Here is a 62,617-nt window from a genome sequence, read left to right on the forward strand (position 1 = left end):
CTTCTTGTACCAACACAACTTATCCATATTTACTCAATGCTAATCCTAGTTTATGATTTTATTTTTATTTTTTGATAAAGAAAAGCAGGCCTAGTTTATGATTTTAGAATATTTATAAAGGACAATCTACAAGAATTTTGCCAGGTCATCAATCATATCACATATATACATTTTTAATCAAATTTGAATACTTCCTTCGTCCCATAAAAATAGGAACATATTTCTTTTCCATTTGTCTCATAAAAAAAGTTTATTTTCATTTATGGAAAGTTCTCCCCGATTCTTTACCTTTATATATCAATTTATTTACAACTTATATCACTAGGACTACCATCAAACACTAAGAATAATGAAGGTCCTAATATACACTAACACTATTTTAATTACTTTTCTCATCCTCTCTCTTACTTTAGCAATTAAACATTAATTTTTGTGTCGTCCCAAATGTCTTTATTTTTATGGGACGAATGAAGTATGATTTACAACTTGCAATTTATTTACAACTTATATCACTAGAGCTACCATCAAACACTAAGAATAATGTAGGTCTTAATATACACTAACACTATTTTAATTACTTTCTCATCCTTTCTCTTATTTTATCAATTAAATATTAATTTTTGTGTCATCCCAAATATCTCTATTTTTATTGAAGGGATGAAGCATGATTTACTATTTCTAGGGATGAAGCATGATTTACTATTTCTTTCATATTAAAATGTGAATTCAGCCATATATAAATGAATGTAGTTCACTACAACAATCGCTCTAGAATGCAATTCAAATGCCAAATTTCATAATTTTATTAGTAAAAGTGGTTAGTTGCGAAATACTAATAACGATTTGAAGCTATTATTAATTTGGTCACCCGAAAAAAGTTATCAATAGACTCAATCCACTACTAAAATTTATATTGCTATTTATGGTAATATATTCAGAGCAAATTATAGAATTCATATCAAATAAATTCAAAATTACTTCATTCAAGAGATTTAGACATCCCATGTATTTATTGGACTTAATATCTTATTTTCAATATAATTCATTAATGTACGAATTTCATTTACAACCATAAATTATGTCAAATGTAGGTAATTCACTAAGAAAAAATCGCTCTTTATTAGCTGACAATTCAATTGTCAAATTTCATAATTTTATTGATAAAATTAGTTAGTTGCGAATTAATTCTATGCCGTTATTAATTTTCTTGCCACGAAAGAATTAGCAACATACTCAATCATTTAGTAAAATTTTATTGTTAGTTATAGTAATATATTCAAAGCAAATCATAAGATTCATACCGAATAAATCCAAAATTACTTTGTTCAAGAGAGTCGGGCAACCCATGTATAATTTGGACTTTCAATATTCGATTTTCAATATAATTCATTAATGTACGAATTTCGTTTACAACCCTAAATCTATATAAATGCATATACTTAGTTCACTATAAAAAAAATCGTTGTTTATTATCAGACATTTCGACTGCCAAATTTCATAATTTCGCTAGTAAAAATGATAAGTTGCGAATTAATTCGATGCCGTTATTAATTTTGTAGCCGAAAAAAGTTCGCTGACGGACTCAATCCACTACTAAAATTGTTATTGTTATTTTTGTAATATATTCAGAGCAAATCATAATATTCGAACTGAATAAATTCAAAATTACTTAAGAGAGTCAGAAAATCCATGTACTTATTCAGCTTTTAATATTCGAATTTCAATATAATTCATTAATGTATGGACACGAGTTATATTTATTAATTTATTAGTAAAAGTTATGAGTTTAATACTACAAACGATATTTAACATAATGCTACTCCTGTTACATAATTTTTTAGACGTTATTATGTCAATTACTAAGTGAATATATGCAGGCACTACAAGAATTTTCTTTGAGAAAATATTTCACATATTATTGTTACAATTTCACTGGAAATACTTCTAAATTCAGAATACAAATAAAAAGAAAAAAAAAACACGAAAAGGAATCATTAATTTGCCGGAGCAAGGAGACACGGGAATATAAATAACGCTATTATCACATTAAATAGGAAAAAACGAAATAGAAAACACACTGAAAAAAAGCTACTCTCCATCTTCAGGTGAATTTTCCCTTTCAAGATTCAAGATTTTCTTTCTCTTTTTTGTATTTTAACCGAAGAATTAGATCTTGGGTTTTGGTTGAAACGCAAAAAAATCGTTTTTTTAGAAACAGAGGTGTTAATTTCTCCTTTTTCTACAAGTTTTTGTTCCATCCGCAGATGTCAGTGTAACTTTTTTGTTTTGTATTTGGCATAAAGATCACATTTTTTTGCAGCTGTGCATGTTTATTGCTGCGTTGATTCACCAAATCTTGCTAATTTTGTTAACGGGTTTTCAAGGGTTTATGTCAAATTTAGGGATTTACTGTTCACTTCGTTTGAATTTGATTTTTCAAGTCTAATTTCTGATTCATTGCTTATGCATGATGCAGGAAGCCGGTTCTCGCTGCAGTAAACTTCTGTAGTGGTGACCATTCTGAGATATGGATCCTTTATGGCAACTCATTTGTTAATTTTATTTATTGTTAGTTTTCTGCAAAATCTCTGTGTCGAACAACGGTGTTGTAGGTTTGTGCTAAATTATTAGGTTAGTAGCTGAAAGATTTCATCTTGATTAGATGGAACAAGGTTTTAACTCTGATCCAAATGCCCCTTCTGCGCCAATTGATAAGTCTAGGGTATATGATGTGAAGCCTTTAAGAAGCCTTGTCCCGGTTTTCCCGAACACTCCAGGCATGTCTTCGATTTCAAACCCTAATCCAACTCCTTTTGTGTGTGTTCCGCCTTCTGGTCCTTTCCCTGCTGGAGTCCAACCATTTTACCCGTTTATGGTTTCAAATGGATCTCAGACTCGAAACCATTCAGCCAATGCTGGTTTTAATGGTGGTATACCAGATCCAGTTCCATTGAACTCGTTTAGGACTCCACAGGCGAATGGAGGGAGTAGTCGGGCTAAGAGGGCCGCCTATAAAACTCCTGGTTCAGCATCTGTGGTTATCGAGGATGATGGATATAGTGATGCACAGGATCAAAGTGACCAATATGTGAGTGGATTTGGCACAAACGTTGGTGATGCAGATGATGCTAGCAATTCGGGTAAGAAAAGAAGGGGCCGTCCGAAGAGGAAAGGAGTTGGGAATGGGCCAGAGATTGATGTTGAATCAGTTGCTAATAACATCTTAACCTTGTTTAAGCTTAAAGATTTTGATGAGGGTAGAAAAGCTAATGGTGACAAGGATACAACGGCAACTGTGCTATTGGTCTACGACCTGATCCGGAGAACGCTTACTCAACTCGAGGAAGCAAGTGATAATGCTGGAGGTGCCCGACGTCCAGACCTCAAGTCTTCGAATCTTATGATGACCAAAGGAGTGCGGACAAACAACCTGAAGAGGACTGGCCATGTACCTGGGGTTGATGTTGGAGATATCTTTTTCTTCAGAATGGAGCTCTGCTTGGTGGGTGTACATGCTCCGAGCATGGCCGGGATAGATTATATGAGTGTCAAGGTCACCGGAAGCGAAGACCCTGTAGCCGTCAGCATAGTTTCTTCCGGAGGTTACGATGATGATGATGGGGATGATACTAATGTGTTGATCTACAGTGGTCAGGGTGGAGTTCAGAGGAGAGATGGCCAAATGTTCGATCAGAAACTCGAGAGGGGAAATCTTGCCCTAGAAAAGAGTCTGCATCGTGGTAATGATGTTAGAGTTATAAGGGGTATCAAGGATGCTAGTAATGCACCGGGTAAGATTTATGTGTATGACGGTGTTTACAAGATTATTGAGTCGTGGGCTGAAAAGAATAAGTCTGGTTTAAACGTGTTTAAGTATAAGTTGATAAGGCAACCGGGGCAGCCTGAAGCTTACTCACTGTGGAAATCGATTCAGCAGTGGAGGGATGGGACTGCTGCTCGGCCCGGCCTTATTATCCCAGACCTAACTTCTGGTGTTGAGACTCAGCCTGTGGCTCTTGTAAACGACTCTGATGGGGAGAAAGGACCTGCTCATTTCACCTATGTCGCTAGTCTGAAATACTCTCAACCTTTTCCGGCATCCAAACCATTTTCGGGTTGTCGTTGCTTAGGCGGATGCCAACCGGGCGATAGCAGTTGTCCTTGTAACCAGAGAAATGAAGGCCTGCTTCCCTATTCGTCTGCAGGAGTTCTTTTAACTACTAAACCAGTGATACATGAGTGTGGTCAGTCTTGTCAGTCTCCTCCAAACTGTCGAAATCGTATATCTCAGGCAGGTGTAAAATTTCGTCTGGAGGTTTTCAAGACGAAGAACCGGGGTTGGGGTCTTAGGTCGTGGGACCCTATTCGTTCAGGGAGTTTTATCTGCGAGTATGCTGGGGACATTGTCAAGGTTACTGCAAGCGATTTTGAGAATGCAAATGATGACAGTTACATCTTTGATGCTGGTCGCTACTATGAGCCACTGGAACGCGTTTATGACTCTAGTAGCGCCAAGAAGGCCCCTTTCCCTCTTGTTATAAGTGCAAAAAGCAACGGGAATGTGTCCCGTTTCATGAACCATAGCTGTTCCCCTAATGTGTTCTGGCAGCCAGTTCTGCGGGAAAGTGACAGTGGAATTTGTCTCCACATTGCTTTCTTTGCCATACACCACATTCCTCCAATGCAGGAGCTGGTGTACGACTATGGGATACCCGCAGAAGCAGACAGAGGGAGGAAGAAGTGCTTGTGCGGATCAGTCAAGTGCAGAGGTCACTTCTATTGACCATCTCCTGTGGTGGCCGAGAATCTCTCGGTGCTTGATGCTTTGAAATAAAGGTTAGCTATGGTGATTACCCTTATTTTTACCTTAGTAAATGCATTTCATTACTGGTGACATCTATGCTTTCTGTATGCACTTCCCATCGTCTACGTGCTTAGAACTTGCATAAATCAAGAAAAAATGGGTGTCAGCCAGGGCCACCCCTTAATTTTTTCAGTTATTGCCAATGCTTATTATGCCTCAGAAATATACAACACCTTAAACAAGCTACACAACACACATGTTCTTAAAAGTGTGATTGTTTTGTCCATTTGATATGATTTTGAACGAATCCTACATGCTCGTTTGGCTGCCATTTCTAATAAGCACGTGACTCGGTGATGAATCAAGCAGTGTTTAGACTAATGTAATGCCTGTAATGATTTATAGGTTATGGTGCAAGCTTGAAGAAAAGTGAAAATTTTCCCATGCGGCTTTCCTCCGACTCCCGTCTCTCTCTCACTGTGGAAGAAGATGGCAGGAAGGAGGTGGGCCTCTCAAGGTGTATTATCAGCATCTGCAGATATGCAGCTGGACTGGTTGTGTTGTAGAATCTCTTAGTTTGCTTTCCTATGTTGTAGGATTCTGCAGTTAGGCAGACTTGTTGGAATTTTATTAACTCTTATTTTCTAGCTACCCTTATGTTCAGAAATATTTATGGCTGTTTTTGCTCTTGTTGGATGTTTACCAAGACTCAAGAGTTGGATATTTGGTTGTTTTGGATTTTGCAGTATTTAGGGCACTAGGAATCCATTTGGTTTCCATTATTGCTCCTCAATAGATGCTATGTTTATTATTATCTCTTGTTTGCTTCCTCTTTTCTTAAAAACCTGGTCGGTGACAATGTATTTCGGTCTATTTTCACAATGCCAAGGTTACATTTTTCTCATGATTATCAATCTCACTTTTACCCTTACCTCTATTGTGTTGTTCGACTGTCATGACTTATTATAATGTGATTATCCATCTATGATTAAGTCGCGTAATTATTTTAGTTGGATGTGGTGACTATGCTTGATTATCATAAGACTATCGATCTAGGATTTAGTTGCGGGATTCAATCTTATGAATCAAATATGATACATATTCAATCATGCAATATAATTTTGCCAACTAAATTGCTAAAGTCTATCTTGCTTTTCTTATATTTTATTTCTATATTATTATGATTAATGGTATTTTAAATGTATGGGTGATTTTGGCCACAGTTGAGTTGATCCACAAAACCAACCGTTCCAACTTCCAACAATAGTCTGTACGTAAAGATCAAAAGGGCAAAACATTGTCGGAAAATGTTTTGCTTTTGCAAAAGAGAATGTAGAACAGGCAGCTAGGGAGCCTGCTTATAGAGGAATAAACACACAATTGTTTGTTTCTTCCTCTACCCACAACCTCCTTCCACAAAATCTTGTTTTTTGTTCTTTTTCATCAAAACAAAAACCCAGAAAATAAAAAAAAATTAAAAAAGAAAACAAAAAACAAAAAAAAAAAAAAGGAAAATTTTGTGTTATTTGTGTGAATAGGGAGGGATGAGAAATCAAGATTTTGTTGCTGCGCCCCCAAAATGGATGGGGCCTCCAACCCTGACGAAGAAGAGGCTTTATCAAGTTTGGAAGGGTAGAAATGTAATCAAGATAGACACATTTCCTATCTCTATGTTCATTTATCTGAAATGTTTTGTCATGTAGTCTTAGTGTATGAAGAAATGCGTCAACATTTGAGGGAAATCATTAGAAAAAAAGGATCACAAACAATAGAGAATTTCATTCTTTTCTTATTGTCTATGACTTAAATTTAGTTCTGCTCCATAAATCAACTCACATTTGATTACTGAACTAGTCTCTTTTACAGAATGCATCATCCACATAGTATCTGCATTCATTACAAATTCACAAAACTGCAAAAACAAATAATTTAAGTTTCTTCTGTTTAATTTTTGCAGATTTTTTGTTGTGGTGGGAGATTGATCTTAGGCCCTGACATGCGGTCAGCCCTGCTAACTACCATCATCATAGGGGGGCCTGCATTAGCATTCTGTAGCAAGATGTATCTGAAAATTCCGACACGAGACTTGTCTTCCGGTCATGCTGTGTCGATTGTGGGACTTGTCCTAACACTTTTGGTGTGTAGAAACAATTATTCCAGTAGTGTTGTTGAATGAGGATGCCTTAACTTGTGTATCGTTGCAGGATTTGATCTTTCTCTTCATCACATCTACGAGAAATCCCGGGATAATTCCTAGGAACACGAAGCCACCTATATCAGATAACGCGTCATTAAGCTCCTTCCCATCCATAGAGTGGATTGCTGATGTGAATCCAGAAGTGAAACTGCCAAGAACAAAGGATGTCGTTGTCAATGGCCACACGGTTAAGGTCAAGTACTGCGATACTTGCTTGTTGTACCGTCCACCACGCGCATCACATTGCTCGACTTGCAACAATTGCATCCAGAGGTTCGACCACCATTGCCCCTGGCTGAACCAGTGCATTGGAGCTGTAAGCACAATCTCTTTAATCTTATTCGTGAACGGTCTGAAACTTCATGCTCGTGTAAATTTTGTTGGTGCAGAGGAACTACGGAACATTCATCTTGTTCATAACAACTTCAACAATCTTGTGCTTATATGTCTTCACATTCTCTTTCTTGGACCTCTTCAAAAAATCCGGTTGGACGTGGCGCCTGTTTTCAAACGACGTGATGTTGGTTTCCCTCATCGTCTACAGCTTCATCGCAGTCTGGTTCGTTGGAGGGCTCAGCGTCTTCCATTACTACCTCATCTTCACCAATCAGGTTAGCCACTTGATATGTTTACTACAAGTTGAAACATCTCAAAATACTAACACATGTTTCTAGTAATTTTCAGACAACATATGAGAATTTCCGAAGCCTGTATGGCAAGAAGGAGAATCCATACAACATAGGAGCGATCAAGAATGTAGAGGAGATCCTCTTCTCCAAGACGACGCCATCTCTTGTGAATTTCCGGGAATGGGTGACCGAGGACGAAGGTACGTTTGCAGAATCTGTGACCAAGAGATACGGTGGCAACATCAACGGACAGATAGACGTAGAGCAAAGCTTTTACTGCAAGGATGGGAAACCGCTCCCAAAATTTGTGGACATATTTGAGGAGAATCCCAAGGTGGACAGAGGAGGTAAGTCAGCAACTGATAATTTCTTCCTTCCCTTCGACGAAGATCAAAGAACGGGCGCCTCCGATGATGAGATCTCGCAAAGAACATCAATGGCTGTATCTCAAAGAATGATGTAAAATTTGAAAATCCATTTTTCATCTCCTATTTTTTGGATTGATGTAGTCTTTGTAGATGTGATACAATGATGTGCTCATGAAAAAAAGGAGATGGTTGCGTTCTAACTTCTAAGGGGGTTCGTGTTTCTAATCTCGCATTTTATTTCATCATTTTTACAACTTTAGTTGGTGACTACTACTCCTAATGACCTTGTTGGAATGTCTGAGAGCTCTAAGTTGATTCTATTTGTTCATATTAGTACTAGTAGTATGCATGAATATGATAACTTTTATTCGATACCACAGTATATTCTTCATTTCTATTTTCTTGGTATACTCAATTAATTTATCTTAATAACTAAGTGAGTCTGTGTTAGGTTGGTCCAAATGAAACCCCCAACAGAAAACAAAAGGCAATGGCCCCACATGTGCAGATTTAGTAAACAATAACTAATCATTTTTGTAGGACAATATTAAGAAAAGCATTTAGGTCCAATGCTTGTTGATTGTGTTGATTCAATCTACACAATTTCTTATTGCACACAACTACCTCGAGTCACTTCAAAAGTGGCAAATGATTTTTTCTCTTTTTGTAATCAAATATGGAAAATATTAGAACACTTGCAATAAGAAAACATAGATTACTTCATAAGACCAATATCACATTTAGTCCTAGCACGTTGCGACTAAAACATTGCTGTTAGTATAATTCTAAATTAAAATAAGCATTAAGGCATATATTTTGATATATTACATATCTGTAAATGTCCATCTAAAATTGCAGGCAAAAAAGTGTTGTGCCTGCACGTATCATCAACCACCAACTGTAATAAAAATTTAAATTGATTTTAATTTGGTAGCACAAAAAATAAAACGATTATAATTTTGTCCTATTTTTTTGAAAATCTAAAGAGAACAAATAGTTGGAACTGCCGGCCCAGCAGAAACAGAGAACCTCTTTAGAGGGAAAATAACTGAAATTCTTGTTAGAGAAAAAACATTTATTCCTAAAAAATTCCGTCTTTGAGACAGAAACAGAGAACCAAACGGCAGCTGTTTCCTGATCATTCCACTCTCATCCCTCTCTAGACAAATCTCATTTTCACTAACTTCTTGTTTCGCATAAATGATCAAGAAAGTTGGAAATTCAAGTTGTTTTAGATAGTTCATATGTTGGCTGTTTGCAACAAAACAAAAACAGTTTATGATCCAAACCAGAATTCGGAAATTGAGGATTTCAGCAGTTTAATCCTCTGTTTATTTCGTTGATTGAATAATATATGGAACCGGAGAAACACGAGCCGCCGAGGCTTTATCAAGTTTGGAGAGGAAGCAATGTAAGCCCCCTTTCTGTTTTTGGCTGTTTGTATTTATTGTGTTTGATAATTTGTCCAAAAGATAATTTCTTGTTTTTGAATGCAACTCTGTTTTTTGGTTCTATCATATTTCATGTCATTGATGATTGGAGACTGTTTCAGTTGCACTAATCATACTAACCAAATTGATCATCTTAGATGTTGAGTTTTAAATATGATCAACTTTCCATACTTGCAAGTTGCAAGAATGAATTTGGAGATCACTTTTCTTTTTTAACATCATGTATAGTTAGAGCATTATGAGTGCATAATAGGAAGAATTGACAGTTATTGTTGGTTGAATCATACAGAGGTTCTTCTTTGGAGGGAGATTGGTTTTTGGTCCAGATGTATCTTCTTTGTTTTTGTCGGCTTTCTTGATCGCTGCCCCTGCGCTTGCATTTTGTATAAAGGTCGTATTTATCATCAGAAATCGCGTTAAAGAAGACAAATCTGTCATTTCATGGTATCCTGTGCTTATAGTAGCTCTTGCACTCACCATTTTGGTAAGCTACCAATCCAAACTGCCTCGGGTTTCTTGTTAGAATCGAGCTTTTTGTTAGTCTCACTAATTGATGTTTTTGCAGGATGTAGCCTTCCTTGTCCTAACATCTTGCAGAGACCCTGGGATTGTGCCAAGGAACACGAAGCCTCCCGAATGTGATGATTCATTCGAGATGAACACCCCTTCAATGGAGTGGGTGAATGGCCGAACACCTCATCTCAAACTTCCCCGGACAAAGGATGTCGTTGTCAATGGACACGCAGTGAAGGTGAAGTTCTGTGACACATGCTTGCTTTACCGCCCCCCTCGCGCATCACATTGCTCCATCTGCAATAACTGTGTCCAGAGATTCGACCACCACTGCCCGTGGGTTGGGCAATGCATCGGTTTAGTGAGTATCAGTACACATTCTTGACCACATTCCATCACTTCACCATACACTTCCACTTCTCCTCATCCATACATACTCGTGTTTATGAAACAGCGCAACTATAGGTACTTCTACATGTTCGTATCAACATCAACCGCCCTATGCTTGTTTGTGTTTGTGGTGTCATTGATCAACATTATCCGAGCAGATGACCATCTATTGAAAGCCATGTCGCGTGATGTTCTATCAGTGTTTCTGATACTCTACTGCTTCGTCGCTGTCTGGTTCGTTGGTGGCCTTACAGCTTTCCACTTCTACCTCATCAGCACAAACCAGGTGACGAATCCAAAATATAATTCAAGTAGCTAATTTTTCTTTAAGTAGATTTTGCTTAACACCTTCGTGTTTTCGTGCAGACGACGTATGAGAACTTCAGGTATCGCTACGACAAGAAGGAGAATCCATACAACAGAGGGATGATCAAGAATTTCCAAGAAGTCTTCTTCTCCAGAATCCCATCCTCAATGCTTGATTTTCGAGCATTTGTTGAAGACGATGAGCTGATGATGACTGTAGCACCCACAGACGACGATCCTGCTGAAGACATCACGAGCTCAAAGGAGAAAATCGACATTGAAATGGGAAACAATTTCGGAGAGGAAAAGAGCATTACACTTCCTGAGATTCTGCTAAGCATAGACTATGGCGGCATTCATGATAACCTTAAGCACAAGGTGATTGAGAGAGAAGCAGCTTCCGATTCAGACAACTTCGTCGTTCCTGTTGAACAACAAGTTGAAGAAACCACAGCTGCCCCTGCGATTGATGCTGAGGAGAAACACGATGACAAGAAATCTCAACAGAACACAGCATCGGACTGATCATAAAAACGCGATTCTAAGTGTTATGCTCTGTACATACCAGTTCCGAGTCTACGCTTAGCTACAGATATGTACCATTTCTTTGTGCTAATCTTATCTTGTACTATTACTAAATTGGAGGCTTATTCAGAGGCGTTCTTTATTTCAAATTGGCAGTTTTTAGTTTGAAAATCGAGCTTTTTTTTTGCGTTTCCGGGTATCACATTTGCAGCAACAAGTTCATGATCATAGGATGAGAGTGTTGAGAAATGAGAATAATGCAATGCAAGATCTTAGATGTAACAGAATCTCTAACAATTTATCGCAAAATCACTTGTTTCATTTGATAATAGTTGGTCTAAAGCTCCATATTCTACTTTCTAGTAATGAGTTTCTAAGGCATCTCTGTCTAGTTTCTACCAAGGTCTGAGTTTTGATCTGTCTTACTTCACATCTCAATGAAATGTTTGTACTATATTAATTGTTTAAATTACTAAACAAAAAAATATAAATGTGTCATGAAATTAAGATATTTCTGAAAATGGTGAGATTTGTATCATTTTCGTGTTATGCTTGTTAATTCATGTTTTTCTCAAGGACATATTTCGAATTGAGATGATTTTATAAGCTTTCGTGAATGCCAATTGCATTTTATTCAAGTTTCCTTGCATATAATTTTTAGTATTTCACCAGGTGATCGAAGCCTAATTAACAATATTATTTTGAATATATTTCAAATTATAGTACTGTATATATACTACGTACATAAATAAGTTTAAAATATAAAAATGTTATTTATCAAAACGACGTCGTTTGGTAGTCGATACACGGACATCCTTCCACTTGTTCTCTATATCAGTCAGCCCTATTCTGAGTTTAGTCCAAATCAGAGAGGTAATTCTAGGGTAAAATCTCGCATTTTTCGGCCACAAGGTCATACAATTCAATTCAACTCGAATTCTTTTCTATCAATTCTCATATTCGATTCTGTGTTGTACAGATCTACGAAGCGAAAGCGCCGCAGATTTGGATTCGGGTTTTTAATTTTGTGGTACGTTTTTACTTTCCGATCTGTTTATGTTGAAATGGGTTATGGATGCCGATTTGTCTACTCATGTGCCGTTTTAGCTGATTGGAAATTTGGCTATACGATGGGAATGGGATGGTGTCCAACTAAAGCTGCGTTCACTTTCTAATAATGACCTATTTTTTTGGATGTCTAGGTTGCCTTTTGGTTTGTTGTTTATGGTTTGCTTAATTTTATACACTAGTATTTTCCTTTTTTTATCGATTGTGTTGTTTTACTCCTGGTCTGTGGTTGTTCAACGGTGGCACTCTATCTGTGGTTCTCGAGTTGTTTCACGGGATTTTATAATTATGTTTCTCCAATTGGATTTTGCGAAATTTCTCCTCCAATTGTGCTGCTAGGGAATGCTGAGAAATATTTGTGCTGGTGAGTATGTTAGAATAGTAGTAGGGGTTGTAGTTATACTTTTTAAATGTTCTTTGCAAAAAGAAAAGATAATCTTTCTTACTGAAAATCAAAGAACTGTGAAACGAGGATAGGGTGTACTCCTATGTAACATTAATTTTGTAAGTAGAAATTGCATATATGAAGTTCTTGGTCAGTGCAATTATTACCTACACTCTTCCAGTCTTTGGCTGTATGTTGAATACGAATGAGGACGCGAATATGTAGATAACCAAATACAATCTTTTTAATACGGATTTTGTTTCAACTTGTTTACTTGGCCCAAATCAACTTTACTATGCAATATGTAGGAATGATTTTTTTTTTCTCAAAGAAATATACAATCTTTAAGAAACTGTGATCTGTGAGAGCTACTTTAATCACCTGTGATAGACTAATATAATCTCAAAATGGAGCTGGAGTATATTATACTACATAGTGGAAATTGTGTATTTCTAATGTTCAGCAATATCATTTGTATTTCAATATGTAGAATATGCCTGCAACTTTCCGAGTGTCAAATGTCAATTTGATTGTCATTTTCCATCAAGAACATTCCACCTTGATTAAATAAGATATCTATATTTAATTTGCTTGATGAGGTAGTATTGCATAACTTTCCTCAAGTTGGCAACTTGTTGGCTAGGCAGCTTTAGACCCTTGTTCCCCCACGGTCGAACAATTCATCAGTTGTTTGTATTCACTTTTTTTCCAGAATACCGTTTATACTTACTTACCCATGCTTGCAGCCTTATCATTCTCAAAAATGCTTGGCAATGACTAAACTGAATCGGGTTTTAAATGCAGGATTCAAGCATCCAAGTAAGAACTTAAAATGGCTGGTCATAGAGTTGCCCATGCCACTTTGAAGGGACCAAGCGTTGTGAAGGAGATACTCATCGCCACTGCACTTGGCATTGCTGCAGGCAGTGTGTGGAAGATGCACCACTGGAACGAGCAGCGGAAGGTTAGGGCTTTCTACGACATGCTAGACAAAGGTGAAATCACCGTGGTTGTTCCAGAAGAATAGATATTCTCTGAAACAAAATATTGAGTGGTTATGCCCACCTATTGTTTCTCATACTAGAGGGCTTGCCTGGTCCGAATTCAATCAAATAAAGACCCACTTGGTTTATGTGGATCATCACAGGATTACTTTCTTGATTTTGGTTTATGTTGTTATCAACTCTTGTTTGTCGTTTCCCTGTTTTATAGATTGGCATAAGGTGTCACAACTTAACATTTGGAGTTATATTTCATCAGCTCTTTGACCTAGTGAAATCCCATTATAATTTTTAATTCGTTTTCTTATTTTTTTCTGTATGTTCGACTTAGCCCGGAATGGATTGCTAATAATTTTTTAAAGGTTTTTTAAGCAACTAGCAAGCAAGTTTGCAGGTTTGAAACAGCTGTATCATCGGATATTGGCAGCACATCGTATCACTGTCACATGTAATTTTGTATTATTTGAAGATCGATGTGTTCAAGATGTTGTCTTGTTTCCTGCTTACGATGTTTCATTGTAGATGCTCATATTATATCCTGATTTAAAATGTATTGGTGGGACATAGCTATTAAAATTAGGAACTTAGGTCAAATTTTAATGTTCTTCATAAATTAAAAAGTGGATAGTGAAGTCATGAAGTTGGATGTTGTAGGCAATTTCTCCCATTTTGGAATTTTGGCAACAAAATTAGAACTGATGATAAATTGTATTCCTCTCGTCTTAAAAAAAAAATAAACTAGTTTTTCTATTTTGAGCCGTTTCCCAAAAATTAGAAAGTCTAAAAATAAGAAAAGTTTTGAACAAACACACTACTAGTATTGTTGATTCTGCAATCCAATACCATTATTTTCACTACTTTTTTCACCCACTCTCTTACTTTATAATTCCACGTTAAATCCACGCATACTGCCATATTCTCCAGTTCTAGCGACCATTGTCCTCAAAGTCGATGTATGAATTGATGCATATGGAGAGTATATCATGATTCATGAGGTAATAGGTTTGTTAAAGATAAGGATTAGGAAAAGTCAATGGCTATATGTCCTGTCCAATAGTCTACCAGCATTTATCTAGACCACAAGAATGCAAATAGCACCCATCCTAGTATTTAGATAGAGGTTTTTGTGATTTACACGTTCGAGGTTTAATTTGGAAAAACAACATAGTACAATGGAAGATTCTTGGAAATATCTTATTACTTACTTTACAAAATTTTATGGACTAGAATAATCCTAATTATTGGAGGGCATTTGGCGTATTCGTTTGGAAAATTTACAGAAGTGGAAAAGCAGCAAATTCTAAATTTCAAAGATCTCCCACAATTTTTTATTCAAAAATGGTATTCCTCCATAAAATATAAATAGAAAAATGAACTCAATATTTCAATAACTTTTCCAACATATTATTATTTACATTTCTTAAAATTCGTACTAACACCAAATATGACTCATATTATGAAAGAGTATTTTACAAGCCTCAAACTAGACAAATTATTTATTAAATCACAAGAAAAGTCGTATAAAATATTTTAGGTAAGACGATTTTGAGTTATATACTCTGCTTAATTTCCGTCCGCTCCTCAGTTTCCATGCCCATTCCACAACAGAAAATAATCGTCAACACTGAATTGCTATCTCCTCTAAATAATTGTAGAAGTACCAATAATATGAGCATTAAAATACAATTTATGAATATATATGGTGATATAGATTAGTGTCACGGGATTACATTATATGCAAACATAAACAAAATAATGATTGTTTGATCAAAATTAAGACGACCAAGATTTTATCTTATGCCACTTTATTTATCAATTTAGATTTTAGAACATTAGAGAGTAGATTAATTATCGATGTAATTAGTAGTATAAAGATTAAATTTGAAAAAACTGGAAAAAAAGAACTGAAGTAGTACTAGATATTGTTTCTCAAAAACTTCTCCTTTTCCGCTAGATCATTTCATAATAGAAACATATTCTTATCTCCTCAATATTTAAGATAATTAGGTTTTACTATATTAATAAGACAGAGATGAATAAGAATTCATGTATAATAGAAACCTAGGATTTATAATAGTAAAAACGCGCAAAATTGTAAAACCACGATACGGTAATTAGGATTTCTAAACACCCACCACATAATTATAATACGCGCAAAATTGTAAAACACGATAATTCCGATGCACAAATCTTTTCACATATTCGTAAAAATGCGATAATTAGAATTTGTAATTATAGTAAAAACGCGCAAAATCCTGTAGACAATAATTATAGTAAAAGCGCGCAAAATCGTAAACCACAACACGGTAAATAGAATTTATAAATACCTAGGCTCAAAGTTATAAAGCCTCAGTTGAAAGTTCCCCAACTACCTGTTTCTGCTGTGTCTTCGGTAAGTCTCCTCTCATAGCTGTTCTCTGCGTTATTTTCCGTATCTCAGACGTGAATTAAAGGAGTGAGGAATTGGATTTGTCGAACAAATTGTCCAATCTTCTTGAATTTGAATCGTGCGCGTGATATTTCTTCTAGGGTTTTGTTGTTATGCATGTCTGTGTGTGTTTGGTATGCAAAGAAGGAAATTATTTCCAAAAGTAGTATACAAATTGAAGATAAATTCTGGTTGTTCTTCGAAATTGCTGAAATTATTTCCACTGAAATTCTTATCGTAAAAAATCTGTAAATCGAAGATGATTTTTCATTTTATATGTTATTATTCCTATAATATTTAAATGAAAGAAGAAATTTGTGCAAGTAAAAAGTTGATGATTACCATCATATTCAGTGCAGTTCTTCTTGAAAGCAGATCTGGTGTATATGAAGGACTCGTTTAATTTGATTTTCAACTTTAGGCATACAACTTGTTATGTAACTATATGTTTGTGTGTTTGGATTTGGAATTGGCGTGACTTTGAATTCTTCTTTACACTGTTCCAGATCAGTTGTCTATTGAAAAATGGGTCAAATGCTTGGTTGTATTCAAGTAGATCAGTCTACTGTTGCTGTGAAGGAGCAATTTGGCAAGTTTGAAGAGGTGCTAGAGCCTGGCTGCCATTGCCTGCCATGGTGTTTTGGCTACCAAGTGGCTGGTACCCTGTCATTACGTTTACAGCAGCTCGATGTCCGTTGTGAAACAAAAACTAAGGTTCGTTGCCATTCATTTGCTGCTTGAAACTTTTGATTTCGTTGGAAGTAGCTTCAGCAAAATATCTCATGACTAACCATCATAAATGAAAAGAATCACTTTGCAAATCATGAATTCTCATTTGCCGTTGTAGTTATAGCTTGACCATTCTCTCAATAATATGAGTTTCTTGTTGTCCAGGATAACGTGTTCGTTAATGTGGTTGCTTCGATCCAGTACCGCGCTTTGGCTGACAAAGCATCTGATGCATATTATAAGCTATCTAACACAAAAGAGCAGATCCAAGCATACGTGTTTGATGGTATGTTTATGAATGCATGGTCACTAGTTTCTTGCGTGGCAGAACACATTATAATAAGGCATACTTGTTGACTCACTTATGGTTGGTGTTGTTCACTGTTTTTCCTGATCAAGCACGCCCATTTGTAGAACTCTGATCTATGTGACTGGAGAAGAAGTTTCTTATCTAGATACTGTGTTTTTTGGAGTTCTATTACTATTTTCCCCTTGAGTACATTGATATAACCCGTCTAGTTCAAAAACGAAAATAATTTTATTGTGGTTTTGTCTGAATTTTGTGACAGTCATCAGGGCAAGTGTACCAAAACTGGATCTGGATTCCACTTTTGAGCAGAAGGATGATATAGCTAGAGCTGTAGAAAGCGAACTTGAAAAGGTAGCTTATGCTCTTGACAGATGACACCTGTATGCGTGTGATGCTGGTCGTGTTTGTCACTTATACTGAGTGAATTTTGATTATCTCTTGTATTTGCAGGCTATGTCTGCTTATGGATTTGAGATAGTGCAGACTCTGATTGTTGACATTGAGCCAGATGCTCAAGTCAAGAGGGCCATGAACGAGATAAATGCTGGTGAATTTCCAACATATGAACTCAGATCTATAATGAATTGTAACCAACCATGCATGCTCTTGGATCTATGAAATAGGATTAAAAGTTTGCTTGTCATTATGTTACAATGGGTATTTCATTAGGAGAGTTGCTTGTCATTATGATAGTGGCCTTTGAAATTAAAAGTTTGGCGAATCGGTTGAGATTTCTGATAGCCGGAAGAGTTGTGCGTGCTTTAAGTGCTACATATTGAATCGCAGGATATTAGTTTGCAATGGTCTGAAAGTGATGTCGGATTTTCTTAATTGTGTCAAAGATTGTGATTTTTAAATTACAATTAAATCCTTATTAGAAAGATAGCAAGCATGTTTCTCGGGCTCTTGGGGGCTGATTTTATCGTGTTATTATGTGATTTCTTCTTTTGGATGATTTTATCTAGTTTATCTGATAGTCTGACATTGTTGCAACAGCTGCTCGACTCAGGGTTGCTGCGACTGAGAAAGCCGAAGCTGAGAAAATCTTGCAGATCAAAAGAGCTGAAGGAGAGGCCGAGTCCAAGTACCTATCGGGGCTGGGTATAGCTCGTCAGCGGCAGGCCATCGTAGATGGACTGAGGGAGAGTGTGCTTGCCTTCTCGGAGAATGTGCCTGGGACGACCTCTAAGGATGTCATGGACATGGTCCTCGTCACTCAGTACTTCGACACAATGAAGGAAATTGGTGCTTCATCCAAGTCCTCTGCTGTCTTCATCCCTCACGGACCTGGGGCTGTCAAGGATATCGCTACACAGATACGCAATGGCCTCCTTCAGGGCGAGAGTGCTATGTCTTCTTAGACGGGCTCGTCTCGATGCCCCGTTGTCCGTGTCCTGGGCTTGTGTAATTACGTTGGTGTGCGTATATTTTCATGTTTTTAGACGATAATATTTAGCATTTGAAGATTTGTTTTCTCATCTAATATGTAAGTATGCTACTTTGGGTGCTGCTTTTGCTATTGTGAGACGAAAACTTACTATTCAAGTGTGCATAAGGGGTTAGAAACTTCGAGTTATATTCTTTTTTCGAGATCATTTTTTTTTTTGTTTCCAATTATTCAAACTCACTATAATTACTCGATAGGTTAAAATATTTAATTGCCTTAAAGTTAATTTTAATTATTTATAGTTTGTGATGATATGCGACTTATTAATAGCTCGAGTTACATGGTATTTTCGTAAGAACATTTTGATAATTTAGTGTTCTGTTTTTAAGACAACTTCTGAAATGAATTATCTTCTATCTAGATATATAGAGAGAGTGAGTCTATGCAAGTCGAAACTTAATAGCCCATTGAATTTATAGTTTAACATTTTATTGAAACATGCAGGTGTTTTATTTTATTTTCACAAATCTAAAATTATGTTTTTTAATGTCATGATCAACCATATTTTTCATTCAATAGCTTAGAATTTATTAAATATTAATTTTAGTAGCAGTAGTTTTTTTTTATACGATTAATATTTAACCATATTTGAGTGAAGTGGGTATTGTGCAATTCTCCAAATTAAATATTCTATACTGTATTATATATAATGAGTGATTTTTCTCATTATGCATTAGAGATGAGCTAGCTCAGAATTCAAATGTTTAGAATTTGATTTGAATATATTAACCCAATAAATATGTACTCGATTAATTTATTAACAGAAGCCAACTGAAATAAGAGGAGAGATGAGAGGCAGAAGTGGACAAAAACTTTAGTGCAGGGGCTCTTCCGTAATTATGATCTTTAATTTTTTCTAAATCGTCTTCGGCAACACTGTCTTGCCAAGAAAGAAATCTCTCCATATTTGATTTAAAAAGAGAATTAAAAGCAGAAGGGAGTGAAAATACCACAGCAGTAGAGAGAGAGGCAGAAGAGAGGGAAAAAATGAGCAGCATTGGCACAGGATACGATCTATCGGTGACCACATTCTCACCGGACGGCCGCGTTTTCCAGATCGAATATGCCGCCAAAGCCGTCGACAATAGCGGCACCGTCGTTGCCATCAAATGCAAAGACGGAATCGTCATGGTAAATCAAATTTTCAACTAACCATTTTCGATTGCTAGGGTTTTTGCTGGGTTTCTCATTTCTCGGATGTTGTTCAAGGGAGTGGAGAAGCTGATTGCTTCCAAGATGCTGCTTCCAGGCTCCAATCGAAGAATCCACTCCGTTCATCGCCACTCCGGCATGGTACCCTATTTTTGCTTATTCTCTCACTCTCTATGTATATGTGTATATCTATAAATGACTGATAGCAGAAATTTGAAAAAGGGGCATTTTTGCTTGAAGTGTTTATATTATGTTTTGATTTAGATTCTGATAACTAGCATTAATTTCCTCATGATGTATGATGTATCGTCTTCTTCATCATGTGGTGTTGATCTATTATGTGTTAAAGCTTTAATTCATGCGGAAGCTAATGAAAATAAAAAGGAATTTGACTGGTTTTAAAATTTATCTAGAGTTTTCTTTAGGTAGTTATTCAAAATTTGTTAGGGAGCTGTTTTAGGCTTCTGGCCTTCATTTTTATTATCTTGTGCTAAATGCTAATGCTTTAAATGTTTGTCAGGCTGTTGCCGGATTAGCTGCAGATGGCAGGCAGATTGTTACACGAGCAAAGTCTGAAGCAACTAATTATGAAAAGTTTGTTTCTAGACACTTGTCTTGTTTTCAAGTCTTCCAACATTCTTTCTAAGCATACTCCTACTTGGAAACAATTCTGATGAGAACTGAGACTCATATTTACGAACTTTATATTAGTAGTATATAAGATCTAGATTAAGTTGTTACTCTTATCCTTTTCTCCTGAATAAAGGCAAAGTACCTTTAGTCTCTGTTGATGCTGCTGAGGCAGGTGATACTGAAATTTAAATTTAAATAATAATAATAATATCTGGGTACACCCTTTTTTACCGCATGAAGATGTTGTCTAGAGGATGAGCACAGAGTTTAAGGTTTGGAATAGGACTCAACTGGGATACCAAATGATAAAATTTGGTCAGTGAAATCAGCTAATTTTCCTCAACCGGGGAGAGGGAATACAACATTCTTTAGGCTGGATAGCCAGATGATGCATAGTATGAACTGAAACTGCAGTTTATGAAAAAATAAATGAGAAACAGTGTACAAAAATCAGGGTGGACATTTTTAACTTGTAGTGTACATGGCATATCACCAAAAAAATCTTGTACCTAGAAAAATCACCAAAAATTGTTGCCTGCACCTGCATTTTATCCACTCAATGTTTTTTTTTTCTTTTTTGAGGCATGAATGTTCAGGTAGAAGCTTAGTTTCATATTGTTTTGGCCTTTTGGTTACCTTTCTATGACTAAACTTTGCAATTGCTTACATGAGAATTAGTATGCTTTTGTATATTGCTTGGTATATATCCTTACATATTGTATCTTTCATTTCCAGGGTTTATGGTGAAGCAATTCCTGTTAAAGAACTCGCAGAACGAGTGGCTAGTTATGTGCATTTGTGCACACTCTATTGGTGGCTCAGGTTGATACTGCATCTGTTGTATTTATCAACTTGATTCTCTTGAGCTGATTTCTCAATTTAAATTTTTTTTTTTTTAACCTTTTCAGGCCTTTTGGTTGTGGAGTGATTGTGGGAGGTTATGATAGGGATGGACCACAGTTGTACATGATCGAACCTTCTGGCATATCCTACGTGCGTTCTCTTTCCTCGTTACTTGCAAATGATGTTCATAACATCTAATTTCTTTCTAGTCTGTATTTTAGATTATATGTTGTGTTCTGGCACTTGATATACTTGTACTTAAATAAATTAACGCTTGCCACATTTATGTGTCTATCTGTGATCTATTTATTTAATTACTGCTGCAGAGATACTTCGGTGCAGCCATCGGAAAGGGAAGACAGGCTGCTAAAACGTAAGTTTTTCTGTTTCTGGTTTTAGATTCACCAATTTTTGTGAACTATGGGTATATGACATCTGAAAGGAAGGAAATAAAACCTACAACGAGCCTCTCATCTCTGTAATTTAATCTTCCTCTTTGTACCTTTTCTTGTTATGTTGTGTTAGTGTTGCTAGGGCACTACTGATTTGGCTCCTAAGGCCATTCAGCCTTCTTGGTTGATGTTATTGATTTCATACCATTTTCTGTTGTTGTGAACAGCCTTTTTAGCTTTTGCTGAACCGTGTTCATCTTTGTTATGCATTTTCTTTCTATTTACTGGTAATCTCTATCTGCTGATGCTGAACCATTTGTTATATTGACAGAGAAATCGAAAAATTAAAGCTCTCAGAGATGACATGCCGACAAGGTGTCATTGAGGTGGCCAAGATGTGAGTCATTTTCTAAATGATGTGCATATGCTTTTAGATATATACTACAAGTTATGTGTATGTGTTGGTTATTTCATCTTTCATTGTCCTGTGTTTCCATGAGCAGCATCTATGGGGTGCATGACGAGGCCAAGGACAAGGCCTTTGAACTGGAAATGAGCTGGGTCTGTGATGAGTCGAACCGCCAGCATCAAAAGGTAACTAGTGGATTTAGTATGTTAGGTATCCTCAACTAATTTCAAACTGCTCTGGCCCTTCTAGGCGTTCCTTTTGCTGCACTCTCTACTTAATGTTTATATTTCGTAAACCGACCAGGTTCCGGAAAATCTACTTGAGGAAGCCAAGGCAGCAGCTAAAGCCGCCCTTGAAGAAATGGATGCAGATTAAGATTAAGCTGTTGGCTTTTGCTGGATCCTTATCCAGCCTTTTCTCATTTGTTTTTCTGCTTCCCATCGCTTACATTGGTTTTGTTTTATAAACATGAAAAATATGAAGACGACGACAATATTGCATTATTGCTAGGTTGTATTAAACCTTATGATCATTTAGTAGACTTCATTTATGGTGATACGAAACATTCATTTGCACTTCCATTTTTCTAATTTTCACGTGAATTTAGTGATGCACACTTATGGTTGAAATGGATGGCTAGTGCTATTGTTGTTGGATGATACGCTAACCAACTAGGTAGAGATCAAGATCGTTTTAAGGATTTTTTTTATTATGAATCAAATGTTGTATTCACATCTCTGTTAAGTGATATTTATATATGGATCCAAATTAAGATCATTGAAATGATTAAACATGAGACTCCCCTAGAAAACGAGTTTTTTGTACAATACCAATATGAATATAGCGTCAAAAAAAAACAATCATGTCATTAGCAAAAAGAAGTGGAAACACTATTCTTGAAACTAATACACAACAATTGGCTAATCGCGTTCCAATAGAATAAGATGGGAAGCTCATTTCTTTACAATAATTAATGACACAATAACACAAGATATAAAATCTGTATAGCACAAGCAGATGAAACTGCAACTGTAAACAAGAATCAGAAATGAAACTTTCTTTTGGATCTCATCAAGGATCACCTGTTCTTGTCTCAGGTTCTAAAAGCTTCTTGGCCTCTCTGTCAGCTTCTGTTGGTTTGCTGTACACAGGAAGAACTCCACCAAATCAAGAGGTAGAAAGAACCTTGTCATAAGAACGTGTTTTCACCCAGATAAACGACCCCGAATATTATAACGAGGGGCATGGTCCATCTTCAGAGAACAACATGATCACACAAAAGCCGCTTTGGAACGGGGAACTGAAACAGAAATGGGCGAAAGGGGATATAACTCTCGACCAAGAAAATGGCTAGATCTTAGCTCGATGTTTCGACTTCCTTTCCACCATCTTCTTCGTTAATCTGTTTCTTCAACCTTCTCAACCAGATTTCATAGTCAACAGGGTACGGTGTACCACATAGACTGTCAACGTAATCTGCAAATGCTTTCAGGACAGCGGAGATGTCTCCAAGCTTCTGCTGAATCAGTCTCCTCGACCAAGATGTTTCCCTCCATTGGAGTGCTCCTTCAACTGAATCCAGAACGGGTAAATCTCCGCCAGAGCAGAAGTAGAGCATATATACTAGGCTTTCTGCATCAGAAGCAGAGCACAACTTCCCTTCTTGAAGAGCAGAAGTAGAAGAGAAATGAAGGTTTAGTGCCGGACGATCCCTTTCTTCCAAAATGGCATGCCCCCAACCGATAAGGACGAAATAAGGCTGCCTGAGACCAGGATTCACATAGATTATGTTTTCTGGCCTGATATCCCCATGCCGAATCCCAGACAAAGCAGAAGTAGAGAGTGCAGACAAACAATCATGGCAGCACTTAATAGCCTCGTCTGTACCGAACTGCCCAGCTCTAACCATGTCGGATACAGTCCTACCAACTGGACCGGTTACTAGGACAGGAGTTCCACACCATGGCTGCTCGCAATTGCCACCTGAACTTGTTTTCCGACATTGGCCAGGATGAATTACCCGTCCGGATGCAACCACTTCCGGAAGATATTTACTGGACAATCCTTTTTGTTTCATAATACCAAGTACTTTAGTTTGCCTCTGTACTTGATACCATAGCTTCATATCCTCCCAGGCTGGTTCCAACTGTGAAGGATGCGAACCAACATACAGAAGGTGAGCCTTACCTGGATCTTGAACAGGAGATGCAATGTAATATAGAATCTCCCCATCATTCAGAACTTCATCTATCTGATAACTGTTCTGCCAGTTTGAATCCTCCACCATCAATACAGATCCTACTTCGAGCTTCAGTCTCTTTGCGGAATCCACTTTAACAGATTCTTCTTGTACCTCTACTATCTCGGGTGAAGCATTGCGATGTTGGAAGCGAAACAAACCATTACCATTCACCCTTGTATCCTCCAACTGCCTCTCGATCCTCCTGGCTTGAAGACGGGAACTGTGGTCGGCAGCTAAATCTTCAATACTGTTTTTAGGCATTCCGGCATACTGTGCTATAGATTGAAATGTAGCATAGAGTACCTGTAAAGCCCCAATATCACCCCAGTTAGCATTTCCAAGCTTGTTCCAGATCCTATCAACTGGTGAGATTGCAATTTTCGAATGGTTTTTTATCCATGCGGCAGCAGATTCGTAGACATTATTCAGATCACAGTCCAGCTTGCTCAAATCACCTTCAACTTTAAGGACGCCACCACAATGAGAGTCAACTAAAAGTACGAACACAGAATTCAAACTCAGAGGGATGTTTGATCTGCTGATGCTTCTGGCAAGCAACACGCGAAGAGCAAGGAATAAAGCTTCACAAATAGTAGAGACTGGAGGATTAGAGTTCTCTGCTGAAGCATGATTTCCAATATCAGGTCTCAGCAGTGCCAACTCAATGACATCATCCCACTTCCCTTGTGGATGTCTTGGGTTCCTTAGCATTATAGCCGATGCACAAAGGCCACCAACTCTACCTTTTGCAATGGCCTGCTCAGCTTGGTAAAATCTCAAGTTTCCTTCATATAGAGAGGAAACGTAGAAAGGCATCATACCATCATCTGGGCCCCAGAAAGCTTCCCACATGCCATTCACACTTGCATGCAGAAAATCCTCAAGAGCAAGATAAGCTGTTGCCTCCACATCACTGGATGTTGAAGCATAAATAGCACTAGGCATCCGTATTAGCTGTTGAAAGGGAACACCTTCTAGGGCATAATCGAACTTCTGAAGATCTATTAACTCGAAAGGAAGATCAAAGGCAGCAGACCTCGCATTATCTTCAACTATATCCTCAAGCCAATCCTCAAGGTTTTCCTTCAGGACTTCACTGTCCACAAATCTACGAAGAAACTCCTTCCTATCCAGAGCCCTACCACCTGAGGAGATACTGGACTTTTTGGTTGCTGAATCTACTGATTCCTGATCTGGTGATATACCTGATAGGAATAATATCATTCACATAACACGCATTAGGACATTACCAATCGATCAACTTATATCTGTAATAAGTACCCCGAGATTACAAAAATCAAGTGCAAGAAACTATAATTTGCAAGGTCTCAGCTTTGTCCTTCTACAAACTACCTATTCTATAATTTGCAAGGTCTCAGCTTTGTCTCTTCAGCTGCTTGCAAATTGCAAATAACTCAGCTACATAAGAATAAAGGGACAGGCAGCAATATGACTTAATACTAATACCAGTACAATTTGGAGTATTTGATATACACAAGAAAAACTATGACACGTTTAGAGCTCACCCAAGATATAAACTAATAAATTATGGAAGCACACATCAAATTCAACATAAAAATTGCCAGTAATTTATTCAGACGACAGCACCCCCAATAAACACGCAAATATAATTTGAAGAAAATCCTAAATTTACTAAAATAAGACACCCTCAGCACCTGAAACTGCATAATCTCAAATGACGGCATATATCATAAATGAAAAACTTTAATTAATCCAAAAATGGATCACCCCAGTCACGAGACTACTTAAATTCTGGAGAGACTCGGAGCAAATGATCACCCAAACGGCAGAATTAAGCCACAATTCGGCAAACTGAAACGCATCCGAAGTGAAAATGGGAAAGTGCAACAGAAAAACAGAATTAGGGCTCTGACAGAAGGGAATCAAAATTCATGGTTACCTGCCATAGAGAGTCGAGAAAGCGATGAAAAAAATGGAGCTAAATTTGGTTGTAGATCGTTGACATCAGTAAGCAGCAGTCGTAGACGAGTTTGACCCACTTTCTCTCTCTATGGACGGAAGGTACATTTAGCTTCTCTCTCTAGAAACAATGTTTGTGAGAGTGCTAAAAGAAGCCTCGGATTTACAGAAGCGTGTAATATTTTATCACTTCCTATTTTGTCCCCACTCCTTTAACTATACCAATTTTAATATTCAGAAAATAAAACGAAAAATTAATACTTTAATTCAATAAAGAAATTCTCTCTGTTTAAATATGGGTTTTTCTCATTAATTAATTGTACTATACTTTAGCTACGACTAGGAGGTTTATAAAGAAGAAGAAAATAGATAATCTGTCCGTCCAGTCACATACACTCCCTCTATCTTACCACAAATGATGCATTTCTTTTTGACAATATGTTTTGTGAAGACGATAATAAATAGTTAAAGTAGAGAAAAAATAAATTAAGAGAGAAAATAATATAGAAGAGAGTGGTATGTACATTATTATATTACTTATTTTACTTTAACACTAAATAACTATTTATTATCATTTTTGTAAAACAACATCCGATTTGGAGCGTCTCACTCGTAGTGGGACGACGAAGGGAGTAATATATTCTTTTGGTCACAAATTTTTAGATAGTGATGTTTAATAATTAAATAAAAAGCGAATAAAGTATAAATAAGAAAAAGAAATAGAAAGAAAAAACTAAAGAAAGAATAAAATAAATTAGAAATAGAGTTTTTTTTACCATAAAATATAATGCTTCATTTATAATAAACAGTTCAGAAAGGAATACATCTCATGCTTATGATTAGGGCTGGGGAAAAATATCGAAAAATGATATATCGCTCGTATCGTATTGAAAAATATCGAAAAATTATCAAATTTTCGATATATCGTAATTTTCGATACGATACGATATCGTATCGTAAGTTTTCGATACGATAACGATATGAATTTCCTTATATCACGATATATCATTTTATATCGAAAATACAATATATATCGAAAATTTTCGATATATCGATATTTTATTTTTGATATATATCGATATATATCGAAATTTTCGATATATATCGATATTTAACGATATATCGAATTTCGATACGATATATCGAAATATCGATACGATAACGATATGAAATTTTTTTATATCGAAAGTTCGATATATCGAAACTTTCGATACGATAACGATATGAAATTCTTTCATATTAATATTTTCGATACGATACACGATACAACGTTTTCGATACGATATATCGTATCGACCCACCCCGACTTATGATAGACTGAAAAAGTACAATAAATAAGATTTTTTAGCTGGAGATGAATATGAAAAGGGTTGGTCTTCATGCATATACAATGATGTGCCTTAAATGTTAGACTTGATGTTCTTTGACTTGAATAATGATTGCCATTCCTTTTGAACTCACACTACACTACTGTATTACAAAACACATTTGATTTAATTTAGGAAAAAGTCCCCCTAATTGAAGTACCTAGTCACACAAATGATGGACATTATTTTATCATCATATATTCAAGAATACATAATTGAATATAAATAAAGCAAGATCTTCGAACAATATGTATTTCACGCATTAACCATAAACATAATGGATCGAAAACTTACCTTTATGATCCATAGCGGAAGCGATTGGGGAAGAAAGATAGAACTTCCTCGGACACGGATAGAACTTCCTCGGACTTTCTTTGGCGTAGTAGCGCAGCTGCAAACTCCAAGGATTTGTTTCTCTCTCTTTCCCTCGTTTATGTGTTCTCTGTAATGTGTGTGATTTGATGGGATCACCACACTTGTATTTATAGGCAGAGAGAGGACAAACCCTAATTTTAGAACCTTAAAGCCCTTTCCATCAAAGTGGCTATTTAATTAGGACGTTTCTTTTTTACCAAGTAATACCAAAATCATATTAAATAATTGAACATAATAATTTGATTTGATTTTGTTAGCCAATAATATATCAAACCATAATTATATGTATGCGTCCTTTTCTTCCCTTAATAATTAGAGGAATAAAATATTATTCCTTTCTCTTAATGATTATAATCAAACGCATGCATATACTTATAATTATGTTAATATATTCTTCATTTTCCTTATTAGTAGATGAACATATATTTAGTCAAATTTAATGACTAATTAGGAAACATCTTACATAAATCAATATATACAATTGACAGTTAATTAATTAGGGAAAAATGTGTCTAATACCAATTAATGTATTATATTAAAAATCCAATTCGTATCACATGTTACATATGTGAGACATAAAACTTACAACAAAATCCCAAATTCTGCGGTGATTCAACTTGGTTGGAACTTTCTTTAATTAAGATCAAACAAGTCTAATGAAAGAATTATGAAGGTTTATCGAAAATACGGATACTTGTTAAAATCAACACACTCAACAATACATAATGCTAGTAGTACTTAAATTATAGTAGTAGTTCATTTTTTCAAAATAAATAGGTATTTCAGTAATATATTTGTGGTTGATTTATCCGATTGCTGGTGTGCAACACAAGATTAAGTCTAAAACCTTCTGAACAACCTCTTCATCTGCATAAAAAAGGTTGATACATAAATCTAACACCCTATATATATACACCTAAACCAACATAGAAGAAACTGGACATGATGACCTACTAATAAACATGAGACCACATCAATCTAGTAACCTTAGAACGCTGCAGCCAGCTCCTCAGAGGCCAGTTTTAGCCTCCAACATGGAAACATAAAGGTTAGACGTTTCCATACCCAAGACCCATTATGTTAACTTATTCCATAAATATCTTAGGCGGTAACGCCTTAGTCAATGGATCAACAACCATAAGTTGTGTGCTTATATATTATATAGATATTCTTTGTTCCCAAACTCCATCTTTCACGACAAGAAACTTTAATTCCATTTGTTTAGCTCCTTGAATACTTGTCATACTTACAGAAAGATACGATTGCACTATCACCAAAATATAATTTCAACGGCTTGGATATTGAGGAGACAATACCAAGGCCTGAAATAAAATTTTGCAATCATTAATGCTTCAAAGCAAACCATAAATTTAGCTTTAATGGAAATCCAATAATTTCTAGTTGATCAGATTTCCGTAATGTGAGCATAAAATCTTTTGTTCCCTTTAAGTATCTCATTATTATCTTTGCAGTTCTCCAATGTTCAACACGGGTTACTTTGGTAACGGCCTAGCATTCCAACTGCAAAGTTGATGTCTGGTCTAATACAGACTTAAGCATACATCAAACTTCCCACAATAAATGCATAAGGAATATTTTTCATCTTACGTTCTAATTCAGTTTTTGTACATTGATTCAAACTGAATTTGTCACCTTTATGAATTGGAACAACACTTGGAGAACATGCACTCATGCCTTATCTCTCTAAAAGATTCGATCTATGTAGCTTTTATTAGACAATCCAAGAGTCCACGTGATTGATCAAAAGATATTTCTATCCTATGACATAGGATGTCTCACACATATCTTTTATGTTGAAATTTTTAGAGAGATAATTTTAGTGTCATGTAGTAATTCAATGTCACTATTAGCAAGCAATATATTATCAACATACAAAACCAAAAATATGTACTTGCTCCCACTAACCTTGAGGTATATACACCGATCAACAATGTTTTCTTTAAAACCAAAAGCAGTAATAGTGTCATGGAATTTAAAATACCATTGTCGAGAAGCTTGTTTCAGTCCATAAATTGATGTCTTAAGTTTGCAGACTAAAAATTTCATTCCATTTCTTAATGAAGTCTTCAGGTTGTTTCATGTAGACTTCTTCTTACAAATCGCCATTTAGAAAAGCAGTTTTTCACATCCATTTGATGTAGTTCCAAGTCGAAATGGGCTACAAGTGCCAAAATGATTCTAAGTGAGTCCTTCTTTGATACTTGAGAAAGTCTCTTTATAATTAATGCTATCTTTTCTGAGTATAACCTTTGGCAACAAGTATGGCTTTAAATCGTTAGATTAAACCATTTATGTCGAATTTGGTCTTGAAGACTCAATTACACCCAATACACTTTTATTTATCGGGTAATTCGACAAGGTCCCAGACTTTAATCCATAGATTTTAACTCTTCTATCATGCGCCAATCCATTTATTAGAGATTTATTACACTTAATGGCTAGTGAATATGAAACTGGATCATTAAAAATTCCTATATTACATTCGGATTCTTGGAGATATTAGCCACAGTCATCAGAAATACCCAACCTTCATTTTTGTAGAAAAGCGTTAATGGCACTTCTGTAGATGTTTTTTTTTCACACCCATGTTCAATGACTTTGGCATCATCATTAAGTGGTTGGTCATTCAAATATTGTTAGGCTGTTTGACAATATTTGGCACACTTAATTCTTGAGGAAATGAGGGAAGAAGGTTATACCCTTATTTCATTAATGACCGCATTATGAGTGTTAAAACTCCCACTGATCTCACCATTCTCAAAGAATCATATATTCCAGTTTCCATAATTCTCATGCTATCATTAGGACAATAAAACCTATACCCTTTTGGATTTTTCTGGTAACCCATAAAATAACCAATAATTGTCTAAAATCCATTTTTTCTTTTCTTGCGAAGAGTATACTCTAGTTTTTCCGCTGAACAACCCCAAACATGAAGGTGCTGCAAACTGGGTTTTCTACCTGTCCAAAGTTCATAATAGAGTCTTTGGTACAGCCTTACTAGAAACCCGGTTTAATACATAAATAGCGGTTCTAAGAGCATAAATTCACAACGTTATGGGTAAGGTAGAATTATCATACTTCTAACCATTTCCATGAGAGTTCGGTTTCGTCTCTCAGCAACATCATTCTGCTGAGACGGACTTGGCATAGCATAAATGCCATGCTTTTCTAAATATTTGGTAAAAGGTCCATGTAATTGACTTATTTTAGTGGTACGACCATAAAATTCTCCACATCTATCAGATCGAATAATTTTCACCTTTTTATTTAATTGCCTTTCAACCTCAGTCATAAAATGTTCAACTGTGCCTGAGATTTTTCTTGCAATATATAAATCCATAACGCGAAAAAATCGTCAATAAAGGTGAAAAAACAATTTTCTCCACCAAAAGTCGAGACATCAAAAGGTCCGCAAATATCTGTATGTATAATTTTAAGGAGCTCATTGCTTCTTGTGGCATTTTTAGTAGTGTTTGGTTTGTTTACATTTAATACATCCACACAAACAGTAATGCTTGTAAAGTCTAAATTCGAATGAATATTATCCTTTATAAGCCTCTTAATTCTTTCACTAGAAACATGATCCAGTTCTTTTATGCCATAAGAATGATAAATTCGAATGAATATTATCCTTTGGATGCTCCTTCGATTGCAATGTGAGCATGAGATGCACCCATTCCATACTTATTCATCTTACGCTCCTCCTAGACCAATACATTACCCAATTCTTTAAGAGTCCACTAATCTTTTATAATGAATCAATTTGGAATGGTCCATATTGAGGAAGTAAGGAAGTTAGAATGAATTGGACAAGGAAATCCTCATCCACCTATAATCCTAATTTTAGCTTAGAAGAGATGTTATTTATGTTTATCACATCATTGTACATAGTCCGAGAACCATTATATTGCATGCTCATGAGATCCTTCATAAGTTTTCCTGCAATAGACTTTATATGCAGTTGTGAAGCGATCCTCAACATTCTGCAAACATTCTTTTGCAATGTCAGTCGTTGAGAGACTTTATCTGCAACGAACATTCTAATGAAATGTAAACTTAGTCCTGTTAGATTTTTCCCAAGCATTATGGGCAATCAACCAACTACTTTTATCAAAGATAATTGGATTATCATTCAACAGTGTTAGGTTCCAAGTCCATTATTCTATGAGTGAACTTAAGTTTCTCTTTCCATTCAAAGAAGTTAGTTCCATTAAGTTGGGGAACGTTTGAGGTAAACATACTAGTAGCAAAAAATATATGTTTTTTACATTATAGGAGCAATTAAGAAATGAATGCTCACATATAAAAGCTTTGAATAATAACACGAACATTAATTTGAAAACTCATATCATGAGGCAATTATGAAAACTCCTTTGGGTAGTCTTCATACAATAATAAAAATCATGCTTTTAATATCCATATCTCAGTTCAATAATTGAGTAATAATAAATTGGTGTTACCTTTGGGTAATCGATACCAATTTAAATTATTGACTCCATTAGTGTTTATTATGTCGCAAAGACTATTTCCTTTGGGAATCTAGACCTTATAACAAACAAACTATTTAGATAATGAATAGCCACAACAAGCATGATGATTAATTGCAATTTTTCATATTAACTTGATTATAAACTCTTCTCATTTTACCTTACTTTGGTGATTGCAAAATAAACATAATATAATCAAGAATGTATATCGATTAATTGCTTAAGCAGATTTTCACTTAATTTGATTATAAACTATTATTTTACCTCACTTTGATAATTGTAAAATAAACATAATATAATCAAGAACATATAGAGATTAATTGCTTAAACAAATTTTAATATGAGTTTGATTATAGACTCTCCTTATTTTGCCTCACTTTGGTGATTGCAAAATAAACATAATATAATCAAAATACATGTTAAAACGAGAATTGAATTATGTAATCATTCATTCCACCGTCTCGGTAGATTCATAATCATAATACATTTAATTGAAATCTCAATTCATCAATGCATATATTCAAACTCAATTTACATAAAGTATATACATAATCAAAATACCCAAATCAATTCCATATATATAAATAGAATCAATTTGGAAACAATATATCAAACATGGAAATCATTAATTCTCGGCAGAGAGCGTACAAATATAAATTGACAATTCATGAATTAAAAATATTCATAATCAAAACTATGGAAACAAGATTTCAGTTTATGGAAATATAACATACCCAAAATCAAATCTCAATACATCGCAGTTAAAATAAACGATCTGCGTAATGTTATATATGCATAAAAAGAATTGCACACAATTGAAATCTTAATCATGGTAAATAAGAGCACATAAACAATTAATTCATCTAAACCAAACTTCGAATTAATTCAATTCACTAATCATTCCACATGAATTAAAAAAAAGAACACACAATTATGGGTTACATGACAAATTCTTTCGAATTTGAGATAGGAAGAAAATCAATTAATTTTATAACAATTTTCAACTGTACGTATACACTCTGTTTACATATATATATTTTCACGTATATAAGAATAGATTAAAACTTTATCTCAAAGGCATTGCAGAATCACGTAATATCAAATTAAAATTTGAAAATTATGGTTTCAATGATACGAAAATACATGAGTTCTCAACCATGCTCTGATACCACATGATGGACATTATTTTATCATCATATATTCAAGAATACATAATTGAATATAAATAAAGCAAGATCTTCGAACAACATGTATTTCACGCATTAACCATAAACATAATGGATTGAAAACTTACCTTTATGATCCATAGCGGAAGCGATTGGGGAAGAAAGATAGAACTTCCTCGGACACAGATAGAACTTCCTCGGACTTTCTTTGGCGTAGTAGCGCAGCTGCAAACTCCAAGGATTTGTTTCTCTCTCTTTCCCTCGTTTATGTGTTCTCTGTAATGTGTGTGATTTGATGGGATCACCACACTTGTATTTATAGGCAGAGAGAGGACAAACCCTAATTCTAGAACCTTAACGCCCTTTCCATCAAAGTGACTATTTAATTAGGACGTTTCTTTTTGACCAAGTAATAACAAAATCATATTAAATAATTGAACATAATAATTTGATTTGATTTTGTTAGCCAATAATATATCAAACCATAATTATATATATGCGTCCTTTTCTTCCCTTAATAATTAGAGGAATAAAATACTATTCCTTTCTCTTAATGATTATAATCAAACGCATACATATACTTATAATTATGTTAATATATTCTTCATTTTCCTTATTAGTAGAGGAACATATATTTAGTCAAACTTAATGACAAATTAGGAAACGTCTTACATAAATCAATATATACAATTGACAGTTAATTAATTAGGGAAAAATGTGTCTAATACCAATTAATGTATTATATTAAAAATCCAATTCTATTTAGGATTCTATCAAATGTCACATATGTGAGATATAAAACTTACAACAAAATCCCAAATTCTGCGGTGATTCAACTTGGTTGGAACTTTCTTTAATTAAGATCAAACAAGTCTAATGAAAAAATTATGAAGGTTTATCGAAAATACAGATACTTGTTAAAATCAACACACTCAACAATACATAATGCTAGTAGTACTTAAATTATGGTAGTAGTTCATTTTTTCAAAATAAATAGGTATTTCAGTAATATATTTGTGGTTGATTTATCCGATTGTTGGTGTGCAACACAAGATCAAGTCTAAAACCTTCTAAACAACCTCTTCATCTGCATAAAAAAGGTTGATACATAAATCTAACACCCTATATATATACACCTAAACCAACATAGAAGAAACTGGACATGATGACCTACTAATAAACATGAGACCACATCAATCTAGTAACCTTAGAACGCTGCAGCCAGCTCCTCAGAGGTCAGTTTTAGCCTCCAACAAAATCAACTTATCTAACCTTGGTCACATCTTTGTAAGCTTGCCTCGCATATATTTCGACCCGGATATGTATACAAAAACAGACTTATACAACAATTTCCCCTGCATTATCAACACACATATTGCCTTATAAGATCCACACATACTATAAGATTTCAAATGACAATAATTTTTTTTCTCATTTTCCTATGGTCATTTATGATTAGTAGTAGTATTGAAGCACAAGTAGAAGTGCTGATAATGAAGCTCCCCGTGGAAAACAGTGTAACGAGCTTTGAGATTTTGCTGATGATTTTAAGGAAAGAAGACCGGTTTCACTACCAAAAAGCAAAGTTTTTCACCTCAGACAAGCCTAAAAAGCCATGAAAATGGACCATTTGTTGTTATGCACGTAGTTGCATAAGCAGTCTACACATGCTTCCAAGTTTGTCCAGACGAAAAACGCAGTTTTTTTAAAAATTCCTGAAGGGGTATCTTGATTCTTGCACCATGTACAACTTTTGGAGGCCAGATCAAATTATTTTACATACATTGTTGAATTAAAACCACTCAAAATAAGGTGGTGGGAATATGCAGCACAAAATTCGAATACTGATTTTTGGTAATTGGTAAGATAAAACATGTGCAGTTTGATCATATACTACTATTAGTATTTGTTTATTCAATTTCCAAGAAACTTGCTCAATTTTTACGTCTATTATTAGCAAGTAGCAACCACAATGAATTACTAGTTGTGAGGAAATATAGTAGTCCAACTGCATATAATGTGAGCAAAAATTGAAAGCTCTGCAAACATAGGATTTTCTTCCTAGCTTCCAATTTCAACACAAAATGGTGACACAGTGGTAACTAACTTGAATGCACTTTGCTCTAGTGTATGTTTAAAATGAAATTGGAATAAAAGAAATGCAGTAGTACTTCATACTATCTCCATCGGTGCGACAACTTTTTATAAAAATCGCACCAAAAGACGTCATCATTTTGTATACAGATATCGCCATTGAGAAATACAAGAAGATATTCTATTGAAGTGAAGAAGTAGAAAATGTACTATAAAGGTGTCAAAAGAAACTTGATTTAACCCGATAGCGGCGTAGCTATGGTGGGGCAAGGGGGCCTTGGGCCCCTCATCCATTTCAGTTTTACCTATATACTCCCTCCGTCCGCGAATAAGAGTCTCGTTTTTCCATTTTAGTCCGTCCGCGAATAGGAGTCCCGGTTCATTTTTACCATAAATGGTAATCGGGTCTCACCTTCACCTAACTCATTCCACTCACATTTCATTTAAAAAAGAGTGAATTACATATTTAGGTCTTATACTTATCACGACGCACATTTGCGGTCCCTATACTTGCAAAATATCATTTGCGGTCCCTATACTTGTACTTATGCACGTTTTAAGGGTGTCCACAATGGTGGTCCTCTTGGGCATGCCCAAGCCACCATTTCTTGGGCATGCCCAACAAACTTGGCCCTTGCCCTCGCCCTCAAAACTTGGCCACCACAATGGTGGCCCTCCAGGCCACCAATTAAAATTATTTTCTTATATTTTTTGATATCTTTTAATTTAGCTAGAATAAAAATTATTTGCACATAATATTTAAAATACATAGAAATAATTAAAATAAACAAAATTATAATAAAATTTTCGCTGTATTATTATAAAAGGGAAAATTACACAACGAAAATTTTCGATACAACGCAAACAACAAAGAGAACCCCTATCACGCTGCGCCCCCTCCTCTATGGTTCCAGACCTCTTCAACCAAATCAGCCTGCAATGTTGAATGTGATATTTCACTCCGCATATTGGTGAAGCGCTGAATCAAGTATTCATTACTGCGTGGTACACCCATCTGCAGAGGAGGGGTTGCAATACCGTGACTTGTGCTAGCACCATCTTCCGGTGCCCAGCGCTCTGCAGCAAAGCCTTCATCCTCTATTATCATATTGTGCAATATGATACACGCAGTCATGATGTCTGCGACATCATTTTCGTGCCATTGTCAAACCGGACACCGTAAAATGGCCCATCGCGATTGGAGGACTCCAAAAGCCCGCTCAACATCCTTCCTAGCACACTCTTGTTTTTTTGCAAAATAGGTCTGCTTCGGCCCAACTGGTTGTCGGATCGTCTTGACAAACACGGGCCAACGAGGGTATATTCCATCGGCCAAATAGTATGCTCTGTTGTACTGCGTGCCATTGGCCACAAAGCTGATTTGCGGACCCTCACCCCGGGACTCATCATTGAAGAGATGCGATGATTGTAGAACATTGATGTCGTTGTTCGACCCAGTGACACCAAAATACGCATGCCAGATTCGCAAACGGTAGTCAGCAACGGCTTCAAGGATCATCGTGGGATGTCGCCCTTTGAAACCAGAAGTGAATTGCCCCTTCCAAGCCACCGGGCAGTTCCTCCACTCCCAGTGCATGCAATCGATGCTGCCCATCATGCCCGGAAAATGATGCACAGTCCCGTGCATATTTATCAGTCGCTGGCATTCCTCGGCCGTCGGTTTCCGTAGGTATTCCCTTTTGAAGAGTTCTTTGATACCCTTGCAAAACTGTCTCAGCGTCTTAAGGGCAGTCGTTTCGCCCATCTGTAGATATTCGTCGAACATGTCAGCAGGCCCGGCATAGGCAAGCTGCCTAATTGCGGTCGTGCACTTCTGATATGTCGACAATCCGGGTCGACCGGTGGCATCACTCCGCAAGGTGAAGCACCTGTATCGCTGAGACAAACAATCTGCAATGTGGATGAAGAGTCGTTGCGACATTCTGAATCGCCGACGAAAAATCTCCGTTGTATAACGGGGGTTATCGCCGAAGTAGTCTTCCATCAACCGTTGGTCGGCTCCGACATGGTCACGGTTGATATACCGACGACGGTATCTCGACCGAGGGATGGCCGCGGCCGCCGCCAAAGCCGTCTCCTCCTCGTCGGCTTCATCTTGCACCGCTGCAACGAGTTCTTCGAACTCCTCATCGACCAAGCGCTGAAAATTTTCATCGTCGGAATCCATGTTTTGAAACTAAATTGAAATCAAGTGGAAAGAGTAGAGTTTGGTTTGGGGTAAAAAAATGGAGGAGAAAGGATGAATATATAAAAAATTTTGAAAAAAAAAAATATATTAAATCGGTGGAGGGCCGCGTGCCCAAGAGCCTCGGCCTGGCCGAGAGCTCGGCTCTCCCTCGTCCACCACCCAGGGCTGCGTCCTCCTCTTGGCTCAGTAGTGGGGGGCCGCGGGCTGCCCAAGCCCGGGCCAAGGGCCGCGGCCCTCCCACTGTGGACACTCTAAGGTTCTTTTCATTTTTTAGCATTTTTTCGGACAAAAACACTCCCAAAGGATAGAGGGCAAATTTGTACATAATATTCTCTCTTCCCCCCTTCATTCTTCCTTTTACCTCTTTCCGGTAAACAATGTAGAACATTTGAGTTGTGGACATGTTCTATAATCCATAGAAATTTGATTGCCATTGTGCAGTTTGTGGTTGCAAAACAATACTCCACTACAGATCAGCATTAGATATCAATATCCCAACAAAAATACCATTCTTATTCAACGCCCTTCAAATCAATCATAGCTCTTTGATTATAAATCCAAACTAATCTTTTATTTTTTTGTATATTGTGGAATGGTAGGTTTTATTCATTGTTCGCATAATTAACATTCACTGTCGGAGGTGCTAAAGCAAAAAAAGGGAAAGGCGGTGCTACTGGAGAAGGACGAGAGAGGTAAAAGGAAGAAGAAGAAGAAGGAAATAGAGAAAATAGTGTGCAAATTTGCCCTCTATCCTTTGGGGGTATTTTTGTCCGAAAAAAATGCTAAAAAGTGAAAAGAACCTTAAAGCGTGCATAAGTACAAGTATGGGGACCGCAAATGATATTTTGTAGGTATAGGGATGGCAAACGTGCGTCGTGATAAGTATAGGACCTAAATATGTAATTCACTCTTTAAAAAAATATATATAAGTGGGATCCCTATTCCACTAACTTTTTTCCACCCACTTTTCTTAACATTTCTTAAAACCCATGCCACCAAGGAATGAGACTCCTAACGGCGGACGAAGGGAGTATTATATACGTACGCAGAGTTGAATATATGAACTGTTAGCTCAGTTGGTCAAATAGCAGGCTCTGTATCCCTTTGTGCCAAGTTCGACTCCCTTCTCTGCCACTATTTTGTAGTAACATTTTTCTTTTTCTGTATCTTATTAGATTCAGTCATTTTCCAATACTTTTTTTATACTATTTCTTTTGTTTATTTTTTTTAGTAATTTTCTACCAGTACTGTATGTCTCCTATGTTCTCCGGAACTCATTTATGTTCCAATATTTTTTTTTATATCCCCTCTGTTTAGTTTTTTCTAGTAAATTTGTAAATATGCCATATAATAGTATTAAAAATCAATTTTAATACTACGATCTTTATTATTAAAAATCTAAAATAGAAATTAATTCTTTAAGCTTATAAATAAGTATATAATATTAGCAAAAATCAAATATAATACTATACTCTTTATTATAAAAAATATATTCTTTAATTCGATGTCGAAATTGATATTGTATCTCTAGTTTCTAATCATTCTCTAATTATTTATCACAGTATTCATCTTTGAAGCACATCTCTCTATTACTCGCATGTTCGAGTTGTTTTTGTGTTGTAGGCACTGAACAACTCAAAAAAAATTAACAGTATTTTGGACCCCCCAGGATTAAAATCCTGGCTCCGCCGCTGCGAGAGTGACTAGTGAGTTGGTTTGATAAGCTTGGGTTAAATACATTTACATGTATATGCTTTGATAAATTGAATAAGCAGATCATTTAATTTAACTAGAACAGCTTTCTGAATATCGAAGTATTAGAAAATTGCTTAGGTTTTTTTGTTTCATTTACTATATTTGCGTGCTGAGATTAGTGAAATTTGTTAGATATGAGTCATATGACGTAAGGAAATGGCCAAAAGCAGTTAACCATTATCGGGCCGAGCCCATAAAATATGGTGGGCTTCTCAATGCATTATCAACTCACATAACCTTTTTAGTGGAGTATATTATTTTATGGAGTATATTTCTGTTATTCTTTGTCACTTTCTTCTATATTAGTTTGGATATAAACTGAGTTTGTTAGTTTGCATTTTCATACACTCTAATAGGCGTCCCTTCTAGATTTCCTTTCATAATTTTATTGTATTTATAATAATAGTAAGAAAATAAAATTATGATTAAACTTAGTTTATATCTCAAACTTTAGAGCCTTTTCAAAAATGCCTTAAAATTTGTAGAAAGTTTCAGGAAATCAGAATTTACGACGAAAATTTTGAATCAGATTGTTGTGCAAAAAAGTTCAATTATAGAATAGTAATAGAGTACTATTAGTCAAGTTCATATCATTTTTAAGGAGGGTTCTAAAATTTAGATCACAAACTATCTTTAACAAAATAATTAGTTTATCTCATTTTAATAGGTCATTCCGCTTTATTTGAGCAATTATTTACAATAGATCACTACTTAAAATGGACACTTAATACGTAACAAACATGATTATATTATTCACTAGTTGTTTTCTCTCTTATTAAATCCTATTTTAATATAAAATTTTCTTTTTATAGTACTATCTGTGCCCGGAGCTTGAGGCATAGAGTGTATAAATAGGACTAGTTTCCCACATACTACAAACACCAAAACTCAACACCAAACTTGCTTACTAGAATTAAACCACATCAAATCCCCACACCACCACCACCACCAGCAATGGCCTGTAACCCCACCACCCTCCTCGTCTTCATCGCCGCTCTTGTCCTCTTGGGCGGCGCAAGCCCATCCTCAGGTCAAGTCTTGAACGGTCTGATTGTGAACGGCCTCCTTTGCTGCACAGGCAGTGGCAACTGCCCCGGCCAAGGCCTGACAAACGTGGGGGTCAGGTTGAACTGCACCATTCTCGGGCTGCGCAACACCGTCGTTGGCATTGGCACCACCAACGCCACCGGAGGATATACCATCACCATACCTGCTCTTCCGGGCCTCCTCCTTGGCTCGCCGCTGATTCCATGCAACGTCAACATCAAGCTTCCCCTCGACGCCGCCATCTGCCCCGTGCTTTCCACCACCACCGGCCTCCTTGTCGGCACCCTCCGTGTAGTCGGCACCGCGTTAAACACCGTGCTCGGGCTGGTCCAGGTCGCCACCGTCGATGTTTATGTCCATCTAAGGGCGTAATTGTCATTTCGTCTCTTGGCTCTTCTTCTTCTCCATATTTGGATACTAAGTTATAGTAGTTCAATGTGTTTGTATGAATACTGAATAAGGTTTGGATTTGCTTTTGTCAATGGAGAAGAAAATCAAATATATATTCAAACTGCCACTGCTCACGCCTTCTTGGCCCTGACTACTCATAGTTGGAGTTGAGAAGCTCACATTCCGAGTCGCGACCAAGGTCACGACTCGTGGCTGAACCAAGAAGGAAGAAAGGCAAGCAGTACCACTAACAGCAACTGTCAGAGTGATTCAATATTTGACATAAATAGTAAAGATTAATGAAAAATAAGAGCCAACAGATCTCACAAGAAAAGGAATAGTGAAGAATCCACAACCATTACAACACCATTCAAAATCAGTCTAAACCACAAATGCAGTAAAGCTAAACCAACTAATCACATTACACTATCCAACAACCAACCAAGTTCATCTTCTTCATAAAATATACTACTGACAATTTTATATATTTCTAGATTTTATTGCAGACAGGGAGGATTACTTGGCCATCATAACCTTGACAAACTCTTCGTAGTTGATTTGGCCATCCCCGTCGACGTCGGCCTCCCTGATCATCTCATCTACTTCCTCATCGGTCAGCTTCTCGCCCAGGTTTGTCATCACATGGCGCAGCTCAGCAGCAGAGATGAAACCGTTCTGGTCCTTGTCGAAGACACGGAACGCCTCTTTGAGCTCCTCCTCAGAGTCGGTGTCCTTCATCTTCCTAGCCATGAGGTTCAAGAACTCCGGGAAGTCAATGGTTCCATTCCCATCAGCATCGACCTCGTTGATCATGTCTTGGAGCTCAGCCTCGGTTGGGTTCTGACCGAGGGATCTCATCACAGTACCCAGCTCCTTCGTCGTGATGCAACCTGGAGATGAGACAAGCTGGTTAAAGGGAGGTTCATACACAATGGATGTGTCTATAGCAGTAAGTTGAGAGTTTAACACGCAGATTTTTAGCGGATTACTTCAGCCCATGGATCTTCCCAAAAAATATAACCACTACTAAAAGCACAATCAAGAAATAAATTAAAGAATCATCACAGAGAATGATCATACGAAGAAATTAACTACTCCCATCTTTGTTGTGAAGCATACTCAAAATGTGTTAACTAATAGTACTCCATATCACACGACAACAACGGCATCCAAGCGTCTTTCCCAATACTCGAGAAGTGTAGATATCAGAAACCTTTCGTCCTTTACATCGTACTCAGATAGTATTAGAGCATTAACAGCTTCATTTTACAGAAAATGTGTTCACTTGCAAATGTATTAGAGTCAAGAAGCATAATCATAGTTAACATGTTCATACTCCCCCTCCCTACGACTAACTAATCACATTCGTACTTCATATTTACTATAGTATTACAATTCAATCTAACCAGAAACAGCCACTCTCATTCTCCTAATGAAAAATGTCCAAGAAAGGAACCATCCACCCTTAAAGAAGCACGAGTGTAACCATACTACAGTGGCCACAAGTCACACATGAACCATCAGACTGAAACAGCTAAACTACGCAACGCCAATCTTCCTAACAAGGAAATAGTTCAAAAGAAACCCGACACATACACCATCATAGCTATGAACACTGCAGCCACAGCTGCTTAGGATCATTCATCAAAGCCCCAGCAATAGTTTCTCATGTTTAGCTTTTTTATCAGAGTATGATACCAAAGCCTGCCAATGGAAACCTACCTGTCAATCAAACACAAAAGCCCCAAAAAGAACCTCCATGGCGCGAAGATTGGAGCAATAAAAACCTAATCCCATCTACACATGAGTATCAAGAAACCTTTTTTCCTCATTTTCTACACAACAAATAAAAATCGATAGCCCACAAAAATTGCATCAAGAAACGGTTTTTTGATTTTTTTGTGCATTTAAGAAAGATATATCGGTGACCCCAAAATCCAAAGTGTCAGATACATGTAAAATATCAAGATTCGATCATATTAACCGCAATAAAAGAAAAAGGATCAGATCCAGCATGTAAACAAAAGCAACACATGCTATATGAAAAATAGATCCATATGTATGCAGAAACGAAAAGGAATAATAAGAGAGGGAGAGAGAACCATCGCCGTCCTTGTCGAAAAGGCTGAAGGCCTCCTTGAACTCAGAGATCTGATCGTCCGTCAACTGATCCGCCATTTCTTGTCAACTAGTTAATCCCTAACAACAAATTGTGGGTTGGAAGGTGATTGGGGATGGATAAGCAGTAATTTTGGGGGTGCGACCAAGTCAGCGTTATATATCAGCAAATCAAATAAAGAAATGAAAAAGACTTGGAATTCAATGGCGTATGAGATTTTGTCCTTTCGCTATTAATCCTTTTTTCCATCATCCCGCCTTTCCCGCTTTGCCCTTCGACTTTTCTTTTTTCATTTCTCTTTCTATTTTCTCGTCGAAATTTCTTCCTACCTTACTGTTTCACCTCTTGATTTCTGTCATTTTTGTATACCTATATATCTTTTGAAATATAATTGCTTCTTTTTCAATTTCATGCTTTATAAATGTTTAATTTCAATTTATGTACGAGTATTAATTTCTTACTTGTTTCATATGAGATCATTATATTTATAGTTTATCACATAAGATTTTCTGCAAATTATAAACAATATTTTACGATTAAGTGATGTGATCTGTAAATTGCATAAAAGATCTCAAGGGGTACAATGGTAACGTTAAACACGGCATTTACTTCAATTGCCATAACTAAAATGAAATTCCAATTTTTGGAAAACTATGCTGATTAATTATGTAGTATTGTGTCGCTGTCCAATTTATTGACTTTAAAGTTTAACCGGATTAGAAAACGCGATTCCTACGCGGTGTGTCACGGAATTTATGGTTACGGGCCGTTGATTTTGACAGCCCAATTCATCCATCCTGGGCTTTAGGTCGTTTCGGAAAAAAGAAAAGTAAAATACTGCCATCATATTGGTTATAGGCAGATATATTTGACGTTTAAAAGTGATATGGACTAGTAATAAATTTAAATTAGTGTACTAAGCCAATGTGTTGTGGGTAGGGATGTCAATTCAACCTGAAATTCGTGGGCCGGTCCGAACAATTCGGTAATATGAGCGGGTTAGGGCTATAATTTTATTACCTAAATACAAAACGGGCTAAACGGGTTGGCCCGAATGAGTAACGGATCGGCCCGAACGGGTTGCGGGTCGCCCGATGGGTTGTGAGTTTTAATTATAAAATATAAAGTTTCACTCGATTCCACAATATCAGTTTTCAAATTCCATCTCAACTCATTATTGCACCGTCCCATCATCTGCCACTAATGTCTTACCACCACCAAAGCCAATCAAGACAAAATTAAGAACTAACCCATCAAAATCTTAAATATTTTTATCATTTTAATAATGATTCATGTAAGATATGATTTTTAATTTTCATAAAGAATTAGTTACGAACAATGCCATAATAATGACACAAACACAAGCTTTAATTTATATTGTAGTTGACTTCTTTTCAAGTATTATTGAAGAAAATTACAAAAATTTGAAGATTTTATATGATTCTAAACTAAAAAGAAAAAAGTATCTAAAATTTAAAATCATTTTATAGAAGAACATTTTGATACAAGAGATTATTTTCGAAAGCTTTTAGGCCCGAATAGCCCGATGGGTTAGGGTTAGGGTTGAAAATTTATGACCTGAAAAATCCATAACCCGAATGGCCCGCACCCAAATAGCTCGGCGATCCGAGTGGGCTGGCCCGAACCCGAACAGGTTAGCCCGATTGACATCCCTAGTTGTGAGGTCCTGCTCATTTTCATATATTTGGAAATAATATTTTATGAGTAATAATAACATGACCGATTAGCATTATTTGAAATTGTGTGACAGAATAGAATAATTGTGTAATCAAGACAAACAAAACGTAAAGAGACACAGATTTACGTGATTCACAATGTTATATTCATATTGTTTTCGGACTCCGTTTGGCTAGCGACAAACAATACAAATTCAAAGCATACTAACATAAATAAAATACTAATGTTTATAGAAAAATAAAATCTTGGTGGAGTCTTAAGCTCTAAACTAGCTTTTAATTACAGTGAAGTGTATGTTACTACTTCCGTCCCCCAAATTTTGACACACTTTGACCCGGGTTTTAAGAAATGTAATGGAAAGTGAATTGAAAAGGTTGGTGGGATGTAGGTCCTACTTTTAAAGTATTAGTTTTATAATAAAATGTGAGTAGGAATGAGTTAGTAGAATATGAGGTCCACTACCAAAAATGGTAAAAAGTGAAGTGTGTCAAAATTTGAGGGATGGACCGAAATAGTAAACTGTGTCAAAATTTGAGAGTCAGAGGTAGTAATTCATAAAATATTATTTATCCATCTAATATGTTGGGGTTCAAATCATCTCTATTGACTCCAGACTCAATAGGGAAGATTGCATTGAAGAGGTCTTCTATAAAAGTTCATTTATTTGGACATTTTAGAAATTGAGATTTGGAAATAAGTAGTCTTATGTTAGATGTTCTATTTAGATCCCGCTTGATTATAAGACATGCTAATTTGATATATAAAATTTTTTCTTGATTTTGTCTTTTTAGTATGATAAATAGTTGTTGGACTACTCTGCTAGCGTAAGTTCGTAACTATATTACCAAATGGTTGTTGAGCCTAGATAACTTCGATTCTGGATCCATCTATCCTATCGAGCAGAACCTAAAAGATGCTAATTTGATATATAAAAACTTTTCTTGATTTAGTCTTTTAGTGTAATAAATAGTTGTTGGACCACTGTGCCACCATAAATTCGTAATTATGTTATCAATTGGTTGTTGAGTCTAGATAACTCTTCCATTCTGGATCCATATATCCTACCGAACGAAACCTAAAAGATTTGCTTGTACTATTTATAAATTAAGGCAAACATATCTTATTATGGTCATGGAACTTTTTGTATATGCTCAAATTTACGTATTTAATGAAACACTTGCATAAACTATATTAATGAAGGTCATGAGTGCAATTATAATAACATCGTTGTTATATGTGTGCCAATCAAATTTAGATCAACAATCATCAACATTCAAAATAGGCCATTGAGTTAAAACCAAAAACAAAAAAACAAAAAAAACAGGCCATTGAAATGCCAAAAACCTTCTAAAGTGATCATTGTAGTGAGTCTCATAAAAGCACATTTTTCTATTAAATGGAGTAATAATTTTAGTAAAATTTAATCAAACACGAATCTTATCTGCTACTTTCAAAGTCAAACGACTTTCACTACAACTACATCAACTTTAAATACAGTAAAAAATTATTATCATGAATGGAGAGATAGTAAGGACATCTCCTCATTACATTTCGAGGAAAAGTATTTTTGTAGAACGCGTTGAAGTCCATTTAGCGGGACAAATGTTGTTTGTTGACACGATAACATGGGGCAGACTATCATGCCATGCACCCTCCTCTCGTGGCCAATGGTGCAATGTGATGACCATTCTCTGGTGTGCGAGTGGACATTATTTAACATGATTTTAAAAAAAATTAAATGATAAAAAAAGTTAAATTTTAATTATATATATTGTATGTAAAAAATCTACTTTTTAATTAAAAGACTCCAAACAATTGCTAGAACTACACCATGACTCATACTTAAAGGCCAATTCGTGAATTTATAAAAGGATTGTTGTATTTTATGATAGTAATTCTTTACATTAGAGAAGTATATTTGTCATTGCCTGGAGAGACCCTCTCTAGATAGTTTTCTTACTCCAACATTGATTATGATTTATGAGTTTGATGTTGGATATTGGTTTTGCATTTAAGTGCAACTTTTATTAATATTTTACTATATAAATTTATTGAGTCTAATTACAAAATCAGTGTTTAAACTAATGGTAAATGTGATTTGTTAATATTAAGAGGTTAAGATTCTAAATCCAACTATCTCATTTTTTTTATTTGTTTTGTCACCTTTTTCTTTCTTTCATATACAAAATTATTTAACACTTTCTAAATTTAATTTGAATATACTTAAAATTTTAATTTTAATTTAATTTTTATATAAACTACAAATTTTTAATGAAATGTGTAATAGTTAAGAAAATTGAACCCTTGATTTATTGTGAACATTATTTTAAAGAGTGAACTACATAAATGATATCTGATCTTTCACTATCGCACATAAATGGTACCTGATCTTTATTTTATATCGTTTTTGGTACCTCTAAATCACATTTTTGGTACCTGATGCAATTTTCTTCCCAAAATGCCCTTTAAACAAATATATTTTCTCATTTATATCATAGAGGGTATTTTGGGCATCCATAAAATTAGTACCAAAAGTGATATTATAATATCTTCTTTCATTCTCCTAATTCTTTATACTATTATTATTAATCAATATTAATATTATTACTTTGATGTTATAAATTAATAAATAATTCATTTTTAATATCATTCAAATATACTTAAATATAATTATAATTATTATAATAATATTATTATTATAATACTAAAAACTAATAGTTTTTAATAAATAATTGTAGTATAATTATATAAATTATGAATCATATAATATTATGTAATAATAATAATAATAATAATAATAATAATAATAATAATAATAATAATAATAATAAAGATATAAAAGTTGAATATTATTAGTTAGGTGTTTCAACCTTAAAATGAGTATAAAATAATTTAATAAAAAATATTCAATTAATTTAATTACTTTAAATAATTAATTTAATTCGATATTTTGTTTTTTATTTATATAATGCAATAAGATGTATGTATAAAACACTAAAAAGAAAGAAGAAAAAGAAGAAAAAAGAAAAAAGAAGGAAGAAGAAACATAAATTAAGGAGGAAAAAGAAAAAAAGAAAGGAAGAAAAAATACTAAAAAGAAAGAAGAAAATGAGAAAAAAGAAAGAATAAGGAACTAAATAAGAAAAAGAGAAATAAGAAAGGAAGAAAAAATAATCACATATTTGGTACCATTTAATTGAAATTTCCAAAAATATCCTCCATGAAAAAAATACATATTTGGTACCTAGGGTTATTTTTGTCACTGGATACCAAAAACGATGCTCCCTCCGTCCCAAGATAAGTGACCTACTTCTTTTGGGTACGGGATTTAAGGAATGATATTTAAATAAGTTAAAGTGGAGAGAGTAAAGTATGAGAGAGGGAAAAGTAGAGGAGAGAAGAGAGAATAAAGTAGGTGGAGAATAAAGTAAGAGAGATGACTTTTTGCTAAAAATGGAAATAGGTCACTTATAGTGGGACACCCCAAAAAGGAATACAAGTCACTTATCTTGGGACGGAGGGAGTATAAAATAAAGATTTTAAGTACTATTTATATGCGAAAGTGAAAGATCAGGTACCATTTATGTAGTTCCCTCTATTTAAAAAAAAATGTGGCAAAATTATTACGAGTCATAAATAATGAATTGAGTAAAGAATTGCCTAATAACTAATGTGGTTCATTCCCCAAATCAATCTAGTCAACTACTTTTAGTTGAAGTTCCAATGAATGAATAGTTACAGCCACCATTTATGACTGTTGGTCAAATGATGACATCCAATTCTTCAAATTCAAACAAAAAATGCATCATAAATTTATTTTCCAAATAATGATACATTTTTCCACTCAAGATGTCCATAATATAAATCCATTTATTTTATTTTTATTTTAATAAGTCAGTCTTATACTATTACTAAAGTTTAATGTTATATAACTCTATATTTATAATAATTGAACCACACTACCAATATTTTCTATTTATATTCTAACAAATTGAATACAAAGTAGTTAGGAGCGTAATTTACTACATTTTGCCAAAAAAACAAGTTGACTTGTGTAGTAGTTAAATTATATGAAACGCAATAAATAACAACCCAAAAAGCGAGACTATAATTAAATAGAAAAAAGGACTTAAATATTTTAATCATAAAAACAACTCATCTTTACCGATTCGTCGAGAAACCAATTCTTCTGAAACAATTTCATCATTCAATTCCGCTAACAAGAGTTATGGCTACCATTGAATTGCTGCTAATCGTATGCCTAGCCGTCGTTGCGTCAGTGCGTGGGATTTCCGAGGTCGACGCGCTCAACGCGTTTCGCCAGAGCTTGACTGACCCGGATAAGGTGCTTGAGAACTGGGATCCCAACCTCGTCAGCCCTTGCACCTGGTTCCACGTCACCTGCAATGATGATGACCGCGTCACCCGCGTGTATGTCTCTGTATCTATCCATCTCTTATGCTAATTATTTTCGCAATTCTCTGTAGATTTGGTTGCATATTTTTTTGTGATTAAGTGCCTAAGTAGCGGTTAATCCACCAGCTGCAGTGATTTCAGTTAATCGCTGCAGTTGTGATTGAAAATCTTGAGCTGTTGATGCCTGAATCAAACTGTGCTAATCATCAATTTTTCCCTATTGTTTTCATGTGCTTTATATTAAGTTCCCTATTTGAAGGTTTGTTTGTTCCTTCAGAGGCATTTGAAACACCAAATTGTGTTTTGATTTTAGCAAAAAACTGGTAGGGCTAGTAGTGATATATTGATATGATCTCCAAATTGTAGTTTTGAATGAGATTAGGTATGTTCATTCTGATTTCGAAATGGTATTGTTAACTACATAGATTGACAGATTTATGTGGCGGAAACAATACTATACTTGAAGATGCTTTTGTGGTGCGTTGTTGATATATAGGCGATTAGATGTTTCACATTGTAGAATAACTTTCCTTCTGATTGATCTTTCGCAGTATTACTAAGTACTACTAACTGACTTGTTACATTTCTGTTTGCTTTGCGATGCTCGTGTTTCTCAAACTAATTAACATGTCTTCATTTTTTGGATAGGGACCTCGGTAACTCGAATTTGTCTGGTCATCTAGTGCCTGAGCTTGGGAAACTTGAGCATCTTCAGTATCTGTGAGTATATTATGTAAATGTCTGATTTTGATCAGACGGGCATTGATTGACGACTAGTTTTGTCTCTGTAAAAAAGTTTCTTTGTGACTTTACTGATTGTTGAAATCTTGTTTGCGACACTTGCGTTTCCCCCCACCCCACATCATTAGTGTACCTTGGCTTAGAGCGTAATGCTAAAGGACACTTCATTGTGCAGGGAGCTTTACAAAAATAACATTCAAGGGACAATCCCGACTGAGCTTGGTAACTTGAAGAACCTAATTAGCTTGGATCTATACAACAACAACATATCCGGCAAAATACCTCCATCACTCGGAAACTTGAAGTCACTCGTTTTTTTGTAAGTTTCTTTACATGATCATGATTGCGTCTTCATGTGAATTAGTTTGTCTGTATGTTGTTTTTGTGCTTCCATCTTTAGCACTAGCTGCCTAGTGCGGTAGTGCCTATCCCCCTTTTTTAGACATAAATGTGCAAATGGCTCGAGGAACTGCAAATGGAGTAAGCTTTTGGTTTTTTGCAGGCGTCTCAATGATAATCGACTAAATGGGCCGATCCCAAGGGTTCTTACTGGTATTTCTTCATTGAAAGTTGTGTAAGTACCTGACTTTGATCACCACCTTACCTCCTAGAGTGTTAGATGACGAGAAACGGTTAGTTGATCAGTATTTATCTGCATCTGGTTCAGGGATGTTTCAAATAACAATTTGTGTGGCACTATACCTACCAGTGGTTCATTTGAGCACATCCCCTCAAACAAGTAAGATTATTGATTGAGTTGCTGCTTCAATTCAGATCTCTCTTTTCTCTCGCTCTCTCTAAGGGACGTATAATTTGAATTTTGCAGCTTTGAGAACAACCCTCGCCTGGAAGGGCCAGAGCTGCAGGGGCTTGCTACTTATGATACAAACTGCTCATGAAGAAATGGGTGGTAGATGATGGACAGCTTCACAAAGCACAGCTATCTCTAGTCTTGATTATGTTCTCTTAAAATTATGTGTGTTTGGTGTGTGTGCAAAATGTGGCATAAGATGCTGTGTTATAAAGTAACTACAGTTTTCAAGTATGGATGAAAGTTTTAACCCAAGAACAGCAATGGGACATCAATGTAAAATTTCAGTATTGAGCTATGTTATGTTGCATTTTACTGATGGGCCAGAGACTAAAAATGCCTCTACTACTACTATAAACTGAGATCATTTAGCTACACGCAAAAAAAAGAACTTAATGAAATGCGAAAATAGTTGAAGATTAATAATAGGATAATTTTATCATTAGTTAAGGCTAGTTAAACGACATTTGAGCTATATTAAACAAAATTCTCCTTAAATATGCTGAAAACATTTTAGAAAGTCATGACTGTGGTACGCTACAACTTTATTGAAGAATTAAAACTTTCATACATATATTCCTCGTCTTCTAAAAATAGAAACTTTGGAAATGGTATGAATTTTAATATAAAATTGATAAAATTAAAATAAAAATAGAAAGAAAAAGTCATTGAAATATTATTAATGAAGAATATAACTCACCTTGTAAAAGAAAAAAACTTTTCGAAAATAGAAGTAGATTAATTTTGTGAAATGAATCGAAATAAATAAAGAAAACTATTATTTTAGGACGGAGGAAATACATATCTTAGTCGTATTATTGGAGTAACAAATATTTGCCCACAAATTTGTCAAAATTGATCATACATGTATTTTATGGAAGGAACAATTATATGATTTCCAGGTATTCTTTAGTTATTAATCACTTTATTAACTAAATTTATGTAGCATTATAAATTGATCAACTTAAAAGAAAAAAAAGGAAAAAAACACATTAAAAGCGTTATGCATCGCGGCAGCAGCATGGCCGCTCCCTTCCGCGCCCCCTTTTCACCGGCAGGCGGATGTTCTACTCCCACAAACAACAAAATCAACGAATCTGATAAATCGTTTCAGCAATGGACCATTACAAGATTTTGGGGGTTCATAAGAGCGCGACCAAGGAAGAGATCAAGCAAGCTTTCCGTAAATTGGCCATGGAATTTCACCCCGACAAACACTCTCAATCTCCCAAGAGCTTGAAAGAGTCCGCCACCGTCAAATTCAAGCAGCTTTCGGAGGCCTACGAGACTCTCATCGACGATCGCAAGCGCGCCGATTACAATCTCAGAAGAAACGCGTACGCCCCTAATCCAAATCAAAGTAAGCGATACGATTACCACTACAGCGGCGGCGGATATAGCTATAGAGATCCTTATGCTAATAGGTATAGTGGTTCGGCGAGAAGAGGCGGCGGCGGTTTCGTGAGATTTGAGATGGGGCTTCGCTATCTCACCACAAAAAGTTTTCTTCTCAATGCCACTCTTTTCAGGTGATTAAATTTAACTCTTTTCTTCTTTCTTAATTTTTTGGTTAGTGTGGACTAATTGTTAGCTACTCTGTATGATTTCATTGTTAATGACACGATTGAAGTGAAGTGATTGTTGAAAGTGTGCGATTCTATTGAGATATCTTATGATCCAAATTTCAAGAGAAGAATTTGGAAGTCTGGAATTTGTATTGATGTTTAAGTAAAAGTTTGAACCAATTTTGCCAATTGGGGTAAAATGGTTACTTTAGAAGTTGATGAAGCAAAAAGATCAAACTTGGCAAGTCCAAAAACCGGATCACCAGATGTATTCTTTCTGATTAATTCTTGAGATGATATTCTAGATGCTTGGTTTTTGGATTGAAATGTCACATTTAGTTTTGCAAGACAACAAAAATGCTTTAGAGGTAGATCAGACAGATCCTCGTCTTTCTGTTTGTGTGAGTGATAGCAGCTTAGAAAAACTACATTGTGAACTCTTGAGATTATAAATAACTTTCTGAGGAAATTTCAACATCTCATAGATCATGGGGCTGATGTTTTTTCCCCAAAATAAAACCAAGTTCGGCTTAAATAATGAAGCAAATAATGGTGTAGTGAATGTTGATATTGTAGCAACGATGATGACGACAATGACGCCCTTAGGCGAGATGCTAGGTCAGTGCTCTGTCAAAGCAATTTCTGCTTAAAGCTTAAATAAACCACACTATTTTGCTTAGGTACTGTGTTTGTTGAGTCTCATTTCAGTGGTGTTTCTAGAGCATTCCTAATTTTCTTTCCTATATACAGTATATGTAGAGAATTTAGTAGTATATGTTGCCCTATCTTGTGCTTCTTGTTCAAATGTGTTAAAGATTGTTATATGCAGTGCGTTTTACACTATAAATTTCCGATCAAATCGAATTTCTTGGATAAATTCACATCTCAGCATGCATTTATATATGTGATCCTTTATTTGGTTTTCTCTACTCACTCACATAATCTCTGCATCAGTATCTTGTTAGGTGGGATGTATATCATTGATGCTAGCGGCAAGGCACTATGGAAGATGCAGAATACGGGGGTAAACTCTCTACTTTTATCCTTTGCTTCCGTGCTTCTCTTTCAATTTCTCGCTCAATGTTAAATAACATCATCAATGTAAGATATATCTCTGCGTTTTAATCAATTGAAGATTCTTGAATTGCAGAAATCTTTCGAAGAGACGATGGAGTCCATTGAAAAAGCTAAAGCTAGCAAGGATAACTCAGATTGAGAATATCTCAAGTTCTGATGAACGAGCCTGATGCATGGTTTTGGGCACCAGTCTGAGTGTGGTGTATCGATACAACAATTGCATACTGCAATTCTTTGTGTGTGTATTGATCATTGAGCCTTATTCAAATAATTCATCCTACTTCATTGTCGGACGCACAAACATGGTTTTGTTTTGATGTTTGGAAGAAAGCTGGTGAAGTTTGGATTGACTTAAAATTGATATGTTATGTGAATATTGTAACGTAGAGAGTTATGTGTATGATGTATACATAGTGTGGTGTAAAAGTGCAATTTGAAATCAGTGATCCATGTTTACAGAGACGAAGGTGACAGTTATGTCTATGTTGTATACATAGCTTGACTAAGAGTAATAATAAGTAAACTCTAAAATGAAATCAACTAACCTTATTTGTATAGTAGTACTATATTTATATGAAAATGAATGACTGCTTGTTTACTTTTTATTAATACCACATGAAGACATCAATGAAAGGTAAAATCTCCATACAAGAACAAGTTTCGATACAATTTCAGCTTCAACTATACTTACAAAGTTACAAACATAGAAGTACGCACTTGATTCATATATATCACAACCAACGAAACGCTTTCTCTCATCTTATTCCTCAAAGAATACAATCATGAAAAAACTGGAAACATGAAAAACTGGGGTCTATCTATGAAAACGAAGGAACTAGACTAAATACACTGGCCAAAAACATCTTGATATGATGATACTAGCAATATCAGAAAAGTAGAACGCTATGCAAAAGGATTGCCCCCGGTGGATGAAACAGGGCCTTGAGCAGGACTGCTCCTGCAAGAACACGCCAACTAATTACGATTGAAGAAAATGAAAGAAAAAAATGAGGCCCGTCTACTAGAGCTGATGTAGCAATGAGTTGTTTCATGGACTACTACTAGATTAAGACATGAATCACAAAAAAATTATAATTACTTCATCAAAACCTTTGCTTCATTTTAATCCTATCACAATTTTATCCATGTGGCAAGAAAGAGACACAAATAGATTGATTTAGCAAAAGTCTAATATGAGTTCAAAGATAAACTTACGGTATGTGGGTGGTTGGCACTTGCCCGACTATATACCCCAAAGAGCCTGCTGAAAAAGCAGAGGTTTGGCGTGATGTACAGTCGGAAAGGAAAGTTTTAAAATAACAATGCAAAAGAAATGAGAATACCATTTGGAGGGTCAAATGCAACAGCACCAGGGATATATGGAACTGTATTTTGGGTAAACCACGATTCATTCACATCATTAACATAAGTAGCCAGTCCCTGATTACTCGGAAGAGCTGCTTGCAACGAGCTCATGTCCCAGAATTGAGTCTAAATAAGGTCATACAGTCAGAATCCTTGAGAGCATGCAGAAACACTAGAAACAAAACAAGAAATAGAATATACCATATTAGTTGGTGCCAAGTCTGCATCACAGGGAAAATCAAATGGATTTGTAGGCTTATGGGCAGTTGCAACTGGATGTACTCCAGCCTAAAATAACAGTAGAAAAAAGAGCAACAAGAAACACAATGAGTTCAGATAAAAATGAGTGTCCGTTGAGACTATCAGACATAAGAAAGAGAGATAATTAAATCAACCTCCGGAACAAAGGAGAAACTCTGCAATGCCATACTCGAATGCAAAGATACACTAGTTGAAGGAGGTTGGATCCCATATGAAGTTCTAAAATTCCCATTGCTAGGCAGAACCTGCAGGATACATTTTGCAAATAAGCCCAAGAAGAGAATCAGTTACATCAAAAGTGCAAGGGACACCAACCTCATACACACCACTGCCAAGAGATCTATTATCATTTGAATCATATAGAACTGGAGCTTGACCTCTATCTTCTAGTTTGTATTCAACTGGTTGTTTTCCAGTGGAATAATCGAATGCATTCCATTCCTGCAGCATACAAAAAAAGTACACTAAAAAATCTACAAACTTGAATTTTACAACTTCAAGTCCTTTATCACCTTGTACAAATAATGCTAACCTGAGTGTTATTTGTGGTGGTTTCGGCATTTTGTAGGTTGTCCTGCCAGAGTGCATGTGTCAACGCACTGTGTTCAAGACTTGGTGGGTCCTTTTGATTAGATGCACAATGATCAAGTGAGAAAGGGTTAAAAACTAGCAGATTATTTCCATCAGACGATGGCACAGCAGCAGGGGTAGAATTTTTACTGCCCATAATCAATGAGTTCTGAGATACATCAAAAGTTGCCCATGCTTCTTTCTGTGCCATCACCACATCAGAAGTCATGCCATCGAAGCCAGCAATTGGTTGTGGCTGAGGCAGCCCCGCGAATTCTAATGTTGCAGGTAGTAGAGTTTCTGATGGTTGCTGCTCTGTGAGAGTTGGAGCTGAAGATATAGGAGATTGCTGAAACAAATCAAGGGGTTGGGGTAACAATGTCTCTGGTGATTGCGAATTGCAAACAGTTTTAGGAGAAGTGGTGTTTTGTGGAGAAAAGGGTTCATTGAAGAGGTCCAAACCATTGAAGCTACTGGATGCTGAAGATTGAGGAAGAGAGGGAAGTGGTGAAGCTTTTTCTTGGGATGTCCCAACAGACTGTTGGGCTTCAGCAGCAGCCACTGAGCTTACAGATTTGAAGGACATGGAATCAAATGATCCGATACTTCCCAAAGATGAAGTTCTCTGCACATAAGAATACTGCAATCAAGGACTGAGTTAACTAAGACTGCGCTTTCAATTTATATAAGATTATCAACGACAGGGACACACTAAAATGAAGGGATACTCTCCTACTAGAATGTCATAATTCCGTCTGATGCATTTCTTACCTGTGGATGCCCGACTCTCCTACTTCCATCATGTGCTTTTGAACTATGTAAAAACGTGTGATGCCCGTGCACCTCATTTGTGAAATTACTCGAAGTCTCGCTTTCACTGAAGGGGCTCCAGGTTTCTCTCTGGAAGTTAGGTGAGAGCACATCAGATCTGAATGGATCGCCTCCACTAGAGACAGAATAATCTGAAACTCTAGGCCAAGATCCCTCATTTGCAAACCTCTCATCATATGCTTGATCACTAGATTGACCAGGACTCGAGAAACTAGACAACTTCCCATCGTAAAGACCGCGGTCTGAACCGGGTTTTCTGCCAAGTGAAGGTATGGGCTTCCCATAACGCCTTTCTTCATATTGAAAATCATAAGGTGGACTTTGAGAGAAAGAATGATAAGAGCTTGCTCGCCTCGTCTCATCTTCATGGCTTCTTATGGTCTGACAAATCAAGTAATGATATTCAACTTTGATGTCAAATACGTAAATAGATGGCACTCTAAATATAATATCGAGTTTTTTAGTAGTATCATTCTCTTCTAGAGGTCCAACCTGAGGATCTCTTGGAGGCTTTTCAGGCATCTTTTCAATAGCATATCTCTTGTCCACATAAACATGCTTTATAAACTCACGAACTCTATCAGGATTGCTGCAAGACAAAAATGTACATGTAAGAATATTTTCTTTCTTGTAAAAGACATGAAAAATAAAGTAATAGAACTGAAACCTATTATCTGGAAGCCTCTGGCTTTGTGGGTCCCAGGCCTTCAAAAATAACTCCCGTGCACGCTGAAATAAAAATTAGCATAAGTAAAATCAAGGGGAATGCTGGAACCGGGCAAAGATCTACCGACACATTTACCTGATTACCACCTTTCTGAAGTTCATCCACTTCTTGAGAAGTAAACTTAGCCATGGAAACAGACTTAACACGATGAGTGAACTCACGGCTGCATCTCAAACATACTGGTATGTCAATATGAATCTAGAACCGAATGAGCATGCACCATCAAAGATATAGGACAAATAAGAGTATCAATATTACATAAGAAATTGACAAGCACGGTACATGCTTGCTTTGAAACATAGTTAACAAAAAAACTCAAAACGCGCAGGCCTAATATCAATTATCAACTGTCTTGTTTAGTTGTCTCAAGATACATCTGTTACTAATCACAATATGATAGTTCCATGCTACAGACTAGAGAGTAATGGATCAATTAAAGTATCTCAAAATTTATTTTCCAATCTATACATCAAATTTTACAAAAGGTATCTCCCCAAAATCTCAATTTCTTGAAGTCCAAGAGAAAAATAATAGTACTAGTATATTTTACAAACTCCGCAACATTAGTTATAAGGTTCGAACTCTTTTAATAAACCTACACTTAAATGAAAAGCTGCACCAAAACTATTAAGCATTGTTACCACCTATAGTTTTATTAGTAACATAAAGAAAACTTGGATGAAAAGACAAATACTCACTGCACTCCACTGCACGGCATACAAATAAATGTCCAAAAGTTCGTGCACACATATTGGGGACCCTGCAGCCACAAAATTGAAAGAAAAAAAATTCTCAAGAGACAAGATTTTCAAACCAGGATATGAAAAACTAAACCAGAATGATTAGCTTCATGAAAGCTCAAGATTACCAACTTCTCACTGATAAAATTCTTGATGGAAAAAACTTGATAATCTAAAGACTCCAATTAAAAGTACAATCAATGAAAAGCTGGAAATCAACTAAACGAAGATAACATCTGCACTCACCAATTTATAAAAGGAAAAAGAATAAATCGCAAGGGAATAAAATCATAACTAGAATAAGCTTTATCCTAAAAAGAACCTATCTTCACGTAGGCACAATAGTCCCAACTTCTCACTAACTGAAAATTGTTGGAAAAGAAGAAAAACAAAAACGAAATCTTCGAAGATTCCAAGACCCCCGCACGTTCAATTGAAAAGCTGGTAATCACTGAAAACCTTTTACAGCCAATTCACCTCAAAGCTTAAACTAACAAGTGAGTTCTAATTATAAGAAACGAGTGGTGCTAACTATCAATTCACCAAATACTGCATTAAGGCACGCATTTCTATCGGAAAAAAATCAGTGATGCGAAAGAAAATTAGAGTACCAAGCTGTTGCAGTTGATGCATCGGCGATTGGGAGGGAGCTTCATCAAACCCCTGATAATTTTCTCGTTTCTCACCTCATCCCTTTTGCTTCCCATTTCGCGAAAATCTTCAAATCGCAAGGCGTAAGCTATAAATCAAGTAATCAATGAAAATATTGAGATGAATATGATTGATTGAAAAATTTAGGGTTTTTAGATTTGTTTTGTTCTCCCTATCTTCAAAATTGAGAGAGCGTTACTCTGAATTGAATCAGCTCCCTCTCTCAGTCTCTGGTTTGAGAGAGGCTTCAGTTATGATTGATGTATAATTATTGGCTTATTGCCGTTAGGAAACACTAACGCCAGAATCTTTCCAGGGGTGCAGCGTTTAATGTAGCCGTGGTTCGGTTTGGAAGATGGAGAATCGTCCTGGCTATATAAAATACAGTGTGGATTGATGATTAACAATAGTGATTGGAATGTTTGGATGGCTACTTTATTTCATAACATGGAAATACAATAAATACTAGTAGTAGTATAACATTTATTATTGTCAACATTTCAAGACAGAAAGCAAAGAGTTGACCGACTATGTCCTTATTTTGATAGTATTCAAAATGTTCATATTTCTTTTCAATTTATCTTATTTAAGATGATCATTTTTTATATTTGAAAGTAAATTCTATACCATTTAAAAATATGTAGATATTTTGAATGGAACAAGGAGTGCGATTTTTACGACTATAATTACAATTTCACCAAAGAAATATGTTGGGTAAGAGCTGACAATTTCTGAGTCTATAAAAATATGGCCTAGCCCACCCAAAAATCTTGATGGATCATATTTGGCAAACTCTATCCCATGTATGAGTAATGAGTGAGTGATGCACATTTTCTAGGGCATCATATATGCGTGCAAATCTATATATTTTATTTAGATGCCTAGATAATTTTTGCTTATTTGGTTGTTGGTTAAAAGTGACAAATCCCAAACTTTTTATATTCCATCTGTCCCAAGATAAGCGACTCACATTCCTTATTAAAATATTTCAAGATAAGTGAGCCGTCATTTCCTTTTTTGGTATTCTTCTCTCTTACTGCTTCTCTCTACTTTATTAACTCTCTTACTTTATTCGCTTTCCACTTTACTAACAAAATCTCACTTCCTTAAATTCCGTGTCAAAAAGTTTGTACTCACTTATCTTGGGACGAAGAGAGTAGGATATTGGGATTAAAGCATGCACACAGCACAATAGTGCTGCGAAATTTGTCAGAGTTGTTACATTAGGATTAGAGCTGTGCAATAGCATCGTGAAACTCACCGGCAGTTGTTACGGACTCAATTTCTATATTGGTTGTGAGAACAACTGGTATGCAGTATATAAACTAAATGAACTCTCTTTTCTAACATGTTAGTCTTTTGGTAGAGTTTTCCTGTTTTAGTACTCCACTATGTATCACGAGTTCTATGGCCCTATTGCAGGGAAAAGGCCGAGGAGGGCACCGCGTGCGGCAAAGCTGACGGCGACGGCGGCGGCTGATTCAATTTTCTTTATTTTTTTTTTTTGTTTTCCATTTAATTGATTTGGGTAAGAAAGGATATTTTGGAAGAAAGGAATGGTGGAAATGGGAGAGGGAAAAGAGAGAGAGACGTGGGACGGTGGGAAAGTATGGAGTTTTTTAGCTTTTTTTTTTTGTATAATTACTAATTAATACTATTAAAATTGATAATTTGAATAAAATAGTTAAATATTTTTATAAAATATTAATGTATACTATAATTTTTTTCTTTTCAATTTTAATACATTATTTTATACTGAGTATTTAACTACCTCCATTGTTCTCGTAAAGTATTGATATTTAAATTGATGTTATTTGTTTTCTATATACTATTGAAAACAAATTAAATACATTTAATGATGTTAGCATATTATTCACCAAGAAATGATGAACATCTTTTTCTTTCTCCATTACTAAAATAAAAAAAACATGCATGTGAGATTTAGCCTTTTCACCCAGAATAATTAATGATAGCACCCGCTAAATATAATTATACTCCTACAATATGATTCTGCGTGCATCATGTTTGTATTAGAGAATAATAACAGAAATTAATGGTAATAATAGAGGCCATGTGAGTACCGAGTCTGCATAAACTTATGTATGGTGATTGATCATGAGTCTATAACTAATCCCTTTCTCTCTAAGGAATTTCTATAAGGTTACTTAATTAATATTGACTGAATAGATAGACTTCTTTTTGTAGCATAATATCTATTGAGATTAATTATATTCTACCCCATATCATGAAATTCGAGTTAAACTATTTAAAACGTTAGAAAAGTAGAATTTTGACAATAAATTATTAATCCCTCCGTTTCTTCATAGTTGAAGCGACTCTTTTCGGCACGGAGTTTTGGAAATGAATATTGTGTGCGTTAAATAAATGAATGAATTACATAAATGGTACCTGATCTTTCACTTTCGCGCATAAATGGTACCTGATCTTTATTTTATATCGTTTTTGGTACCTATAAATCACATTTTTGGTACATGATGCAATTTTGACCCCAAAATGCCCTCTAAACAAATACATATTTCCATTTGTATCATTAAGGTTATTTTGGGCATACAAAACTAAGTACCAAAAGTCATATTATAATTTCTTCACTCATTCTTCTCACTCTTTATACTATTATTATTAATCAATATTAAAATTATTATTTTGATGTTATAAATTAATAATTAATTTATTTTTTAATATCATTCAAATATACTTAATTATAGTTACAGTTATAATTATATTTAATTATTGTAATAATATTATTGTTATAATACTAAAAACTAGTTGTAATAAATAAATAATAATAATATAAATTATTTAAATTATAAATCACACAATATTATATAATAATAATAATAATATATTATTATTATTATTATTATTATTTTACATTAAACTAATAACTAATCAATATAATCTTAATAAAAATTTAAAATTGTGATTTATATTCATAATGATATTAAGAGTTGAATATTTTTAGTTAGGTGTTTCAACCATAAAATGAGTATAAAACAATTCAATACAAAATATTTAATTGATTTAAATGTTTTAAATAATTAATTTAATTAGGTGTTTTGTTCTTGATTTATATTATGAATGCAGTTAGATGTATGTATAAACCACTAAAAAGAAAGAAGAAAAAGAAGAGAAAAGAAAAAAGAGGAAACATAAACTAATGAGAAAAAGAAAGAAGAAAGGAAGATAAAATACTAAAAAGAAAGAATAAAATGAAGAAAAAAGAAAAAGGAGAAACTAAAGATGAAAAAAAAGAAATAAGAAATGAAGAAAAAAATAATCACATGTTTGGTATACTATTTAATGGAAATTTCCAAAAATATCCTCCATGACAAAATAATCATAAGTTTGGTACCTATGGTTATTTTTGTCACTGAATACCAAAAACGATATAAAATAAAGATTAGGTACCATTTGCGTGCGAAACTGAAAGATCAGGTACCATTTATGTAGTTCACTCTAAATAAATAGATAAAAAAGTAAGAGAGGGGAAAAGGTAGAGAGAATAAAGTATAAAGTGAATAAAGTAGAGAGAATAAAATAAGAAAGAGTAAAGTAATTAAAGAGAAAAAATTTACCATATATGGAAATGACTCAACTATGAAAAAACTTTCCGAAATAGAAAAATGACTCAACTATGAAAAAACTGAGGGAGTATTATATTGTAAATGTTAATTAAAATTTAAAAGATGCTGATATATAAAAAACGATAAAAAGCACTTCCTCCATTTCATTCATTAAAAATTGAGGTTTAGTGTAGAATGAGGTTCCCTTCATTAAAGTGAGGAAATTACTTTAAATTAAAATAAGACTATTTTATTTTTCAGACTAAAATAGAATGATTTTTAATTTTATGGGACTAATAAAGTATACAAGTGATATTAAGTGGAGTATATTTCAATTTCAAAAGTGAAAGAAATTTATGGAAAGATGAAAAGTGTATGACTTAA

General features: G+C 35.3%; 11 protein-coding genes across 17 annotated transcripts; 8 read left to right on the plus strand and 3 right to left on the minus strand.

The window, feature by feature from the left end:
• Positions 1–1,987: 1,987 nt before the first annotated feature.
• Positions 1,988–5,618, plus strand: LOC125190401 (histone-lysine N-methyltransferase, H3 lysine-9 specific SUVH1-like). Its single transcript, XM_048087710.2, has 3 exons — positions 1,988–2,105; positions 2,477–4,836; positions 5,210–5,618. The coding sequence occupies exon 2, from the start codon at positions 2,663–2,665 to the stop codon at positions 4,781–4,783; it is 2,121 nt and encodes a 706-aa protein (XP_047943667.1). The 5' UTR covers positions 1,988–2,105; positions 2,477–2,662; the 3' UTR covers positions 4,784–4,836; positions 5,210–5,618.
• A 119-nt stretch (positions 5,619–5,737) lies between these two features.
• On the plus strand, positions 5,738–8,198 carry LOC125190406 (putative protein S-acyltransferase 1). The gene is made up of 5 exons (XM_048087714.2): positions 5,738–6,444; positions 6,762–6,941; positions 7,009–7,317; positions 7,391–7,612; positions 7,686–8,198. The coding sequence occupies exons 1-5, from the start codon at positions 6,349–6,351 to the stop codon at positions 8,091–8,093; spliced, it is 1,215 nt and encodes a 404-aa protein (XP_047943671.1). The 5' UTR covers positions 5,738–6,348; the 3' UTR covers positions 8,094–8,198.
• Positions 8,199–9,012: 814 nt separating this feature from the next.
• On the plus strand, positions 9,013–11,354 carry LOC125190405 (putative protein S-acyltransferase 4). The gene is made up of 5 exons (XM_048087713.2): positions 9,013–9,409; positions 9,739–9,933; positions 10,015–10,323; positions 10,417–10,638; positions 10,719–11,354. Exons 1-5 carry the CDS (start codon positions 9,353–9,355, stop codon positions 11,181–11,183), a joined length of 1,248 nt encoding a protein of 415 aa, XP_047943670.1. The 5' UTR covers positions 9,013–9,352; the 3' UTR covers positions 11,184–11,354.
• Positions 11,355–12,033: 679 nt separating this feature from the next.
• On the plus strand, positions 12,034–13,932 carry LOC125191048 (putative cytochrome c oxidase subunit 5C-1). 3 transcript variants are annotated; one of them, XM_048088509.2, is made up of 3 exons: positions 12,034–12,056; positions 12,163–12,213; positions 13,441–13,932. In XM_048088509.2, the coding sequence occupies exon 3, from the start codon at positions 13,469–13,471 to the stop codon at positions 13,661–13,663; it is 195 nt and encodes a 64-aa protein (XP_047944466.1). In that variant the 5' UTR covers positions 12,034–12,056; positions 12,163–12,213; positions 13,441–13,468; the 3' UTR covers positions 13,664–13,932. The 3 variants fall into 3 exon arrangements, with proteins under 3 accessions (XP_047944466.1, XP_047944464.1, XP_047944465.1); XM_048088507.2 differs by having other exon boundaries at positions 12,045–12,067; XM_048088508.2 differs by having other exon boundaries at positions 12,053–12,095.
• A 1,947-nt stretch (positions 13,933–15,879) lies between these two features.
• Positions 15,880–18,680, plus strand: LOC125189220 (hypersensitive-induced response protein 2). Its single transcript, XM_048086505.2, has 6 exons — positions 15,880–16,029; positions 16,572–16,779; positions 16,960–17,080; positions 17,364–17,455; positions 17,555–17,651; positions 18,101–18,680. Exons 2-6 carry the CDS (start codon positions 16,591–16,593, stop codon positions 18,463–18,465), a joined length of 864 nt encoding a protein of 287 aa, XP_047942462.1. The 5' UTR covers positions 15,880–16,029; positions 16,572–16,590; the 3' UTR covers positions 18,466–18,680.
• Positions 18,681–19,443: 763 nt separating this feature from the next.
• On the plus strand, positions 19,444–22,555 carry LOC125187609 (proteasome subunit alpha type-3). Its single transcript, XM_048084233.2, has 9 exons — positions 19,444–19,682; positions 19,761–19,844; positions 20,224–20,297; positions 21,072–21,158; positions 21,245–21,329; positions 21,506–21,552; positions 21,903–21,968; positions 22,075–22,165; positions 22,284–22,555. Exons 1-9 carry the CDS (start codon positions 19,539–19,541, stop codon positions 22,353–22,355), a joined length of 750 nt encoding a protein of 249 aa, XP_047940190.1. The 5' UTR covers positions 19,444–19,538; the 3' UTR covers positions 22,356–22,555.
• A 266-nt stretch (positions 22,556–22,821) lies between these two features.
• LOC125187608 (Protein kinase superfamily protein) lies at positions 22,822–26,315 on the minus strand. Its single transcript, XM_048084232.2, has 2 exons — positions 26,144–26,315; positions 22,822–25,427 (listed from the first exon to the last, which is right to left on the minus strand). The coding sequence occupies exons 1-2, from the start codon at positions 26,148–26,150 to the stop codon at positions 23,338–23,340; spliced, it is 2,097 nt and encodes a 698-aa protein (XP_047940189.2). The 5' UTR covers positions 26,151–26,315; the 3' UTR covers positions 22,822–23,337.
• A 15,058-nt stretch (positions 26,316–41,373) lies between these two features.
• On the minus strand, positions 41,374–43,373 carry LOC125188067 (calmodulin-7). The gene is made up of 2 exons (XM_048084807.2): positions 43,180–43,373; positions 41,374–41,967 (listed from the first exon to the last, which is right to left on the minus strand). Exons 1-2 carry the CDS (start codon positions 43,253–43,255, stop codon positions 41,594–41,596), a joined length of 450 nt encoding a protein of 149 aa, XP_047940764.1. The 5' UTR covers positions 43,256–43,373; the 3' UTR covers positions 41,374–41,593.
• A 5,656-nt stretch (positions 43,374–49,029) lies between these two features.
• Positions 49,030–51,160, plus strand: LOC125186779 (leucine-rich repeat protein 1-like). The gene is made up of 6 exons (XM_048083223.2): positions 49,030–49,325; positions 49,959–50,030; positions 50,227–50,370; positions 50,554–50,625; positions 50,719–50,790; positions 50,878–51,160. Exons 1-6 carry the CDS (start codon positions 49,123–49,125, stop codon positions 50,948–50,950), a joined length of 636 nt encoding a protein of 211 aa, XP_047939180.1. The 5' UTR covers positions 49,030–49,122; the 3' UTR covers positions 50,951–51,160.
• A 701-nt stretch (positions 51,161–51,861) lies between these two features.
• On the plus strand, positions 51,862–53,981 carry LOC125187304 (Chaperone DnaJ-domain superfamily protein). Its single transcript, XM_048083868.2, has 3 exons — positions 51,862–52,391; positions 53,382–53,451; positions 53,578–53,981. The coding sequence occupies exons 1-3, from the start codon at positions 51,979–51,981 to the stop codon at positions 53,641–53,643; spliced, it is 549 nt and encodes a 182-aa protein (XP_047939825.2). The 5' UTR covers positions 51,862–51,978; the 3' UTR covers positions 53,644–53,981.
• A 147-nt stretch (positions 53,982–54,128) lies between these two features.
• On the minus strand, positions 54,129–59,041 carry LOC125188717 (putative ADP-ribosylation factor GTPase-activating protein AGD14). 5 transcript variants are annotated; one of them, XM_048085730.2, is made up of 14 exons: positions 58,849–59,039; positions 58,610–58,716; positions 57,957–58,018; positions 57,334–57,421; positions 57,199–57,260; positions 57,024–57,120; positions 56,472–56,912; positions 55,663–56,340; positions 55,446–55,571; positions 55,265–55,375; positions 55,071–55,157; positions 54,848–54,995; positions 54,720–54,768; positions 54,129–54,462 (listed from the first exon to the last, which is right to left on the minus strand). In XM_048085730.2, exons 2-14 carry the CDS (start codon positions 58,703–58,705, stop codon positions 54,408–54,410), a joined length of 2,100 nt encoding a protein of 699 aa, XP_047941687.2. In that variant the 5' UTR covers positions 58,706–58,716; positions 58,849–59,039; the 3' UTR covers positions 54,129–54,407. The 5 variants fall into 5 exon arrangements, with proteins under 5 accessions (XP_047941687.2, XP_047941686.2, XP_047941688.2 ...); XM_048085729.2 differs by having other exon boundaries at positions 58,610–58,737; XM_048085731.2 differs by having other exon boundaries at positions 54,720–54,765; positions 58,610–59,041.
• Between the last annotated feature and the right edge of the window lie 3,576 nt (positions 59,042–62,617).

Source organism: Salvia hispanica, chromosome 5, assembly GCF_029641045.1.
Source record: "Salvia hispanica isolate PSC_SH4W2 chromosome 5, Shi_PSC_v1, whole genome shotgun sequence".
NCBI classification, from domain to species: domain Eukaryota; kingdom Viridiplantae; phylum Streptophyta; class Magnoliopsida; order Lamiales; family Lamiaceae; genus Salvia; species Salvia hispanica.

What these genes read in the sequence shown, in the direction of transcription:
- LOC125190401 (XM_048087710.2), top strand. Translation starts at nt 2,663, where the DNA reads ATGGAACAAGGTTTTAACTCTGATCCAAATGCCCCTTCTGCGCCAATT.
- LOC125190406 (XM_048087714.2), top strand. Translation starts at nt 6,349, where the DNA reads ATGAGAAATCAAGATTTTGTTGCTGCGCCCCCAAAATGGATGGGGCCT. An exon ending in AAGTTTGGAAGGGTAGAAAT is followed by an intron (nt 6,445 to 6,761) that starts GTAATCAAGATA and finishes TAATTTTTGCAG; the next exon opens with ATTTTTTGTTGTGGTGGGAG. An exon ending in TGAACCAGTGCATTGGAGCT is followed by an intron (nt 7,318 to 7,390) that starts GTAAGCACAATC and finishes TTGTTGGTGCAG; the next exon opens with AGGAACTACGGAACATTCAT.
- LOC125190405 (XM_048087713.2), top strand. Translation starts at nt 9,353, where the DNA reads ATGGAACCGGAGAAACACGAGCCGCCGAGGCTTTATCAAGTTTGGAGA. An exon ending in CTCTTGCACTCACCATTTTG is followed by an intron (nt 9,934 to 10,014) that starts GTAAGCTACCAA and finishes ATGTTTTTGCAG; the next exon opens with GATGTAGCCTTCCTTGTCCT. An exon ending in ACCTCATCAGCACAAACCAG is followed by an intron (nt 10,639 to 10,718) that starts GTGACGAATCCA and finishes GTTTTCGTGCAG; the next exon opens with ACGACGTATGAGAACTTCAG.
- LOC125191048 (XM_048088509.2), top strand. Translation starts at nt 13,469, where the DNA reads ATGGCTGGTCATAGAGTTGCCCATGCCACTTTGAAGGGACCAAGCGTT.
- LOC125189220 (XM_048086505.2), top strand. Translation starts at nt 16,591, where the DNA reads ATGGGTCAAATGCTTGGTTGTATTCAAGTAGATCAGTCTACTGTTGCT. An exon ending in GTTGTGAAACAAAAACTAAG is followed by an intron (nt 16,780 to 16,959) that starts GTTCGTTGCCAT and finishes CTTGTTGTCCAG; the next exon opens with GATAACGTGTTCGTTAATGT. An exon ending in CCAAGCATACGTGTTTGATG is followed by an intron (nt 17,081 to 17,363) that starts GTATGTTTATGA and finishes ATTTTGTGACAG; the next exon opens with TCATCAGGGCAAGTGTACCA.
- LOC125187609 (XM_048084233.2), top strand. Translation starts at nt 19,539, where the DNA reads ATGAGCAGCATTGGCACAGGATACGATCTATCGGTGACCACATTCTCA. An exon ending in ACACTCTATTGGTGGCTCAG is followed by an intron (nt 21,159 to 21,244) that starts GTTGATACTGCA and finishes TAACCTTTTCAG; the next exon opens with GCCTTTTGGTTGTGGAGTGA. An exon ending in CGAACCGCCAGCATCAAAAG is followed by an intron (nt 22,166 to 22,283) that starts GTAACTAGTGGA and finishes TAAACCGACCAG; the next exon opens with GTTCCGGAAAATCTACTTGA.
- LOC125188067 (XM_048084807.2), bottom strand. Translation starts at nt 43,255, where the DNA reads ATGGCGGATCAGTTGACGGACGATCAGATCTCTGAGTTCAAGGAGGCC. An exon ending in TTTCGACAAGGACGGCGATG is followed by an intron (nt 41,968 to 43,179) that starts GTTCTCTCTCCC and finishes TCTCATCTCCAG; the next exon opens with GTTGCATCACGACGAAGGAG.
- LOC125186779 (XM_048083223.2), top strand. Translation starts at nt 49,123, where the DNA reads ATGGCTACCATTGAATTGCTGCTAATCGTATGCCTAGCCGTCGTTGCG. An exon ending in CTTGAGCATCTTCAGTATCT is followed by an intron (nt 50,031 to 50,226) that starts GTGAGTATATTA and finishes TTCATTGTGCAG; the next exon opens with GGAGCTTTACAAAAATAACA. An exon ending in ATTTCTTCATTGAAAGTTGT is followed by an intron (nt 50,626 to 50,718) that starts GTAAGTACCTGA and finishes CATCTGGTTCAG; the next exon opens with GGATGTTTCAAATAACAATT.
- LOC125187304 (XM_048083868.2), top strand. Translation starts at nt 51,979, where the DNA reads ATGGACCATTACAAGATTTTGGGGGTTCATAAGAGCGCGACCAAGGAA. An exon ending in CTCAATGCCACTCTTTTCAG is followed by an intron (nt 52,392 to 53,381) that starts GTGATTAAATTT and finishes TCTCTGCATCAG; the next exon opens with TATCTTGTTAGGTGGGATGT. An exon ending in GGAAGATGCAGAATACGGGG is followed by an intron (nt 53,452 to 53,577) that starts GTAAACTCTCTA and finishes CTTGAATTGCAG; the next exon opens with AAATCTTTCGAAGAGACGAT.
- LOC125188717 (XM_048085730.2), bottom strand. Translation starts at nt 58,705, where the DNA reads ATGGGAAGCAAAAGGGATGAGGTGAGAAACGAGAAAATTATCAGGGGT. An exon ending in CAGAGGCTTCCAGATAATAG is followed by an intron (nt 57,121 to 57,198) that starts GTTTCAGTTCTA and finishes TTTGTCTTGCAG; the next exon opens with CAATCCTGATAGAGTTCGTG. An exon ending in ACTTGGCACCAACTAATATG is followed by an intron (nt 54,996 to 55,070) that starts GTATATTCTATT and finishes GACCTTATTTAG; the next exon opens with ACTCAATTCTGGGACATGAG.